The sequence below is a fragment of the Oncorhynchus gorbuscha genome, linkage group LG01 (genome assembly GCF_021184085.1).
Source record: "Oncorhynchus gorbuscha isolate QuinsamMale2020 ecotype Even-year linkage group LG01, OgorEven_v1.0, whole genome shotgun sequence".
NCBI lineage: Eukaryota > Metazoa > Chordata > Actinopteri > Salmoniformes > Salmonidae > Oncorhynchus > Oncorhynchus gorbuscha.
The window spans coordinates 29,845,248-29,902,326 of NC_060173.1; the positions used below are offsets into that span (position 1 = coordinate 29,845,248).

General features: G+C 44.4%; 2 protein-coding genes across 2 annotated transcripts; one reads left to right on the forward strand and one right to left on the reverse strand.

Moving 5' to 3' along the window:
• The first annotated feature begins 25,533 nt into the window (after positions 1 to 25,533).
• LOC124041689 (tripartite motif-containing protein 16-like) lies at positions 25,534 to 41,134 on the forward strand. Its single transcript, XM_046359605.1, has 5 exons — positions 25,534 to 26,096; positions 40,119 to 40,352; positions 40,631 to 40,781; positions 40,908 to 40,964; positions 41,124 to 41,134. Exons 1-5 carry the CDS (start codon positions 25,911 to 25,913, stop codon positions 41,132 to 41,134), a joined length of 639 nt encoding a protein of 212 aa, XP_046215561.1. The 5' UTR covers positions 25,534 to 25,910.
• Positions 41,135 to 51,339: 10,205 nt separating this feature from the next.
• Positions 51,340 to 55,170, reverse strand: LOC124004237 (dynein light chain roadblock-type 2-like). Its single transcript, XM_046313044.1, has 4 exons — positions 55,034 to 55,170; positions 52,170 to 52,245; positions 51,825 to 51,992; positions 51,340 to 51,603 (listed from the first exon to the last, which is right to left on the reverse strand). Exons 1-4 carry the CDS (start codon positions 55,034 to 55,036, stop codon positions 51,560 to 51,562), a joined length of 291 nt encoding a protein of 96 aa, XP_046169000.1. The 5' UTR covers positions 55,037 to 55,170; the 3' UTR covers positions 51,340 to 51,559.
• Positions 55,171 to 57,079: the final 1,909 nt, after the last annotated feature.

The following is a 57,079-nucleotide window of genomic DNA, read 5'->3' on the forward strand; positions in this document are numbered from 1 at the left end:
TTTCAACTCTGTCAATCACCACAATCTTATCGGCCGACTCAACAGCCTTCGTTTCTAAAATGACTGCCTCCCCTGGTTCAGAAACTGCTTTTCAGACAGAGTTCAGTGTGTCAAATCACAGGGCCTGTTGTCCGGACATCTGGCAGTCTCTATGGGGGTGCCACAGGGTTCAATTCTCGGGCAGACTCTTTTCTCTGTAAACACCAATGATGTCACCCTTGCTGCTGGTGATTCTCTGATCCACCTCTATGCAGACGACACCATTCTGTATACATCTGGCCCTTCTTTGGACAGAGATCCAATGACATACAACTCTCATTCCATGGCATCCAATCGCTCTTAAATGCAAGCAAAACTAAATGCATGCTTTTCAACCGATCGCTGCCCGCACCTGCCCGCCCGTCCAGCATCACTACTCTGGACCGTTCTGACTTAGAATATGTGGACAACTACAAATACCTAGGTATCTGGTTAGACTGTAAACTCTCCTTCCAGAATCACATTAAGCATCTCCAATCCAAAATTAAATCTAGAATCTGCTTCCTATTTTGCAACAAAGCCTCCTCCACTCATGCTGCCAAAGATACCCTTGTAAAACTGACTGTCCTGCCAATCCTTGTCTTCGGCGATGTCATTTACAAAATAGCGTCCAACACTCTACTCAGCAAATTAGATCATATACTACCCACCACTGTGACCTGTAGGCTGGCCCTCGCTTCATATTCGTCGCCAAACCCACTGACACCAGATCATCTATAAGTATTTGCTAGGTAAAGCCCTGCCTTATCTCAGCTCACCTACCCGTAGCACGCACTCCAGCAGATATATTTCACTGGTCACTTTCCTTCCAGTTCTCTGCTGCCAATGACTGGAACGAATTGCAAAAATCACTGAAGCTGGAGACCCATATCTCCCTCACTAACTTTAAGCACCAGCTGTCAGAGCAGCTCACAGATCACTGCACCTGTACATAGTCCATCTGTAAATAGCCCATCCAACTACCTCCTCCCTATACTGTTATTTTTTGTTGTTGTTGCTCCTTTGCACCCCAGTATCTCTACACATCTATCACTCCAGTGTTTAATTGCAAAATTGAAATTATTTTGCCACTATGGCCTAATATTGCATTACCTCATTTGCACACACTGTATATAGACTTTTTCCCTATTGTATTATTGACTGTATGTTTGGTTTTCCATGTGTCACTCTGTGTTGTTGTTTGTGTTGCACTGCTTTGCTTTATCTTGGCCAGGTCGCAGCTGTAAATGACAACTTGTTCTCAACTAGCCTACCTGGTTAAATAAAAAGGTGAAATAAAAAATACAAATATTTGACCTCTCAGCTCACCTATCAAATCAAAAACGTTCAAGCAGACAACAATGACACATGGCTTGATGAAGAATGCAAAAGCCTAAGAAAGAAATTGAGAAAAACATATAGACCCAGAAAAACTGAGCCTATGCCTTCACTGTGGTGAATCACTAAAACAATACAGAAATGATTAACATTATAAAATCCTAGTACACAAACAACAAATGTGCGGTTAAAATTGGCAAAAAACACAAACATTTATTTCCTCAGGGCTTTGGGGTGAGACAGGGATGCAGATCTTCAACAAACATATTAACGAATTGGCAAGGGCACTAGAACAGTCTGCAGCACACGGCCACACCCTGCTACAATCTGAAGTCAAATCCCTACTGTTTGCTGATGATCTAGTGCTTCTGTCCCCAACCAAGGAGGGCTTATAGCAGCATCTAGATCTTCTACACAGATTCGGTCAGAACTGGTCCCTGACAGTAAATCTCAGAGAGACAAAAATAATGGTGATCCAAAAAAGGTCCAGGTGCCAGGACCACAAATACAAATGAAATCTAAACGCTGTTGTCCTAGAGCACACAAAAACTATACCTACCTCAGCCTAAACATCAGCACCACAAAGCTGTGAATGATCTGAGAGACAAGGCAAAAAGGGCCTTCTACTCCATCAAAAGGAACATAACATTTGACATTCCAATTAGGATCTGGTTAAAAATACTTGAATCAGTTTTAGAACCCATTGCCCTTTATGGTTGTGAGGTCTGAGGTCCGCTCACCAACCAAGAATTCACAAAATGGGACAAACACCAAATTGAGACCCTGCATGCAGAATTCTACAAAAATATCCTCCGTGTACAACATAAAACACCAAATAATGCACACAGAGCAGAGTTAGGTCGATATCAGCTAATTGTCAAAATCCACAGAAGAGCCGTTAAATTCTACAACCACCTAAAAGGACGTGAATCGCAAACATTCCATAACAAAGCCATCACCTACAGAGAAATGAACCCGGAGGAGTCCCCTAAGCAAACTGTTCCTGAGGCTCTGTTCACAAACACAAACACACTCCACAGAGCCCCAGGACAGCAACACAACTCCACCCAACCAAATCATTAAAAAAAGAGAATTACTTGACACATTGGAAAGAATCAACAAAAGAACTGAGCAAACTAGAATGCTATTTGGCCCTAAACAGAGAGTACACAGTGGCAGAATACCTGACCAATGTGACTGACCCAAAATGAAGGAAAGCTCTGACTATGTACAGACTCAGTGAAGAGTTGAAAGTCCATGTTGCCCAGCAACAGCCCCAAAACATCACTGCTCTAGAGGAGATCTGCATGGAGGAATGGGTCAAAATACCAGCAACAGTGTGTGAAAACCTTGTGAAGACATACAGAAAACGTTTGACCTCTGTCATTGCCAACAAAGGGTATATAACAAAGTATTGAGATAAACTCAGATTGCACAGACCCACAAAGAATTAAAAAACAAATCAAATTTTGATAAACTCCCATATATTTGGGGTAAAATACCACAGTGTGCATCACAGCAGCAAGATTTGTGACTTGTTGCCACAAGAAAAGGGTAACTAGTTAAGAACAAAAACCATTGTAAATACAACCCTACTGTATATAGACATAATACGACATTTGAAATGTCTGTATTCTGTTGGAACCTTTGTGAGTGTAAAGTTTACTGTTCATTATCTATTTCACTTTCTTTGGCAATATAAATATATGTTTCCCATGAAAATAAAGCCAGTTGAAGATTTTGTAGAGAGAGAGAGAGAGAGAGAGAGAGAGAGAGAGAGAGAGAGAGAGAGAGAGAGAGAGAGAGAGAGAGAGAGAGAGAGAGAGAGAGAGAGAGAGAGAGAGAGAGAGAAAGAGAAGAGAGAGAGAGAGAGAGAGAGAAGAGATAGAGAGAGAGAGAGAGAGAGAGAGAGAGATAGAGAAAGAGATAGAGAGAGAGAGAGAGAGAGAGAGAGAGAGAGAGAGAGAGAGAGAGAGAGGGATAGTTCTTGATATTTTCAACAGTCTTTGTTTCAACTAATGGGTTTAGCTGCTTGTGCTGTTTATCTTAAGCAACACACACACACACACTGCCACACACACTGCTGTTAGATGAGCTATAATCCTGTTCATTACCCTTCCCCACACACCCCTGCCCTCCCCACACAAACAGCTTACTCCTGGGGGCTAAGGGAGAAAAAGGGGAGGAGCGTGTGTGTGTGTGTGTGTGTATATGTGTTTTCTCTGATTTTTTGAAGTGTACTGTGTCCTATAGAGAGAGAATTGCCTTCCTTTGTTTGTCTGTGCAGCAGATACAGTGGCAATATCACACACACACGCACACACACACACACACACACACACACACACACACACACACACACACACACACACACACACACACACACACACACACACACACACACACACACACACACACACACACACACACACACACACACACACACACACACACACACACACACACACACACACACACACACACACACACACACGCAAAGATAGAGGGAACGAAGGAGTGTGTGAGCTGAAGGCTAGAGAGATAGAAATAAATTAAGTAAGAGTGAGATGAAGAAGAGCGATAGAGAGATGGATCCCTGTGCTATGGTCTTATGCAGATAGATTTTTCTGCATGAAAACAGCAGTACATTAGAGGGATTCATTCTATCCTTTTCTCTCCTTTTCCCTCCTCTCTCCCTTCCCATTCTTCTCTGACTCTCATCTCCTTTCTCCATCCATCTTCCTCCCCTTGTCCTTCCTTCTTCCCTACCCTCCCTACCTCCCCCTCCCTCTTTCCCTCCCCTCTTGTCATCCCCCTCACACATATCGTCCCCTTTTTCCTTCCTTTCACTCTCTCCCACTCCCCCCTCCTCTCCCTGCTCCATCCCACCCTCCTCTCCCTAATCCATCCCACCCTCCCTCTCCCACCCTCCCTCTCCCTGCTCCATCCCACCCACCCGTCCTCCTCTCCCTACTCCATCCCACTCTCCCTGCTCCATCCCACCCACCCCGTCCTCCTCTCCCTGCTCCATCCCACCCACCCCGTCCTCCTCTCCCTGCTCCATCCCACCCTCCCTCCTCCTCTCCCTTCTCCATCCCACCCACCCCGTCCTCCTCTCCCTGCTCCATCCCACCCACCCCGTCCTCTTCTCCCTGCTCCATCCCACCCTCTCTCCTCCTCTCCCTGCTCCATCCCACCCACCCCGTCCTCCTCATCCTGCTCCATCCCACCCTCCCCCTCCTCTCCCTGCTCATCCCACCCTCCCTCTCCCTGCTCCATACCCCCTTCCTCTCCCTGCTCCATCCATCCCACACTCTCTCCTCCTCTCCCTGCTCCATCCCACCCTCCCCCTCCTCTCCCTGCTCCATCCCACCCTCTCGCTTCCTCTCCCTGCTCCATCCATCCCACACTCCCTCCTCCTCTCCCTGCTCCATCCCACCCTCCCCCTCCTCTCCCTGCTCCATCCGTCCCACCCTCCCCCTCCTCTCCCTGCTCCATCCATCCCACCCTCCCCACTCCTCTTCCTGCTCCATCCCACCCTCCCTCCTCCTCTCCCTGCTCCATCCATCCCACCCTCCCCCTCCTCTCCCTGCTCCATCCCACCCTCCCTCCTCCTCTCCCTGATCCATCCCACCCTCTCTCTTCCTCTCCCTGCTCCATCCCACCCTCCCTCCTCCTCTTCCAGCTCCATCCCACCCTCCCTCCTTCTCTCCCTGATCCATCCCACCCTTTCTCTCTCATCCTCCTCCTCTTCTCCAACCCACCTTCCTCCTTTCCAGATGAGGTAGATGTAGAGGAGCAGCTTGTAATGGTCAGGCCAATTAGTGAAATCATTATCATCTCCTACTAAACCACATGATCTCCTATACCTGACCATGGCCAATTACAACCAGGCTCGTTATGCAGATTATGCAAATTAAGTCAGTAGCGGAAAGAGGTGGTGAGAGATCACACGAGTGTGTGCACACATACACATGCTGCAAAACTGCACACTGACACACGCTGTGTAAGTCTATACTCCTGAGTGTGTTTGTGAGTGTATGTGTGTGTGTTTGTGTGTGTGTTCAGTGATAACAGTAACCTCCTGAATGCTGTGGCCAGGTGGCAGACACTCAACAGGCTGAATATTGAAGCATTTATATCATTTTTATGTGTATCATTGTGTTTTGTATAATTTTTCTGTGTATCATTTTGTTTTGTATTATTTTGCGCACCTCAGTTGGATTGCACTCCCCCATAAAGAACACACACACACACACACACACACACACACACACACACACACACACACACACACACACACACACACACACACACACACACACACACACACACACACACACACACAGTCAATTCCACCTTGAAATGCTTCATGAACATGCAGATGGTGCAAATATGACCTGAGGGATCACTGTGTGTGTGTGTGTGTGTGTGTGTGTGTGTGTGTGTGTGTGTGTGTGTGTGTGTGTGTGTGTGTGTGTGTGTGTGTGTGTGTGTGTGTGTGTGTGTGTGTGTGTGTGTGTGTGTGTGTGTGTGTGTGTGTGTGTGTGTGTGTGTGTGTGTGTGTGTCTATCTCCCTGTCAGATATTAACAGTGTTAATGTTAGCCAGTGTATTTTCATTTGGCTAATCCTGCTCCCATCTGCTCCCCGTCACACAATGAGCTGCTGAATTAAAAAGTTACTGCCCTGTGTGTGTGGTGTGTGGTTTTGTGTGTGTGTGTGAGCACACCAACGAGGAGCTGCCATTATCATCTCAGGCCAAAGATCACACACTCTGTGCCACATGCCCTCCCCATTTCACTGAGTCAGTGCGTGTGTGCGTGCATGTATGTGTGTGTGTGTGTGTGTGTGTGCGTGCGTGCGTGTGTGCGTGGTCGAGCGTGTTTGCGCTCATTTTGTAAACTGTGTGAGTGTGTGTGTGTGTGTAAAACTCTCTGAGCCTGTGTTATACCACGGTTATATAAATGCAACAGACAGTATACAACACAATGTCCTATTCTCTATATGACAGAGGTTCTTGTCATTTCTAGACAATGCATCGCTGTTGACTAACTCCACCTATCAAAACTCCTGTTTTCAGTGTGCGTGTGTGTTGTGTGTGGATCCTCTTTAATTAATTGGTAACAGTGGATCCTCTTTAATTAATTGGTAACAGTGGATCCTCTTTAATTAATTGGTAACAGTGGATCCTCTTTAATTAATTGGTAACAGTGGATCCTCTTTAATTAATTGGTAACAGTGGATCCTCTTTAAGTAATTGGTAACAGTGGATCCTCTTTAATTAATTGGTAACAGTGGATCCTCTTTAATTAATTGGTAACAGTGGATCCTCTTTAATTAATTGGTAACAGTGGATCCTCTTTAATTAATTGGTAACAGTGGATCCTCTTTAATTAATTGGTAACAGTGGATCCTCTTTAATTAATTGGTAACAGTGGATCCTCTTTAATTAATTGGTAACAGTGGATCCTCTTTAATTAATTGGTAACAGTGGATCCTCTTTAATTAATTGGTAACAGTGGATCCTCTTTAATTAATTGGTAACAGTGGATCCTCTTTAATTAATTGGTAACAGTGGATCCTCTTTAATTAATTGGTAACAGTGGATCCTCTTTAATTAATTGGTAACAGTGGATCCTCTTTAATTAATTGGTAACAGTGGATCCTCTTTAATTAATTGGTAACAGTGGATCCTCTTTAATTAATTGGTAACAGTGGATCCTCTTTAATTAATTGGTAACAGTGGATCCTCTTTAATTAATTGGTAACAGTGGATCCTATTTAATGAATTGCTTCAATGCATTTTGTTTGTTACAACTTCAAGTAAACACAGAGTAGTGGACAGAATAGAGAGTGAGCATGTGTGCTTGCATTTGTCACGCCTTGGTCATTGTATTTTGTGTTTTTGTTATATGTTTGGGTAGGCCAGGGTGTGACATGAGTTTATATGTTGTGTTTCGTATTGGGGTTTCTATTATTTGGGATCGCGGCTGATTAGGGGTGTTGTTAGGCTTGGCTGCCTGAGGTGATTCTCAATTAGAGTCAGGTGCTTATCGTTGTCTTTGATTGGGAACCGTATTTAGGCAGCCTGAGTTTCGCTTTGTATTTCGTGGGTGTTTGTACCTGTCTTTGTGTAGTATTCACCAGATAGGCTGTAATTAGTTTCACATTCCGTTCTGTTGTTTTTGTATTTAGTTTCAGTTATTTCATGTACCGCGTTTTCATTCATTAAAGTCATGAGTAACCTACACGCTACATTTCGGTCCGACTCTCTTTCTTCAACAGACGAACGCCGTTACAGCATTTGTGTGTGCACATGCGTTTGTGTGTGTGTGCACGAGTGAGTTTGTGCGTCTGTGCATTTGTGTGTGTGTGTTTCTGTTTGTCAAATCAAATCAAAATGTATTTGTCACATGCTTCGTAAACAACAGGTGTAGACTAACAGTGAAATCCTTACTTACGGACCTGTCCCAACAATGCAGAGAGAAATTAAAAAACAATAGAAAAGCCCCCCCCCACAAGGAATAAATACCCAATGAGTAACCATAACTTGGCTATATACACGGGGTAACAGTACCAAGTCGATCTGGAGGGGTACAAGGTAAATGAGGTAGGAGTAAAGTGACTAGGCAGCAGGATAGATAAACAGCAGCAGTATATGTGATGAGTCAAGAGTTAGTGCTAAGGAGGATCAAATGCAGATAGTCTGGTAGCTGTTTGGTTAAGCTTTTACTGCAGTGGGCTAAATCATGGTCACAAAGACAGATCGATAGTAGTCTTGAACAGGTCTACTTTGAAACAAAAGTATACATATCACACACATGGCTATGGGCTCAAAAGAAGAAGACGCCTGTACCATGTCAGATATAGAGTTGAAAAATATTACATTTTGAGTTTGCATCCCAATTATGCACTTTATATACATCACAGAAGACTGAAATATAACAAAACTGTTTGACATAGAAACATCATATTTTTGTAGTTAAAAAAAAATACAAAAAATAATGATATTATGAAAAATATGAATAGTGTTCCACCATTGAGACCAAAGAGGGTGCTTTTGGTCATTGACTGCAGGAAAGGGATAACTATTTATCAGTCGTATGGCTTGGGGGTAAAAGCTGTTCAGGGTCCATACTTCGTGCACTGGTACAACCTTCCGTGCAGTAGCAGAGAGAACCGTCTATGGCTTAGGTGGCTGGAGTCTGTCAATTTGTAGGACCGTCCTCTGACACCACCTGGTATAGAGGTCCTGGGTGGCAGGGAGCTTTGCCCCAGTGTTGTGCATGACCGTACGCACTACCCTCTGTAGCGCCTTGCGGTCGGATGCCAAGCAGTTGACATACCAAGTGGTGATGCAGCCAGTCAAGATGCTCTCAATGGTGCAGCTGTAGAACTGTGTGTGCTTTTGCATGTGTGTGTGCTAAGTGAAATGACAGTTAATTAACAGCTCGTTAGAGACAGCAGCTCCTTTGATCAATTCGAGCTGTTTGGATGCTTGTATTGCGGCCCCAAGACGTTACCCAAACACACTTGTTTAGTCATCCCTTTTCTGTGCATCCTTTCCATCTTTGAAGGGTAGACAGTGTGAGAATTCTTTACGTTATGTTCATCTTAGTGAGAGGTGTCTTGTTCACACATGATTGGGGCGCTGTGTGTGTGTGTATTTTCTGTACCCTGTGTAATTGTTACGGATACAGTTATCCTGTGTGTGTGTGTATCCTGTGTGTGTGTTTCTTTTCTCTCCTTCTCCCCTCACAGGTGAAAATCATCACTCCCCAATCAGTCAACAATCAATCATCAATCAGAAGACACACCTCCTCCTATTTCCTGACCTATCACAGTTCCTTCCCCATGGTTTAAAAACCCCATTTGTTTGTTCTAGAGCTCAGCTCAGCTCAATCTCTAGCTCAATCTCTCTGTAAATGCCATGTCTGTAGGTCTCTGTGTTTCACTCTCGCTTTGTATCTTAACCTCTCTTTTGTTTAAAGCACCTCCATAGCACTTTGTCATCACCTGTGAGTATTGTTTTTGGTTATGGTGTTTGTTTGTTGCTCGTGGGAAAAGGGGGAAACCAAGACAAGTCGCCCATGGGCATACACTACCCGTAGGTGAACTTTGTTAAATACACTAGGTAGAACTGGGCGGACATCCCACCGTATTTTTGGTTAGTTAGTTAGTTGTTGTTAAAGTAGGCTAGTCTAGCTTAGGGGTGTGTTTTTGTATATTTAATGTTTCTTTCCTTGGGTCCAGCTCAGCCCCTTTTCCTGCTCCCCCCATTACCGTGTGTTTATAAATAAACCTAGAGTTTGACGGTAGATTTCTGTTGTCGTGGTTATTTCATGCACACTTTTACTTTGTCACAATAATAATTTGCATGACTTATGTTACGGGTCTCATTACCATCCCCCCTAGACTGTCGGGCCAAAAGGGATTCGTAACAGTAATAAAGCTGTCGTCATGGTCTCCTATATATATTTTTTCTAACCTTTATTTAACTAGGCAACAAATTCTTATTTACAATGACGGTGTCACGTTCGTCGTAACGAGGAGACCAAGGTGCAGCGTGATTGGAATACATTATCCTTTTATTAAAACAAAGACCACTTAAACTAACAAAAACAACTAAACGAACGTGAAGCTATAAACAACTAGTGCTGACATGCAACTACACAGACAATATGTAAAATAGCCACCTAAATAGGATCCCCAATCAGAGACAATGATAAACAGCTGTCTCTGATTGGGAACCAATTCAGGCCACCATAGACCTACATATACCTAGACATACAAAACCCCATAGGTATACAAAAAGCCCTAGACAAGACAAAAACACACATACCACCCTCGTCACACCCTGACCTAACCAAAGTAATAAAGAAAACAAAGATAACTAAGGTCAGGGCGTGACAGTACCCCCCCTCCCCCAAAGGTGTGGACTCCCGGGCGCAAACCTAAACCTATATGGGAGGGTCTGGGTGAGCTTCTAACCTCGGCGGTGACTCTGGTTCTGGACCCCGCCCCTTCTTTACCCTGAGTCCGCTCTTGTAGCACTGACCGGTGAATCATCGTCTGAGGTTCTGGACTGCGGATCCTCGCCGTAGGCCCCATGCTGGGGACACTCGCTGCGTGGACCATCGCCGGATGTTCTGGACCGGGGACAGTCGCTGGAGACCCCGGGCTGTGGCCTGTCGCTGGACGCTCTGGACTCCCGAGGCGCACTATAGGCCTGGTGCATGGTTCCGTCATTGGTGATACTGGGCTGGGGACACGCACCTCAGGGCGAGTGTGAGGAGCAGGAACAGGGCGTACTGGACCCTGGATGCGCACTGTAGGCCTGGTGCGTGGTGCCGGCACTGGTGGTACCGGGCTGGTGACACGCACCTCAGTGCGAGGAGCAGGAACAGGGTGTACTGGACCCTGTAGGCACACTGGAAGAAGAGTGCGAGGAGTTGGAACAGAACACACCGGGTTGTGAAGGTACACTGGAGACCTGGTGTGTATAGCCGGCATCAATTGTTCTAGAACTTTAACACGTTTCAGGATGAGTACGAGGAACTGACACAGGTGGCATCGGTCAGCTAACACACTCCTCAGGGCGAATGCCGTGCATACTACGCCAAACCAACAGCTTTCTCTCTTCACTCTCCTCCAATTTCATCAACAACTCCTCGAATGTCTCATAATCTCCCCTTCGTTCACTCTCCTCCAATCTGTCCAATAACTCAGACAATCTCAGACTCACCCCTCAACTTCGCCGACTGCTCCATGTGCCCCCCCCAAAAAATGTTTTATTGGAGTTTCTGTGGCCTACCTCCCCGACGTCGTTGATGTCCTCTCTCTTACTTCGCTGTTCCTCCTGCGCAGTTTCCACCTGCCTCCATGGTAGGCGATCCTCTCCTGCCAAAATCTCCTCCGACATCCAGGATCCTTTACCGTCCAGTATTTCGTCCCAGGTCCATTTTTCCACAAAGCTGCTCCCTTTCACGCTGCTTGGTCCTGGTTTGGTGGGTTATTCTGTCACGTTCGTCATAACGAGGAAGACTAAGGCACAGCGTGATTGGAATACATTCTTCTTTTATTAAAACGAAGAACACTTAAACAAAAACAAAACAACAACACGACCATGACGCTATAAACAACTAGTGCTGACATGCAACTACACAGACAATAACCCACAAAACCAAAATGGAAAATGGCAACCTAAATAGGATCCCCAATCAGAGACAACAATAAACAGCTGTCTCTGATTGGGAACCAATTCAGGCCACCATAGACCTACATATACCTAGACTTACCAAAACCCCATAGATATACAAAAAACTCGAGACAACTAGGGTGAGCAGTCAGTCTGACTGTCATTGTCAGTGAGCAGCAATTGCTTCGTGACATATTGTGTCACTGGCGACATTAACAGCATGATAACCCATTGTGTGTGTGTGTGTGTGTGTGTGAGAAAAAGGTTTATGGAGGGGGTTTATGGGTGTAGTAGGCTTGGTGTCCTTGTAGCTCTCACATCATGGGAATCCATGCAGGGGTCAAGTCATACACAGCCACCAATCTCCTAGAAATGCCACAACAGCTAATAAATATGGCTGACTAACATACACGTCAACCATTCTGCTTTTTGACCTTATTGACTCATGATAAATTGTGTGTGTGTGTGAGAGAGAGAGTCTGCACAGTCAAACCACCACTGGGGTACAGTCTGTAAAGGTCACATAGAGCTCTATCCTATCGGGGCCACTTCTCTCTTCTTCCTCTCTCTCTCCTCCTTTTTACCTCTCCCTATCTCCCCGTCCATCATTCCCCCTCTCTGCTGTTGCCAAATAATCATTGTAGAGCCTTAGTAGATGTGGCTGACACACTGTCTCCACAGCAACCACACTTAGACCAGGAGGGGGGCTGGGAGCCCATTCACTCTGTAGACAAGGAGAGAAACACACACACGCACGCACAGAGACACACACACACACATGCACACTCACATGATGACAAAGCATCACATAATCACTTTGGTTCAATCATTTATGAAAGCAGATGTATAATTCAATAACCAGCATAAAAGATTCAGGAAGTAAAGAGCATTGTTTAATCAAACTCTGCCCTCCCTCCCTCCCTCCCTCCCTGGGTGTTAGACTATGTAACCGGAAGGTTGCAAGTTCAAACCCCCAAGCTGACAAGGTACAACTCTGTCGCTCTGCCCCTGAACCGGCAGTTAACCCACTGTTCCTAGGTCGTCATTGAAAATAAGAATTTGTTCTTAACTGACTTGCCTAGTTAAATAAAGGTAAAAACAACATGCCATTGAAACAAAGGAGTGCTTAGAATTAAAGGGGTTTGAACTTGCAACTTTCTGGTTACTAGTCCAACAATCTAACCACTAGGCTACCCTGCCGCAATAAGCAAAGAAGAAAATGCTCACCCAGAAGCAGTGCTCCTAGGTGCCTGGGACTTTAATGCAGGCAAACTAAAATCAGTTTACCAAAATTAAGTTCTTCCCCCGCCCTCCATTTGGCAAACATGATCATAATTCTATCCTCCTGATTCCTGCTTACAAGCAAAAACTAGAGCAGGAAATATCAGTAACTTGCTCAATACAGAAGTGGTCAGATGACACAGATGCTACACTACAGGACTGTTTTGCTAGCACAGACTGGAATATGTTCCGGGATTCATCCAATGGCATTGGAATATGTTCCGGGATTCATCCAATGGCATTGAGGAGTACACCACCTCAGTCATTGGCTTCATCAATAAGTGCATTGACGACGTCATCCCCACAGTGACCATACGTACCTATCCCAATCAGAAGCCATGGATTACAGGCAACATCCGCATCGAGCTAAAGGTTAGAGCTGCCGCTTTCAAGGAGCATCCAGATGCTTATAAGAATTCCCGCTATGCCCTCAGACGAACCATTGCTCAGTGACGCGAGCCTGCCAGACGAGCAAAATGCCTTTTATGCTCGCTTTGAGGCAAGCAATACTGAAGCATGCATGAGAGCACCAGCTGTTCTGGATGACTGCGTGATAACGCTCTTGGTATCTGATGTGATCAAAACCTTTAAACCGGTCAACATTCACAAAGTCGCCAGGCAAAACGCATCACCAGGACATGTACCCAAAGCATATGCGGACAAACTGTAAAGTGGGGCGGCAGGGTAGCCTAGTGGTTAGAGTGTTGGACTAGTAACTGAAAGGTTGCAAGTTAGAATCCCTGAGCTGACAAGATACAAATCTGTCGTTCTGACCCTGAACAGGCAGTTAACCCACTGTTCCTAGGCTGTCATTGAAAATAAGAATTTGTTCTTAACTGACTTGCCTAGTAAAATTAAAAAGTGTCCTCAATGACATTTTCAACCTCTCCCTGACTGAGTCTGTAATACCTACATGTTTCAAGCAGACCACCATAGTCCCTGTGCCCAAGGAAGCGAAGGTAACCTACCTAAATGATTACTGGCACTCAAGTCGGTAGCCATGAAGTGCTTTGAAAGGCTCACATCAACTGCATCCTCCCGGACACCCTAGACCCACTCCAATTCGCATACCTCCCCAACAGATCCACAGATGACTCAATCGCACTCCACACTGCCCTTTCTCAACTGGACAAAAGGAACACCAATGTGAGAATTATGTTCATTGACTACAGCTCAGCGTTCAATACCATAGTGCTCATCACTAAGCTAAGAACTCTGGGACTAAACACCTCCCTCTGCAACTGGATCCTGGACTTCCTGAAGGGCCGCCCCATGTTGTAAGAGTAGGCAACAACACGTCTGCCATGCTGATCCTTAACACTGGGGCCCCTCAGGGGTGTGTACTAAATCCCCTCCTGCTCACCCATAACTGCGTGGCCAAACACGACTCCAACACCATCATTAAGTTTGCTGACGACACAACAGTGGTAGGCCTGATCACCGACAACAATGAGACGGCCTATAGGGAGGAGGTCAGAGAACTGGCAGCGTGGTTCCAGGACAACAACCTCTCCCTCAATGTGAGCAAGACAAAGGAGCTGATCGTGGACTACAGGAAAAGGCGGGACAAACAGGCCCCCATTAACATCGACGTGTCTGTAGTGGAGCGGGTCGAGAGTTTCAAGTTCCTTGGTGTCCACATCACCACCGAACTATCATGGTCCAAACATACCAAGACAGTCATGACAAAACCTTTTCCCCCTCAGGAGACCTCAAAAGGTTCTACAGCTGCACCATCGAGAGCATCTTGACCGGTTGCATCACCACCTGGTATGGCTCCTCAACAGCTTCTACCCCCAAGTCATAAGACTTCTGAAAAATTAATAAAATCGCCACCGGACAATTTACATTGACCCCCCTCCCTTTTGTATATTGCTGCTATGCATAGTCACTTCAGCCCCACCTACATGTACAAATTACCTCAACTAACCTGTATCCCCGCACACTGACTCGGTACTGGTGCCCCCTGTATATAGCCTCATTATAGTTATTCTTATTGTCTTACTTTTTATTATTACTTTTTATTTTAGTATACTTGGTAAATATTTTCTTAAGTAAGCATTTCACTGTGAAGTCTACACCTGTATTCGGCGCATGTGTCAAATAAAGTTTGATTTGATTTGATTTGTCCTGATTAAAGAAACAATTTAAACAGGCATTCTAGTTGAGTATCTTGACCATCAGCATTTGTGGGTTCGATTACAGGCTCAAAATGTCCAGAAACAAATAACTGTCTTCTGAAACTCATCAGTCTATTCTTGTTCTGAGAAATTAAGGCTATTCCATGCGAGAAATTGCCAAGAAACTGAAGATCTCATACAACGCTGTGTACTACTTCCTTCACAGAACAGGGGCAAACGGGCTCTAACCAAAAAAGAAAGATGAGTGGGAGGACCCGGTGCACAACTGAGCAAGAGGACAAGTACATTAGTTTGTCTAGTTTGAGAAACAGATGCCTCACAAGTCCTCAACTGGCAGCTTCATTAAATAGTACCCGCAAAACACCAGTCTCAATGTCAACAGTGAATAGGCGACTCCGGGATGCTGGCCTTCTTGGCAGAGTTGCAAAGCAAAAGCCACTCTCAGACTGGCCAATAAAAATAAAAAATTAAGATGGGAAAAAGAACACAGACACTGAACAGAGGAACTCTGCCTAGAAGTCCAGTATCCCAGAGTCGCCTCCTCACTGTTGACGCATGAAGCCCGTTCAGACTACCTGCACCGTTCTCTCGTCAGTCAGCAGATATTCAAGTTTTGTGATCACATTAGCTACACTTACCGTGGCTTCTGCACTGCTACCTTCAGCCTGCATACCTCTAAGTACCATGAATCACAAAGTAGACCGTTTGTAAGAATTCCTTGCGAGCAGCTTCTCATCTAAACCATTACACACTTCAATAATACCACATGATACATGGGGTGATATGAATTGTGTACTATCGTCCAATCTGGATTTTAGCTCTCCTACAGTATCATCTCCATCAAAGACAGTACTCGCAATTCAGCTATTTCTTAGACATATTGCAAATCTGATGCATGGCGTTTCCACAATCCCACAGGGAGTATTATTTCTTCTCAACAGTTCATAAGACCTTCTCACTTATAGACTACTTTTCCCTAGACAATAGATTTCTGCCACTTATCATGGAGTGTAATTACCAAGCTATAGTCATTTTGGATCTTTCTCCCCTTACCATGAAAGGACTTATACCAAATACACAGCCTAATTATTGCCCTTTGCAGTTTAACTCGCTACTGCTATCAGAAGAAACCTTTGTTGCTTTTATATAATCTCAAAATTAGCTACAACAGTATGGTAATCAATGAAGGCTTATCTTAGGGGTCAAATTATTTAGTACAACGCAAGAATAAATCCTCTTGAAACTCTGGGGGCGGTATTTCATTTTTGGATAAAAAACGTTCCCGTTTTAAATGGGATATTTTGTCACGACAAGATGCTCGACTATGCATATAATTGACAGCTTTGGATAGAAAACACTCTAACGTTTTCAAAACTGCAAAGATATTGTCTGTGAGTGCAACAGACCTGATGTTACATGCGAAACCCTGATAAAAATCCAATCAGGAAGTGCCCCATATTTTGAATAAGCGCTGCATGCCAATGACTCCTTATATGGCTGTGCTACGAATGAGCTTACGCTTTCTACATATTCCCCAAGGTGTCTACAGCATTGTGACGTCTTTTTACGCATTTATGTTGAAGAATAGCCGTAAGGAACCACATTGAGCAAGTGGTCACATGATGGCTCCCGCAGAAAATCTTGCATTATTCCAATCGCTTCTAATGAGAAACCAATTTTCCCGGTGGATATATTATCGAATAAGATATGTGAAAAACACATTGAGGATTGATTCTAAACAACGTTTGCCATGTTTCTGTCGATATTATGGAGCTAATTTGGAAAAAAGTTTGGCATTGTAGTGACCGCATTTTCCGGTCGATTTCTCAGCCAAACGTGAAGAACAAACGGAGCTATTTCGCCTACAAAAATAATATTTTTGGAAAAAAGGAACATTTGATATCTAACTGGGAGTCTCGTGAATGAAAACATCCGAAGTTCTTCAAAGGTTAATTATTTAATTTGATTGCTTTTCTTATTTTCGTGAAAATGTTGTCTGCTGCTAGCAGGGCATAATGCTATGCTTGGCTATGATAAACATACACAAATGTTTGTCTAGCGCTGGCTGTAAAGCATATTTTAAAAATCTGAGATGACAGTGTGATTAACAAAAGGCTAAGCTGTGTCTCAATAAATTTAATTTGTGATTTTAATGAATAGGAATATTTTCTAGGGATATTTATGTCCGCTACGTTATGCTAATTCGTTTCAGGCGATGATTACGCTCCCGGATCTGGGTTTGAGAGTCGCACAAAGATTATAAGGCAGTGCAATATTCAATGCCTTTGCCGAACTTACAAATAAAATCTTGGATTTGGATACAGCTCATTCACACTCTTCATCCACAGACCTACTAAAACGTTTGACACTTCAGACACAATTAGATCTTCTTTCAGCTCGACAAGCTGAAAGTCATATTTATTAACCTGTTAGGGATGACACAGAATGTAATCCCAGTGCAGGAACATCAATCAGCGGAAATTTCAGAGCGCCACCTATAGTTTTCGATAAAACTCAAACTTTCATTAAAACACACATGCAAGGTACTGAATTAAAACTACACTCGTTGTGAATCTAGCCACCAAGTCAGATTTGTAAAATGCTTTTCGGCGAAAGCATGAGAAGCTATTATCTGATAGCATGCACCCCTCAAAATACCAGAAGTCACCTAAACAACAGATTTTGTGGTAGCTGGCGCTACACAAAACACAGAAATAAAATATAAAACATTCATTACCTTTGACGAGCTTCTCTGTTGGCACTCCTATATGTCCCATAAACATCACAATTGGGTCTTTTTCCCGATTAAATCCGTCATTGTATACCCAAAATGTAATTTCATGAAGACCGGTCTGATCCAGGAAAATTCCGCTTTACAAGATGCAACGCCACTTTTTAAAATTACAAAAGTTGCCTATAAACTTTTACAAATCACTTCATACTACTTTTCTAAACCAACTTTAGGTATTAATAAACATTAATAATCTATCAAATTGATCACGGGGCGATCTGTATTCGATAGCAGCAAGTCTTGAAATCAACCTCCATGTTTTCACTTTCATAACATCCTGGGTTGAGCCCCAAGACAGGAAGTGCCTATACGTCATCTAACCAAGGATAAAGCAGCCATAAAATGCCAGTACTGCGACATTGTGTGGAAGCTGTAGGCATTGTAATGGAATCCTCATTTTTTTCTGTCGCCTTAGACACTACATTGACTAGCGGATGAATATTGTTTTTGTGTTTTTGGTGAACAGTTATAGCCACAGACACAATTTAACCAGTTTTAGAGACTTCATGGTGTTTTCTATACACACATACGTATCATATGCATATACTATATTCCTGGCATGAGTAGCAGGACGTTGAAATGTTGCGCAATGTTTTACAAAAAGCTGCAAAAATTTGCATCACCCCTAACAGGTTTTAAATCTCAATACCAATGTTGTGTCTTTGCTATGCCGGATTAAGTGATATGACATGCTATTTTATAAAATAATTTCCCTGTAATTAATATTACCTGATTAAAGTAATCATGTAAATGTAATTAACTAGAAAGTCGGGGGCACCACGGAAGAATGTTTATAGAGCTGTTGTCTTCCAAATAAACTCTTTAAGACCTGGTAATATTTTATATCAATAGCAGTCAATTAATAATCGTCACCTTATTCAGTCTCTTCTGAACGTTGTAAAATTCTTGGTTATCTTCACGAACCCTGGCTAACAAGTTGAATCAGCAATACAAAATTTGGCTCAATTATTTATTTACTAAATACCTAAATAATCACACAGAATTACATATACACAGGATGGATCATACATTGATTACTAATTATCTCATACAAGAAAACGTCCCTAGCGGACGGAACCGATATGACGGCTCGTTACATAAAGAAAGGGGGTTGGGTTTGAATGAAAGCGCGGGAAGACTGAGGAACAAAAGGATTGGGTCGCTATCGGACCTTATGAAGCGATGCTATCGTAAATACAGAATCTTATGCATTCTAAATATCCGCCCATTTGGAAAAGGAAAATGCAATAAATATTTACTCTGAGCTGCACTTCGATAGATTGGTCGTAGATTGATGGCTGGGTTGCCCAGCAGAGATCTCTCTTGTCCTTTGAAGAATATGTCTTGTGGTAGAATGGATACATTGTAGTACCGTCGTCGTGTGGTAGAACAGATACGCTGTAGTACCCTGTCTTTCTGAAGAAATTGTCCGTCCTTTCCTAGCCCACATTTACATCTGCTGCTGCTAACTCGACGTCTAGGATGTATCACTTCTTTAGTGAATAAGAGTTCAAAGTTCATACCAAGTTGCCATACAATAAGCTCATGCTATATTCTGGCTGGTATAGTCGAAATTCATCCTTCCAGCGTGTCGATCATCACCTCCACGTTGAAAGTTGCCCTTTTAAGCATATGGACATCAGTCCTGACGTCAATGTTAATTTCGTTAGGTTGTAGTCATTCAACCATTCGCATGATTTCGGTGAACAACTTTCAGATGAAATTTGAGTATGCTTCAGAGAATACATTCTTCATCCATATGTCTAAGACATGCTGTAATTCAATTTCAAATAGTTCATCGACTGAATTAGTCAAAGGCAAAATGATCCAAGATTAGACCAGAAATACGTAGATCCCACTTGTGACCTATGGAAGCAGGCTCCTGCTACTTTACTGTACATGTTTTGGACATTCTTGAAATTGACAGATTTCTGGATGTCAATTTTTCAGACATGATCTAAGATACTGGATACTGGAGCGACCTGCAAAACCTTCTGCCTTTATTGCATTATTTGGAGTGGCACCACAGGAGGCCCCTCTAAACATTTATATGGGCAACATGCTGGCATATACTACTCTTATAGCTAGACTTCTCATACTATTTAAATGGAAGGATCAGTTTCCTCCTACTTTTAGCAATTGGATAAAGGAAGTTATGCAACATCTAATACTAGAGAAAATGCGCTACTCCGTTAGGGCATCTGCAAATACATTTTATAATATCTGGCAACCTTCCCTATCCTTTGTAGAAGACATAGACCCAGCTAATTTCATTTATTGATCATATCCCAATGTAATCAAGGTTTGAAAGGATAATTTTTTGAGCAAATACTATATCTGTTTGCGGTCAATATGCAGTGTACAAATTATGTTCCTGCCCCCTGACCTTCTGCTCAAGGAAAAACGGCCCACGGCTGAGTGTAATCGGAGACCCTTGAGGTAAGGGTTATGGTTTGGGATAGGGTTCAAACAAAACATGTATAAACGAGTGCCTATCACTGGGATTGAACACGCGATTCTCGGAGCCGCAGCTCACAGCTTATGCCCATCCACCATCCCTGTCCACAACGCCCTAGCAAATCGCCTGATAATAGGGCTCTCCGTTGCCCCTAGTGGACAGTTTTTAAGTCATCTCCAGACGTCCTGGGTACCTGCACATATGTCGAATCTCGCCTTGGATCCTGAGAGACCTGGTTGTTAGCAGAGGGTATTTTCTCAAAGCATCTAGAGAATCTCTTGTAGTGAGAATTTTCTTAGACTTTCTATCCATCTTTCCCTCTCTATCTGTCTATCCCACTCTCTCCTCCTCTTCTCGCTCTCTTTCTCTCCTTCTCTCTTTCCCCCCTTCTCTGCCATCTGTACATCTGTCTGTCCAAACGTGTGAGCAGAGCCACAGTCAAACTGAACATGAAATTAGCCTACTGTGTGTCTGAGTGTGTCTGCGTATGTGTCTTTGGCCCTGCTCTGTTTATCCAGATGGTGTATCACTGCGGAGCCAATGGCCATATCACTCTCTGTCTTTTTATAATTATCTCTCTTTATTTCTCTGCCTCTCCCTGTCTCACCTTGTCAGCCATTTTGTCTCACCCTGTCCTGACCACCATTCACTGTGCAGACTGGAAACACAAGAGTCACTACTATATAATGTGTCACATCAACAACGCTCCCCAAGTGGCTTTTGAACTTAACTCAGCACCCTGACCACTGACCCCTAACCTTTGACCTGAGCCTGTGACCTCTGAACTGGGCTCTATTACTGCTCTCCCTCTGTCCCTGGAGAGACATTAATCACTTCACTTTCGGAGAGTCAGAGGAAGAAAGAGAGAAAGGGAGGAGAGAAATTGATGACAATGTCAGATCTCCTCTCCTAAACAGGGTAAAATAACACTGCAGAAACAAAGTGATATAGAAACTCCTACACCACCAAATACTAGTTTGCTCATGGCCACATTTATCCACAGTTTTGCTTTTCTAGCTCTCTTTCCTAGAACTCAATCAACGTCTATTTGTGTACAGCCAAGCATATTCGGACAGACAGTTTGACAGACAGTCAGTCTAAGCTGGGTTGGCCCTGATCTATTATTGACAGTGAACATAATGTGCCAGTCAGTCATTCTTCAAAGTTCATTCTCTGACTTCAGTTATTACCTAGGGGGGGGGTCTCATCCAACACGCTACTCTCAATTAATCAGCCTGCAGAACAGATGTCAGGGACAATGAAAGATATAGAAAGATCTGGAAGCCTCGGGGAGGGGTGGCTAGGGGAGAAGGGAGGAGGAAGGAAATATGGGGGAAGGTGGTTGGTGGGATAAGGCGTGTGGGATGGAGTGATGGGGGAAGGATGGAAAGAGAGGGGGAGGGGGAGTGAAAAAGAGAGTTGGTTTGATGTAACTGTCAGGGTCTGTTGTGTGTACTGTATACTGTATAGGTGTAGAGTGCCTGATGAGGGTGGGGCCTGTATATGGGGGGAGTCTTGTACACTTACCTGGTCTCAGAGCATTTTGTATTATTCTGTACGTAAACCAAGACTCTACATTTAGTATGATATGTTACATTTCGTATGGTGTGTATTATGTTGTGGATGTCCACCACCCATGTGATATGTTATGAATTACAATTATAATTATTGTGAATGAATGTTATGTTATGAATTACAATTACAATTTGCTAAATGTTAGATATGTTACGAATTTGCTAATGTTAGCTAGGCTTAGGGTTAAGGGGTTAGAGTTAAGTTTAGGGGTTAGGTTAAAGGGTTAAGATTAGGGTTAGGGGAAGGGTTAGATAAAAGGGTTAAGGTTAAGAGAAGTGTTAGCTAACATGCTAAGTAGTTGCAAAGTAGCTCAAAATAAGTAAGTAGATGAAAAGTTGCTAATTAGCTAAAATGCTAAAGTTGTTCATAATGAGATTCCAACTCACAACCTAACATATCACACTAAATGGAGTGTCTCAGATTTATGTACAGAATAATACAAAAAGCTCTGAGATCAGATTGTGTACACATACACGCATAACATACACACAGAGATGCAAATACACACCCCCGGCCAATTTCCGCTGGGGGTGCTAGCTTGACCTAGGAGCTAGCAGCTAATCATTACTGAAGAAGGGAAGAATGGAGGAGAGAAATAAACCACCCAGTTATTATAGTTTTTATTAATCGCGTACAGGTATTTTTTGGAACAATGTTGTCGATTTTCAAAACAGAGTCCACAAGACACAGAACTCAGTGGCCTTTTGCAAAACATAAATACATTCATCGATACTATATTATACCGTCAAAATGGCAAATAATGGGCCTCCCGGGTGACAATTCACTGATGACATTTGTATTTTTAGTTTTGCAAAAGGTGGTTTAAGATATGCAAGTCATGTACAAAGGCAAATCAATTATCAGAAGTTCTCTGAACTACACCATGCTCCATAAACATGGTCTGGGCCCTACAGCATACCATAATGAAATGGCTTATCTCTTCAGCTGTTCCACACCTGCTACAGCTGTGTGTGTGTGTGTGTGTGTGTGTGTGTGTGTGTGTGTGTGTGTGTGTGTGTGTGTGTGTGTGTGTGTGTGTGTGTGTGTGTGTGTGTGTGTGTGTGTGTGTGTGTGTGTGTGTGTGTGTGTGTGTGTGTGTGTGTGTGTGTGTGTGTGTGCGTGCGTGTCAGGAAAACAAACACTGAACATTTTTCCTTTGCTACACCGAAGAGAGAGGATTGAAAAGCTGCCAAGACGAACTGTGATAGTGTCAAACAGATAAATACCATTCTTGACAGCTTTCTGCTGAGAGAGAATCATGTCTTATTCAGTACAGCAGACGTACACATTTCATAGGTTACGAATAAGCAGTGGTGCAAAAAGTTCCCAATTGTCATACTTGAGTAAAAGTATAGATACCTTAATAATAGAAAGTTACTCAAGTAAAAGTGAGTCAGCCAGTAAAATACTACTTGAGTAAAAAAAGTACTAAATATACTTAAGTATCAAAAATAAATGCAATTGCTCAAATATACTTAAGTATCAAAAGTAAAATAATAAATAATTTAAAATTCCTTAAATGAAGCAAAGCAGACGTAACCATCTTCTTGTTTAAAAATTGTATGGATCAATTTTGGCACAATCAGACATTATTTACAGATAGCCAGGGGCACAATCCAACACTCAGACATTATTTACAGATAGCCAGGGGCACAATCCAACACTCAGACATTATTTACAGATAGCCAGGGGCACAATCCAACACTCAGACATTATTTACAGATAGCCAGGGGCACAATCCAACACTCAGACATTATTTACAGATAGCCAGGGGGGACATTATTTACAATCCAACACTCAGACATTATTTACAAATAGCCAGGGGCACAATCTAACTCTCAGACATTATTTACAGATAGCCAGGGGCACAATCTAACACTCAGACATTATTTACAGATAGCCAGGGGCACAATCCAACACTCAGACATTATTTACAGATAGCCAGGGGCACAATCCAACACTCAGACATTATTTACAGATAGCCAGGGGCACAATCCAACACTCTCAGACATTATTTACAGATAGCCAGGGGCACAATCCAACACTCAGACATTATTTACAGATAGCCAGGGGCACAATCCAACACTCAGACATTATTTACAGATAGCCAGGGGCACAATCCAACACTCAGACATTATTTACAATATATAAATGTGTGTTGAGTAAGTCTGCCAGGCCAGCGGCAGTAGAGATTACCACTTGTTCTCTTACTAAGTTATTGAATTTGAATTTAATTTTTGGAACATTTTAGTCATTTAGCAGACACTCTTATCCAGAGCGACTACAGGAGCAATTAACTGTCTTGCTCAAGGGCACATGAGCAGACTTTTCATGTAGTCAGCTTGGGGATATTAACCAGCGACCTTTCAGTTACTGGCCCAAAGCTCTTAACCGCTAGGTTACCTGCCGCCCTAATGAAGTCTAAAAACAAACTAAGTCTTGCTACGGTTCCAATGTGTAGTCTCAGTGCAGATTGTGGGCTGCTTTCTAAAGTACATAACATGCTGTCCATATTCAGTGAGGGTACAAAACATTAGGAACATAAGAACACCTTCCCAATATTGAGTTGATTGTTGACTTCAGGAAGCAGAGGTGGGAACATGCCCCAATCCACATCAACAGGACTGCAGTAGAGAGAGTCAGTGGTTTTAAGTTCCTCGGTGGACACAGAGGACTTGACATGGACCAATAGCAGCACCACTCTTGTCAAGAGAATGCAATAGCGTCTCTACATCCTATGGCAGATGAAGAAATTCAGCATGTCCCCCCCGGGTCCCCCGGGTCCGTCCAAATACTGCCGCTACGCCATCGAAGCGTCCTGCCTGGTTGCATTACGGCCTGGTTGTGGAATTACTCTGTCCATGAACGCAAGGTCCTCCGGCAGGTATGTGAAGACACACCCCAGCCCCGAGCCAATCACTCTCTCACCATCAGGTAGACGGTATCTGAGTATGAGGTCTGATACCAACAGAGATAGTTTCTATCTACAAGCCATCAAACTGCTGAACACTTGAACTGGACTGACTACCTGCTCTGATTCTCCGCAACTTAGCACACATTCACTCACTCACTCACTCACACACACACACACACACACACACACACACACACACACACACACACACACACACACACACACACACACACACACACACACACACACACACACACACACACACACACACACACACACACACACACACACACACACATACATTCATGCTACACACACATTACAACTGCTGCTAGCGGACTCTTATAATGATTGCTAAATATTGCACAATTTAAACACTTGCCCCCCAATCCCCCCTTCCCCAAAACACATGTAAATATTGTAAATTGTGTATCTATAAATTGTGCCTTCCTTAAAATGTTTATTCTATTCTACTGAGCCATTTACTTTGCTCGTATTCTTATCCTTTTTTATTTTTAATTGTTGTTGCATTGTTGAGAAGGAACCTGCAAGTAAGCATTTCATGTGTACCCCGTACATACGACTCATAAAACTTGAAATGTTTCAGTATCAATAAACCGGTTTTCTCTGGTTGTGATGGACCACATGTGCCTTCTGCTAGCCAGACACGGTCTGATATCTCAGTTCACACTGAACCAGGCAGAAAGCCAAGTTTCAAGTTCAGTGGAAGCCACTCCTACTGCTCAGAACAAACAGGGAAACTAAACGTCTTTCTGAGACTCTGCTGCTTAGTCTGTTAGTCTGTGTATCAACATGGCAGAGGCAACTTTAGAAGATAAGGATTGAATTACCTGTTCAATCTGTCTGGACCTACTGAAGGATCCAGTGACTACTGCCTGTGGACACAGTTACTGTATGGGCTGTATTAAGGACTGCTGGGATCAGGATGATCTGAAAGGTGTCTACAGCTGTCCCCTGTGCAGACAGACCTTCACCCCAAGACTTGTTCTGAGGACAAATCCTCTACTGAATTAGTGGAGAAATTGAAGACAGGACTCCAACCTGCTCCTCCTAATCTCTGATAAGATGGACCTTTAGGTGTGGGGTGACATCTGCACTGGGAGAAAACTCATAGCTGTCAAGTCCTGTCTGCTGTGTCCAGCCTCTTACTGTGAGTCTCACCTGAAACTTCATAATGACCTCAACCTGGGAAAAAAAACATGAAGCCACTGGACAACTACAGAAGATCTGCTCTCATCACAATAAATTGCTGGAGGTTTACTGCTGTACCGATCAACACTGTATCTGTCTGCTGTGTGTGATGGATGAACATAAAGGGCATGATACGGTGTCAGTTGTAGCTGAAAGGACTGAGAAACAGGTAAGGATTGGAACAGTTAAATATCATACATCTACATATAAACATGTGTTCATCTCTTTTACTCTAGAGAGCTAGATTTCTCGCATGAAGAAGAAACTCCAATGGCAAGGCAATGGGAGGAGAGGGAGCAAGATGAAACAGTGACAACATTCAGATACTACCTTGTCAGATGCACAGCAGCCTGTCTGATAGCAATTGAATCATCCTATGGGTATGATACATTTCTTTGCAGAAGCAGTTGGAGGAGAATCAGCAGAAATCTGAGCTGAAAACCCAGGATAGAGAGAAGGAAATGCAGAAGCTGAGACAGGCTGTGGTCTCTCTGAAGGTGAATGTTAGGTCCATATATAGTGAAATTACAGTCAGGCTGTCTGGGGTCCTGGCGAGAGCTGAGTGAATAGGGTGGTTGAAATCGACCCCATCCTCTCTGTGTCGTAAAAATGCTCTGCACAGGCGTAATTGGAAGACAGTGAGAGGACCTTTACTGAGCTGATTCGCTCCATTGATGGAAGGCGCTCCGAGGTGAAGGAGCTGATCAGAACCCAGGAGAAGGCTGATGTGAGACAGGCTAAAATGTGACTGAAGCAACTGGAGCCGGAGGTGGCTGAGCTAAGGAAGAGAGATGCTGAGCTGGAGCAGCTTTCACACACAGATCACATCCATTTCCTCCAGGTGACTTCTCTATCCTAGATGTCCCTCACAAATGACTTTCCAGTGACTATCTCTAGACTTCTTTCTCAGTGAAATGTACTTAAAAAAACAACCTCTGTCTTTGTCAATATCATAGTTTCCAGTCCCTCTGTGTCCCTCCTATATCTGAGGCTATACCCACTATCATTAAGCTCCCGAGTGGTTCAGCAGTCTAAGGCACTGCATCCCAGTGCAAAAGGCATCACTCGAGTCCCTGGTTCAAATCCAGGCTGCATCACAACTGGCCGTGATTGCGAGTCCCATAGGGCGACGCACAATTGGCCCAGTGTCGTCTGGGTAGGCCGTCATTGTAAATAAAAATGTGTTCTTCACTGACTTGCCTAGTTAAATAAAGGTTCAGTCTCATTTTAGCATGCAAGGAAATTTGACTCTGAACTGAAAGAGTGACTGCAAGCCACCTGCAAGGAAGAAATGGACAGGATATCTGGGAAGTGCTAAAGTCTTATTTTTGAAAATGAGTTTTTGCTAGATATGAAATAATTTGTGCTATTTGATGGCTAAATTACCATCACTCGGTGATGTTGCCCTCCTAAAAGTTGTTGTAGCCAACTGATGATGGGTGTCTGTTCCAACTGTTCACCCTTCAGAGCAAAAGACCAGAGAGAATGTGAGTAAAGTGCAAACACACATGCACACACATACTTCATGTTCACTGACTGTAAGAAAAAAATAAGAAAAAAAGCTAGCCGGAACCAAATCAAATCAAATCAAATGTATTTATATAGCCCTTCGTACATCAGCTGATATGTCAAAGTGCTGTACAGAAACCCAGCCTAAAACCCCAAACAGCAAGCAATGCAGGTGTAGAAGCACGGTGGCTAGGAAAAACTCCCTAGAAAGGCCAAAACCTAGGAAGAAACCTAGAGAGGAACCAGGCTATGTGGGGTGGCCAGTCCTCTTCTGGCTGTGTCGGGTGGAGATTATAACAGAACATGGCTAAGATGTTAAAATGTTCATAAATGACCAGCATGGTCGAATAATAATAAGGCAGAACAGTTGAAACTGGAGCAGCAGCACAGTCAGGCGGACTGGGGACAGCAAGGAGTCATCATGTCAGGTCGTCCTGGGGCACGGTCCTTGGGCTCAGGTCCTCCGAGAGAGAGAAAGAAAGAGAGAATTAAAGAGAGCATATGTGGGGTGGCCAGTCCTCATCTGGCTGTGCCGGGTGGAGATTATAACAGAACATGGCCAAGATGTTCAAATGTTCATAAATGACCAGCATGGTCAAATAATAGTAAGGCAGAACAGTTGAAACTGGAGCAGCAGCATGGCCAGGTGGACTGGGGACAGCAAGGAGTCATCATGTCAGGTAGTCCTGGGGCATGGTCCTAGGGCTCAGGTCAGTTGAAACTGGAGCAGCAGCATGGCCAGGTGGACTGGGGACAGCAAGGAGTCATCATGTCAGGTAGTCCTGGGGCATGGTCCTAGGGCTCAGGTCCTCCGAGAGAGAGAAAGAAAGAAGGAGAGAATTAGAGAACGCACACTTAGATTCACACAGGACACCGAATAGGACAGGAGAAGTACTCCAGATATAACAAACTGACCCTAGCCCCCCGACACAAACTACTGCAGCATAAATACTGGAGGCTGAGACAGGAGGGGTCAGGAGACACTGTGGCCCCATCCGAGGACACCCCCGGACAGGGCCAAACAGGAAGGATATAACCCCACCCACTTTGCCAAAGCACAGCCCCCACACCACTAGAGGGATATCTTCAACCACCAACTTACCATCCTGAGACAAGGCTGAGTATAGCCCACAAAGATCTCCGCCACGGCACAACCCAAGGGGGGCGCCAACCCAGACAGGATGACCACAACAGTGAATCAACCCACTCAGGTGACGCACCCCCTGCAGGGACGGCATGAGAGAGCCCCAGTAAGCCAGTGACTCAGCCCCTGTAATAGGGTTAGAGGCAGAGAATCCCAGTGGAAAGAGGGGAACCGGCCAGGCAGAGACAGCAAGTGGGTTCGTTGCTCCAGAGCCTTTCCGTTCACCTTCCCACTCCTGGGCCAGACTACACTCAATCATATGACCAACTGAAGAGATGAGTCTTCAGTAAAGACTTAAAGGTTGAGACCGAGTTTGTGTCTCTGACATGGGTAGGCAGACCGTTCCATAAAAATGGAGCTCTATAGGAGAAAGCCCTGCCTCCAGCTGTTTGCTTAGAAATTCTAGGGACAATTAGGAGGCCTGCGTCTTGTGACCGTAGCGTACGTGTAGGTATGTACGGCAGGACCAAATCAGAGAGATAGGTAGGAGCAAGCCCATGTAATGCTTTGTAGGTTAGCAGTAAAACCTTGAAATCAGCCCTTGCTTTGACAGGAAGCCAGTGTAGAGAGTCTAGCACTGGAGTAATATGATCAAATTTTTGGGTTCTAGTCAGGATTCTAGCAGCCGTATTTAGCACTAACTGAAGTTTATTCAGTGCTTTATCCGGGTAGCCGGAAAGTAGAGCATTGCAGTAGTCTAACCGTTCTGAGTGGTCAGCTTCTGAACCACCTGCTAAATGCTGAATGCTAAGGATCCACAGACGGTTCAATAGGAACCAGGCAGTTGTATGAATGCATTCCATACGATCAGTGACAAATCTGTATTTTAAACATGCATATGAAAAAGTAAATAATAGCAGAGAAATATAAACCCAGATAAATGCAGGCTACACATGCTAATGGCAAAAGGTATAACGTTAAAACTGTGGATATATAAAGGCTATAGGCCTATAGAGGCCAGTAAAGGCAAATGTGTAGGTCTGCCTGCTGATAATATCTGGAAGAAAACATCCTGGATGGACCACATTCAGAAGCTAACCCAATGCAGAAACTCATTCAATAATAGAGCTGCGAGCAGCAATGAACAGGTTTCACACAATAACAAAAAGGACTCAAGATCAGTTGGTTAACAAAGAAAGCACTCTATCATGTAGGAACTACCTTCCTTTATGTGCAATCATGAGTCTAAATACAACATCTGGAGGGAATCTGACGTATGGTTCATGACGGGAAGATGATTTTGAGCATTACTTACATGTGCAAAGAATAAGTTGTTAATAATTGCCCTGTTCTTTGAGAAATCAATACCAAATTCAGTGTAGTTCATTTTAGGGACATCCATGATCGCGATGACAAGTTGATAGGCCACTGTCGATTTACACGTAAAATCTGATTTCCTGATTTATCGATAACTCAGCCATCTCTTAACCAATCCCTTGGCTTTTCTCAAACTAAGTTAAAAGTGTTATGGTATGATATAATAATGGCTCCGGAGGAGATGGTTGCCGTTTTATGGTCCCCTAACCAATTTCTATTATTGAGTGGATAATCTGCCTTTACCATCGGTCCTATTAGCCAATAATAAAAGGGATAATATGAGTAGACGAGCTACGAGCACGTATAACCTACCAACGGGACATTAAAACTGTAATAGCTTATGTTTCACAGAGTCGTGGCTGAACGACGACATGAATAACATACAGCTAGATGGGTTTTTACCTTTTTCGGTAGGATAGAACAGCGGCCTCTGGTAAGACAAGGGGTGGCGGTCTATGTATATTTGTAAACAACAGCTGGTACATGAAATCTAAGGAAGTTTTGAAGTATTGCTCGCCTGAGGTAGATTATCTCGTGATAAGCTGTTGACCACACTATTTACCGAGAGAGTTTTCATCTATATTCTTCGTACCTGTCTATATACCACCACAAACCGAGAATGGCACTAAAACCGCACTCAATGAGCTGTATACAGCCATAAGCAAACAGGAAAACCCTCCTCCAGAGGTGGCGCTCCTAGTGGTCAGAGACTTTAATGCAGTGAAACTTAAATCCATTTTACCTCATTTCTGCCAGCATGTTAAATGTGCAATCAGAGGGAAGAAAACTCTAGACCACCTTTACTCCACACACAGAGACACGTACAAAGATCTCCCTCCATTTGGCAAATCTGACCATAATTCTATCCTCTTGATTCCTGCTTACAAGGAAAAACTAGATGAAGCAGGTACTAAGTTACAGGACTGTTTTGTTAACACAGACTGGAATCAAATCAAATCAAATTGCATTTGTCACATGCGCCGAATATAACAGGTGTAAACCTTACAGTGAAATGCTTACTTACAAGCCCTTAATCAACAATGCAGTTAAGAAAAAAAAAACTAAGAAAAATAAGAAATAAAAGTAACAAATAATTAAAGAGCAGCAGTAAAATAACAACAGCGAGGCTATATACAGGGAGTACCGGTACAGAGTCAATGTGCAGGCCATCGGTTTGTCGAGGTAATTGAGGTAATATCTACATGTAGGTAGGGTTATTAAAGTGACTATGCATAGATAATAACAGAGAGTATCAGTGGCATAAAATAGGGAGGGGGGGCAATGCAAATAGTCTGGGTAGCCATTTGATTAGCTGATCAGGAGTCTTATGGCTTGGGGATAGAAGATGTTTAGAAGATTCTTGGACCTAGACTTGGCGCTCCGGTACCACTCGCTGTGAGGTAGCAAAAAGAATACTCTATGACTAGAGTGGTTGGAGTCTTTGACAATTTTTAGGGCCTTCCTCTGACCCCGCCTGGTATAGAGGTCCTGGATGGCAGGGAGCTTGGCCCCAGTGATGTACTGGGCTGTACGCACTACCCTCTGTAGTGCCTTGCGGTCGGAGCCCAACCAGTTGTCATACCAGGCGGTGATGCAACCAGTCAGGATGCTCTTGATGTTGCAGCTGTAAAAGGCTTCTTAACAGCTTATACTCCCAAGCCATAAGACTCCTGAACAGCTAATCAAATGGCCTCCCAGACTATTTGCATTGACCCCCCTATTTTACACTGCTGCTATCCTCTGTTTATTATCTATGTCTATGCATAGTCACTTTAACTCTACCTACATGTAGATATTACCTATATTACCTTGACTAACCGGTGCTCACGCATATTGACTCTGGACCGGTACCCCCCTTGTTATTTTACTGCTTCTCTTTAATTACTTGTTAATTATTTTATTTTTTTACTTATCTATTCTTTACTTAACACTTATTTTTCTTAAAACTGCATAGTTGAGGACATCCCGGGTGCGACCGGGAGGTCCTAGCTTCGTCCGGGTTAGGGAGGGTTTGGCCGGTAGGGATATCCTTGTCTTATCGCACACTAGCGACTCCTGTGGCGGGCCGGGCACAGTGCGCGCTAACCAGGTCACCAGGTGCACGGTGTTTCCTCAGACACATTGGTGCAGCTGGCTTGTAAGGTTAAAAAAAAATGTCCATGATGGTGGAAAATCTAGCCTGACAGACCTTATGGATCCTTGATGCACATTTGTTCAGCATTAGGAAAGACACCTACAGTACATACATAGTTTCAAGTCTCTATGTCAAATTAGGCAGCAGATATGAGTGTTTATGTGGGACTGCTTATAAAAAGAATACAGAATGCAAACCATGGCTGTGAACCCCTAATTATACTAAGTCAAACAAAACATCTTAGGTAAAGAAATTGCTTGGTTGAATTGGTTGAATCAATGTTGTTTACATGTCATTTCAACAAAATTAACCAATGTGGAAAATGTGTTGGATTTGCAAAAAGTCATCAACATAAGGGAATTTAGTATTTTTTCACCTAACTTTTTACCTAAATCCAATGACATGGTGAAATGTTTTGTTGAGTTTGTCATGTTTGTCATTTATTATCATGTCTTGTCCCTGTGCTCCCCATTCTATTCGTTTCCCTCTGCTGGTCTTATTAGGTTCTTTCCCTCTTTCTATCCCTCTCTCTCCCCCTCCCTCTCTCACTCTCTCGCTCTCTCTTCTCTCTATCGTTCCGTTCCTGCTCCCAGCTGTTCCTATTCCCCTAATCATCATTTAGTCTTCCCACACCTGTTCCCGATCCTTTCCCCTGATTAGAGTCCCTATTTCTTCCTTTGTGTTCCGTTCCTGTCCTGTCGGTTCCTTGTTTAGAATTCACCGTGCTGTGATTGTGTATCGCCCTGTCCTGTCGTGTTTTTGCCTTCATCAGATGCTGCGTGTGAGCAGGTGTCTCTGTCAGCTACGGCCTGCGCCTACCCGAAGCGACCTGCAGTCTGTGGCCGCTTCTCCTGTTATTCCCCTCTACAGACTAGAAGATTTCTGTTATTCCCTGTTTGGACATTTCCTGTTAAGGATTCAGGATTTGTCGTTTTCTGTTTGGACTTGAATAAACTCTGTTTCTGTTAAGTCGCTTTTGGGTCCTCTTTCACCTGCATGACAGAAGGAACCGACCAAGGAATGGACCCAGCGACTTCAGACGCTCGTTACACTGCCGTCGAGATCCAAGGAGCCATGCTCGGCAGACACGAGCAGGAATTGTCTGCTGCTCGCCATGCCGTGGAGAACCTGGCCGCTCAGGTTTCCGACCTCTCTGGACAGTTCCAGAGTCTACGTCTCGTGCCACCTGTTACTTCCTGGCCTGCCGAGCCTCCAGAACCTAGGGTTAATAACCCACCTTGCTACTCCGGGCAGCCCACTGAGTGCCGCTCCTTTCTCACGCAGTGTGAGATTGTGTTCTCTCTCCAACCCAACACATACTCTAGAGAGAGAGCTCGGGTTGCTTACGTCATTTCACTCCTTACTGGCCGGGCTCGAGAATGGGGCACAGCTATCTGGGAGGCAAGGGCTGATTGCTCTAACAGGTTCCAGAACTTTAAAGAGGAGATGATTCGGGTTTTTGACCGTTCAGTTTTTGGTGGGGAGGCTTCTAGGGCCCTGGCTTCCTTATGCCAAGGTGAACGGTCCATAACGGATTATTCTATTGAGTTTCGCACTCTTGCTGCCTCTAGTGAGTGGAACGAGCCGGCGCTGCTCGCTCGTTTTCTGGAGGGACTCCACGCAGTGGTTAAGGATGAGATTCTCTCCCGGGAGGTTCCTTCAGATGTGGACTCTTTGATTGCTCTAGCCATCCGCATAGAACGACGGGTAGATCTTCGTCACCGGGCTCGTGGAAGAGAGCTCGCATCAACGGTGTTTCCCTGCTCCGCATCGCAACCATCTCCCTCCTCTGGCTTTGAGACTGAGCCCATGCAGCTGGGAGGGATTCGCATCTCGACTAAGGAGAGGGAACGGAGGATCACCAACCGCCTGTGCCTCTATTGCGGAGTTGCTGGACATTTTGTTAATTCATGTCCAGTAAAGCCAGAGCTCATCTGTAAGCGGAGGGCTACAGGTGAGCGCAACTACTCAAGTCTCTCCATCAAAATCCTGTACTACTTTGTCGGTCCATCTACGCTGGACCGGTTCGGGTGCTACATGTAGTGCCTTGATAGACTCTGGGGCTGAGGGTTGTTTCATGGACGAAGCATGGGTTCGGAAACATGACATTCCTTTCAGAGAGTTAGAGAAGCCTACGCCCATGTTCGCCTTAGATGGTAGTCATCTTCCCAGTATCAGATTTGAGACACTACCTTTAACCCTCACAGTATCTGGTAACCACAGTGAGACTATTTCTTTTTTGATTTTCCGTTCACCGTTTACACCTGTTGTTTTGGGTCATCCCTGGCTAGTATGTCATAATCCTTCTATTAATTGGTCTAGTAATTCTATCCTATCCTGGAACGTTTCTTGTCATGTGAAGTGTTTAATGTCTGCCATCCCTCCCGTTTCTTCTGTCCCTACTTCTCAGGAGGAACCTGGCGATTTGACAGGAGTGCCGGAGGAATATCATGATCTGCGCACGGTCTTCAGTCGGTCCCGAGCCAACTCCCTTCCTCCTCACCGGTCGTATGATTGTAGTATTGATCTCCTTCCGGGGACCACTCCTCCTCGAGGTAGACTATACTCTCTGTCGGCTCCCGAACGTAAGGCTCTCGAGGATTATTTGTCTGTGTCTCTTGACGCCGGTACCATAGTGCCTTCTTCCTCTCCGGCCGGGGCGGGGTTCTTTTTTGTTAAGAAGAAGGACGGTACTCTGCGCCCCTGCGTGGATTATCGAGGGCTGAATGACATAACGGTTAAGAATCGTTATCCGCTTCCCCTTATGTCATCAGCCTTCGAGATTCTGCAGGGAGCCAGGTGCTTTACTAAGTTGGACCTTCGTAACGCTTACCATCTCGTGCGCATCAGAGAGGGGGACGAGTGGAAAACGGCGTTTAACACTCCGTTAGGGCATTTTGAGTACCGGGTTCTGCCGTTCGGTCTCGCCAATGCGCCAGCTGTTTTTCAGGCATTAGTTAATGATGTTCTGAGAGACATGCTGAACATCTTTGTTTTTGTCTATCTTGACGATATCCTGATTTTTTCTCCGTCACTCGAGATTCATGTTCAGCACGTTCGACGTGTTCTACAGCGCCTTTTAGAGAATTGTCTCTACGTAAAGGCTGAGAAGTGCTCTTTTCATGTCTCCTCCGTTACTTTTCTCGGTTCCGTTATTTCCGCTGAAGGCATTCAGATGGATTCCGCTAAGGTCCAAGCTGTCAGTGATTGGCCCGTTCCAAGGTCACGTGTCGAGTTGCAGCGCTTTTTAGGTTTCGCTAATTTCTATCGGAGGTTTCATTCGTAATTTCGGTCAAGTTGCTGCCCCTCTCACAGCTCTTACTTCTGTCAAGACGTGTTTTAAGTGGTCCGGTTCCGCCCAGGGAGCTTTTGATCTTCTAAAAGAACGTTTTACGTCCGCTCCTATCCTCGTTACTCCTGACGTCACTAGACAATTCATTGTCGAGGTTGACGCTTCAGAGGTAGGCGTGGGAGCCATTCTATCCCAGCGCTTCCAGTCTGACGATAAGGTTCATCCTTGCGCTTATTTTTCTCATCGCCTGTCGCCATCTGAGCGCAACTATGATGTGGGTAACCGTGAACTGCTCGCCATCCGCTTAGCCCTAGGCGAATGGCGACAGTGGTTGGAGGGGGCGACCGTTCCTTTTGTCGTTTGGACAGACCATAAGAACCTTGAGTACATCCGTTCTGCCAAACGACTTAATGCCCGTCAAGCTCGTTGGGCGTTGTTTTTCGCTCGTTTCGAGTTTGTGATTTCTTACCGTCCGGGTAGCAAGAACACCAAGCCTGATGCCTTATCCCGTCTGTTTAGTTCTTCTGTGGCTTCTACTGATCCCGAGGGGATTCTTCCTTATGGGCGTGTTGTCGGGTTAACAGTCTGGGGAATTGAAAGACAGGTTAAGCAAGCACTCACGCACACTGCGTCGCCGCGCGCTTGTCCTAGTAACCTCCTTTTCGTTCCTGTTTCCACTCGTCTGGCTGTTCTTCAGTGGGCTCACTCTGCCAAGTTAGCTGGTCATCCCGGTGTTCGAGGCACTCTTGCGTCTATTCGCCAGCGCTTTTGGTGGCCGACTCAGGAGCGTGACACGCGCCGTTTCGTGGCTGCTTGTTCGGACTGCGCGCAGACTAAGTCGGGTAACTCTCCTCCTGCCGGTCGTCTCAGACCGCTCCCCATTCCTTCTCGACCATGGTCTCACATCGCCTTAGACTTCATTACCGGTCTGCCTTTGTCTGCGGGGAAGACTGTGATTCTTACGGTTGTCGATAGGTTCTCTAAGGCGGCACATTTCATTCCCCTCGCTAAACTTCCTTCCGCTAAGGAGACGGCACAAATCATTATTGAGAATGTATTCAGAATTCATGGCCTCCCGTTAGACGCCGTTTCAGACAGAGGCCCGCAATTCACGTCACAGTTTTGGAGGGAGTTCTGTCGTTTGATTGGTGCGTCCGTCAGTCTCTCTTCCGGGTTTCATCCCCAGTCTAACGGTCAAGCAGAGAGGGCCAATCAGACGATTGGTCGCATACTACGCAGCCTTTCTTTCAGAAACCCTGCGTCTTGGGCAGAACAGCTCCCCTGGGCAGAATACGCTCACAATTCGCTTCCTTCGTCAGCTACCGGGTTATCTCCGTTTCAGAGTAGTCTGGGTTACCAGCCTCCTCTGTTCTCATCCCAGCTTGCCGAGTCCAGCGTTCCCTCCGCTCAAGCGTTTGTCCAACGTTGTGAGCGCACCTGGAGGAGGGTGAGGTCTGCACTTTGCCGTTACAGGGCACAGACGGTGAGAGCCGCCAATAAACGCAGGATTAAGAGTCCAAGGTATTGTTGCGGCCAGAGAGTGTGGCTTTCCACTCGCAACCTTCCTCTTACGACAGCTTCTCGTAAGTTGACTCCGCGGTTCATTGGTCCGTTCCGTGTCTCCCAGGTCGTCAATCCTGTCGCTGTGCGACTGCTTCTTCCGCGACATCTTCGTCGCGTCCATCCTGTCTTCCATGTCTCCTGTGTTAAGCCCTTTCTTCGCACCCCCGTTCGTCTTCCCTCCCCCTCCCGTCCTTGTCGAGAGCGCACCTATTTACAAGGTACATAAGATCATGGACATGCGTTCTCGGGGACGGGGTCACCAATACTTAGTGGATTGGGAGGGTTACGGTCCTGAGGAGAGGAGTTGGGTTCCGTCTCGGGACGTGCTGGACCGTTCACTCATCGATGATTTCCTCCGTTGCCGCCAGGATTCCTCCTCGAGTGCGCCAGGAGGCGCTCGGTGAGTGGGGGTACTGTCATGTTTGTCATTTATTATCATGTCTTGTCCCTGTGCTCCCCATTCTATTCGTTTCCCTCTGCTGGTCTTATTAGGTTCTTTCCCTCTTTCTATCCCTCTCTCTCCCCTCCCTCTCTCACTCTCTCGCTCTCTCTTCTCTCTATCGTTCCGTTCCTGCTCCCAGCTGTTCCTATTCCCCTAATCATCATTTAGTCTTCCCACACCTGTTCCCGATCCTTTCCCCTGATTAGAGTCCCTATTTCTTCCTTTGTGTTCCGTTCCTGTCCTGTCGGTTCCTTGTTTAGAATTCACCGTGCTGTGATTGTGTATCGCCCTGTCCTGTCGTGTTTTTGCCTTCATCAGATGCTGCGTGTGAGCAGGTGTCTCTGTCAGCTACGGCCTGCGCCTACCCGAAGCGACCTGCAGTCTGTGGCCGCTTCTCCTGTTATTCCCCTCTACAGACTAGAAGATTTCTGTTATTCCCTGTTTGGACATTTCCTGTTAAGGATTCAGGATTTGTCGTTTTCTGTTTGGACTTGAATAAACTCTGTTTCTGTTAAGTCGCTTTTGGGTCCTCTTTCACCTGCATGACAGAGTTTATATTTGGTCAACTATTATCTCTACTTGCACATCATCATCTGCACATGTATCATTAATTTACTAAATTATAATTACTTGCTACTATGGCCTATTTATTGCCTGCCTCCTCACGCCATTTGCACACACTGTATATAGACTTTCTTTTTTATGTTGTGTTATTGACTGTACGCTTGTTTATTCCATGTGTAGTTTTGTAGTTTTGATTTACATTTGGTTGAGTTGTCAACTAATGTGAATTCAAGAGATTAGTGATGCTAGTCGGGCGGCGGGTGCGAGCAACGAACGGTGGGAAAGCATGCATTTAGTTTTACTAGCGTTTAAGAGCAGTTGGAGGCCAAGGAAGGAGTGCTGTATGGCATTGAAGCTTGTTTGGAGGTTTGTTAACACAGTGTCCAAAGAAGGGCCAGAGGTATACAGAATGGTGTTGTCTGAGTAGAGGTGGATCAGGGAATCACCCGCAGCAAGAGCGACATTGTTGATATAGACAGAGAAAAGAGTCGGCCCGAGAAATGAACCCTGTGGTACCCCCATAGAGACTGCCAGAGGTCCGGACAACGGCGATTTGACACATTGAACTCTGTCTGATAAGTAGTTGGTGAACCAGGCGAGGCAGTCATTTGAGAAACCAAGGCTGTTGAGTCTGCCGATAAGAATACAGTGATTGACAGAGTCGAAAGCCTTGGCCAGGTCGATGAAGATGGCTGCACAGTACTGTCTTTTATCGATGCCGGTTATGATATCGTTTAGTACCTTGAGTGTGGCTGTGGTGCACCCGTGACCAGCTCGGAAATCGGATTGCACAGCGGAGAAGGTATGGTGGGATTCGAAATGGTCAGTGACAGTTTGGGTCTAGAGTGTCACCCCCTTTGAAGAGGGGGATGACTGCGGCAGCTTTCCAATCTTTGGGGATCTCGGACGATACGAAAGAGGGGTTGAGCAGACTGGTAATATGGGTTGCAACAATGGTGGCGGATAATTTCAGAAAGAAAGGGTCCAGATTGTCTAGCCCAGCTGATTTGTACAGGTCCAGGTTTTGCAGCTCTTTCAGAACCTCCGCTATCTGGATTTGGGTGAAGGAGAAGTTGGAGAGGCTTGGGCAAGTAGCTGCGGGGGTGCGGAGCTGTTGGCCGGGGATGGGGTAGCCAGGAGGAAAGCATGGCCAGCCGTAGAGAAATGTTTATTGAAATTCTCAATTATCATGGATTTATCAGTGGTGACAGTGTTACCTAGCCTCAGTGCAGTGGGCAGCTGGGAGCAGGTGCTCTTGTTCTCCATGAACTTTACAGTGTCTCAGAACTCTTTTGAGTTAGAGCTACAGGATGTAAATTTCGGTTTGAAAAAGCTAGCCTTTGCTTTCCTAACTGACTGTGTGTATTGGTTCCTGACTTCCCCGAACAGTTGCATATTGTGGGGATAATTCTATTGTATTGCAGTCTGCCACAGGATGTTTTTGTGCTGGTCGAGGGCAGTCAGGTCTGGAGTGAACCAAGGGCTACATCTGTTCTTAGTTCTACATTTTTAGTAGGATATTTAGTAGGATATTATGGAGGAAGTATCCTACTATGAGTCTAACAAAAATGAGACAGTGATTTGTTGTGAGATTTCGGCATCTCTATTCTCAGTCCAGTGACAGACCACTTGCACCCTCTTCTGGGCAGACCTGGTACCTATCATCACGGACAAAACCAGGAAGCCACAGGAAAATAAGGAAATGTATATGGTCTTTGTTACTCTACTACACACACTGTCCGTTAGTGTCGTGATTTTTAAAAATTCCTCATTAAAACTGGAAACTTGTTAGAAACAGGTTTTAATCGGTGGTCCACTAAATAACTACACGTTTTAGGTAGGTCTTTTTAAAATTTCGGGTTCAGTTCAGCTGTTGGGTGGGTATAATTTTTTTGAACGTTTCAACTGGAATCTGTTCCAAAAACTTCGTAAATAGTAACCAAAAAAAGTGTTAAACAAATCAAAATATATTTTATATTTGAGATTATTCAAAGTAGCCACCCATTGCCTTGATGACAGTAGGTGTGTCCAAACTTTTGACTGGTACTGTATTTACTCACCTTTAGATAGTCCACAGTCTGTCTCAGCTCCTGTATCGCCTCCTCTCTTTCCTGGATTATCTGGTTGAATTTCTGATGATATATTACAGGCTGTCTAGGATCCTGATGAGAGCTGGGTGAATGGGCTATTCAAATGGACCCCCCTGCTCTCTGTGTGTCCTAACAGAACTCTGCACAGACAGAAGTGGAGGACAGTGAGAGGATCTTTACTGAGCTGATCCACTCCATTAAAACAAGGCACTCTGAGGTGACGGAGCTGAACAGAGCCCAGGAGAAGGCTGAAGTGAGTTGGGCTGAAGGACTCCTGGAGCAACTGGAGCAGGAGGTGGCTGAGCTGAGGAGGAAAGATGCTGATATAAAGCAGCTCTCTCACACAGAGGCCCACATCCATTTCCTCCAGGTGACAACCTAGGTTACATCACTGGTTCTGTACAGTCCTGAGCAGTCTCACATGATCCCTGAATACCAAATCATCCCATACATAGGCGCTTGTGTAGATCAGAGAGGATTGGATAGGTAAGGCAAAGGTGTTTGCTCCATCTTGTCCTCTGAAAGACCATGTGGAATTGTTGTCATTTTATGGGACACCTGTCTAATTTTCCCTGATCTCAAATAGTTTTAGATTGTAAATGCCTTTGCTTCTCAGTCTTTTTCTTTAATTTATTTATCTCTCAGTAGAGTTTCCAGTCTCTCTGTGTCCTTCCTGGATCTAAAGCCGTACCCAGCATCTCTGTCAAATCTTATGATTGTGTGAAGAAATGTGTCTCTGACCTGAAAAAGCCACTACAAAACTTGATGAAAAAGAACATGGTGAAGATATCTGGAGCAGGTAATGATGAACACATATTGACAGAAATATATCTGAGAAATTGAATATTTTTACAAGAATATACACCATGTTACCAAGTGATAATTGTGGACAATGACCATTAATATGACTATTTTTCATCATTAGTGAAAAAGGTTTACATTGTTCCACTTACTGATCCCAATACCAGAGAGTTCTTGAAATGTAAGCAATTTTTTTCAAATTCTACTACGAAATATACATACAGTACAGTGTATATACCCCATAAGTATGCATACTCATGACCATTTACTAGCAATCACAGAAACACAAACCCACACACCTAACGGCATTTCATAAAACATTTTTATATGTTTTTCTCAGACTCCTGCTAGCTCACTTTGGATCCAGACCCAGCCAGAGTACCTCTGGCTGTCTGAGGGGAACAGAAAGGGGATATGTAGAAGAGACTCGGTCCTATCCTTACCATCCAGACAGATTTATCGACATTGAAAGGGTTTGTCTGGAGCCTGCTACTGGGAAGTAGAGTGGAGCAGGGAGAGAGTTGAAGTAGCTGTCTCATACAAAAGCATCAGCAGGGATGGAGAGGAATATGAGAGTGATTTTCGATGGAATGATCAGTTCTGGTGTTTGAACTGCAACTCACCCATTCACACTTTCTGGCACAATCAAAACATGATGGATATCCCTGTCCCCTGCCCCTCCAGAGTAGGAGTGTACATGGACCACAGGGCAGGAACTCTGTCCTTTTAGTGTCTCTGACACAATGACCCTCCTCCACAGAGTTCTGACCACACTCACACAGCGTTTGGGTTGCATTATGATGACTCATCTGTGAGGATACTGACACCTATTCAATGATAAGCATATACAGTTTAGTTATTCACACACAAAGAAACTAGTGAAAGACATACAGTGCAGGTGACATTGGAAACCAGAGGATTTATATGAAAACCACAACAGCAACAATATGTATATGAATACCACAAAATGATATGTAACAAAACAGATTTTTCAATCAACAAATATGTTTAAGCAAATTAAGTATAAACAAAGTGTAAACAAATGAGTCATATGTGCACTTCAATGGTGGAGGGAATGATGGTGAAGTCTGAGAGGGTAGTAGTCAATTATACATACTTGATTATTAAGTTGATTGGGTGTTTCACTATAACTGAAATCTGTGTTTTTGGGACGTTAGAAAATATTTGTAATGAAACTAATACTGTATATTGATTATGTGCCTTCGTGAAGATAACTGCTTGATTGTATTGTATCATGTTTGTGTTAAATGATGTAGAATAAACTTGAAATGGAGGTACTTTGGTTCATATTCAGTGTTATATTTGTAATTTCTATGTTGAATTGTTGTTAGTTTATCAATATCACAATACAAGATCCTCAATAATCCAAAGACAAAGTCTGCACATTAACACTGTGCTTGTTTAACTGATGACCAACATATCCATATTTAATGACATACCATGCAAATAAATAGCTAAGTATTAGAGAAACATTGTAAAATGTGAAGAAAAAATTAGGTCCAATTAAAGTGAGCCAATGATTTGTGAGCTTGTATTGAAGTTCCATTCAAAAACCTGTAACACATGTAGACCACATGCCCCACCTCCAGCCGTAGTGGCTGTGGTAGATATGCACTTGTTTTGGTCACTAGTAACATTACATTTACATTTAAGTCATTTAGCAGACGCTCTTATCCAGTAACATTTCCATCATTGGGCAAGTGTGTTTTGCATAACCCGGTGCCCCAGGTGGGTGGAGATTTCGGCTAAGGACCAATGGATTGGTCTAAAATGTACAAACGCTGCCTACCTGGAGATTTCGGCTAAGGACCAATGGATTGGTCTAAAATGTACAAACGCTGCCTACCTGGGGCACCGTGCAATGCAAAACGAATTTGCCCAATGTTCTATACATGATAACACCCACATACAGGAAGAATTCTGAACATTTGTTTTCAAAATGTGAATATCACAGCACTGAGAATGCACAGTGACAGCCCATGTATGCCCTCTACTGGGCCGTCCTGGTATTTGATTTGAGTTCACGCCATAGAATAATAAACTCAGCAAAAAAAGAAACGTCCTCTCACTGTCAACTGTGTTCATTTTCAGCAAACTTAACGTGTAAATATTTGTATGAACATAAGATTCAACAACTGAGACATAAACTGAACAAGTTCCACAGACATGTGACTAACAGAAATGGAATAATGTGTCCCTGAACAAAGTGGTGGTCAAAATCAGAAGTAACAGTCAGTATCTGGTGTGGCCACCAGCTGCAGTAAGTACTGCACTGCATCTCCTCCTCATGGACTGCACCAGATTTGCCCGTTCCTGCTGCGAGATGTTACCCCACTCTTCCACCAAGGCACCTGCAAATTCCGGGACATTTCTGGGGGGAATGGCCCTGGCCCTCACCCTCCGATCCAATAGGTCCCAGATGTGCTCAATGGGATTGAGATCCTGGCTCTTCGCTGGCCAAATCACACACAGAACGAGCAGTATAGCTGGTGGCATTGTCATGCTGGAGGGTCATGTCAGGATGAGCCTACAGGAAGGGTACCACATGAGGGAGGAGGATGCCTTCCCTGTAAAGCACAGAGTTGAGATTGCCTGCAATGACAACAAGCTCAGTCCAATGATGCTGTGACAAACCGCCACAAATCATGACAGAACCTCAACCTCCAAATCGATCCCGCTCAAGAGTACAGGCCTCGGTGTAATGCTCATTACTTCGATAATAAACTCGAATCCGACCATCACCCCTGGTGAGACAAGACCGCGACTCGTCAGTGAAGGGCACTTTTTGCCAGTCCTGTTTGGTCCAGCGACGGTGGGTTTGTACCCATAGGCGGCGTTGTTGCTGGTTATGTCTGGTGAGAACAGGCCTACAAGCCCTCAGTCCAGCCTCTCTCAGCCTATTGCGGACAGTCTGAGGACTGATGTAGGGATTGTGCATTCCTGGTGAAACTCGGGCAGTTGTTGCCATCCTGTACCTGTCCCGCAGGTGTGATGTTCGGATGTACTGATTCTGTGCAGGTGTTGTTACACGTGGTCTGCCACTGTGAGGACGATCAGCTGTCCATCCTGTCTCCCTGTAGCGCTGTCTTAAGCGTCTCACAGTACGGACATCGCAATTTATTTCCCTAACCACATCTGCAGTCGTCATGCCTCCTTGCAGCATGCCTAAGGCACGTTCACGCAGATGAGTAGAGACCCTGGGCAACTTTCTTTTGGTGTTTTTCAGTCAGTAGAAAGGCCTCTTTAGCGTCCTAAATTTTCATAACTGTGACCTTATTTGCCTACCGTCTGTAAACTGTTAGTGTCTTAATTACCGTTCCACAGGTGCATGTTCATTAATTGTTTATGGTTCATTGAACAAGCATGGGAAACAGTGTTTAAAGCCTTTACAATGAAGATCTGTGAAGTTATTTTGATTTTTACAAATTATCTTTGAAAGACAGGGTCCTGAAAAAGGGATGTTTTTTTGTTGTTGCTGAGGTAGGTATACTTGTGGGGTATTCCAGGAAGCAGGATTATTAAATTACCCAGCTAACATTGATAAATCAGCCACATATGACTTGAAGAAAGCTACATTTGTATAAATGGGGTTTTGAGTCAATTACAAGTCTATATTTCTCAAAAAGAGGAACTTATTTCAAGCAATTTTGTTAGCTGGCTAACTCATTTATCCAGCATTCTAGAACAGTTGAATATAAACAAAACATATCCGATACGGCTGCTCAGTGATAGAGCTGTAAAGTTTGGTCAGAGTTGTCTCCAACACACCAACCTTCCTCCAAATTAACACTGATTAAAGGAAATCAGATTCAGACAATAATCTCTACCCTCCTAATATAGACTGTATATTCTTCAGTATCCAAGATGGCGTAGCAGTCGGACGTGTGTTTTGTCTTGTCCCGTCCTGCCTGGTGTAAATATAGTTTTCCTCGTTTTTTCTGTATATATTTCGTACATATTTTAATCTCACTTTCCAACTACAGGCTGAATATAATCTCCTGCAACCCGCATCACCCAATGTGGTACGTATCTGCTATTTCTATACTTTAGAACCGGAACCCCCATCAGAAGCTAGCCAGCTAACAAGCTACTAGCTAGTACTCAGTTAGCCACTGCTAGCGGTCTTCAAAGTTAACTAGGACACCAGCGCGACATCAACCCAGAGCATATCAGACTGCTTTTTCCATACCAAATCTCCAGAGTCCTACCGCAAGCTCTGAACCTTTACACCGGATCATCGCAACTAGCTAGCTGCTATCCAAGTGGATACTCCTAGCTAACGTATCTGTCCCAAAGCAAGCACCAGTTAGCCTTGAGCTAGCCTCGAGCTAAGCCCATCTCCCGACTAGCCGAAGAGGTCCAGCAGCAAATTGTTGGGCTACAATACCTCTTTTGCCAATTGGCCTGGACCCTTTACTGCCGACACGGAGCCCCGCCGATCCATCACGACTGGTCTGCCGACATAATCGTCCGAGGTGGTTTCAACAGGCTTTTCCGTTGCGACACAGCCAAAGATCCATCTGCTGGCCAAGGCCCGCGAGCTTTCTGAATCACTGTGTCTCCAGCTCACCTAGCGTTCTAGCAACTACAGAAATGCCCCGACTCACTTATTGCTGCTCATTGGACCCTATGATTATTCGGCTACTCATGCCTCTCCTAACGTCAATATGCCTGGTCTACTGCTGTTTAGGTTAGTTATTATTGTTTTATTTCACTATAGAGCCCCCAGCCCTGCCCTAAATGCCTTAGATAGCTATTTTGTCGCACCCTCCACACATGCAGAGACCTCACCTGGTTTTACTGTTGCCTCCAGAGACGCAACCACTCTCATTGTCATTCAATGCCTAGGTTTACCTCCACTATACTCACATCATACCATACCCTTGTCTGTACATTATGCCCTGAATTGAATCTACCACGCTCAGAAATCTGCTCCTTTCCTTCTTTGTCCCCAACGCACTAGACGACCAGTGCTTATAGCCTTTAGCCGTACCCTTATCCTACTCCTCCTCTGCTCCTCTGGTGATGTAGAGGTTAACCCAGGCCCTGTTGCCCCCAGCACCACACCTATTCCTAAGGTGCTCTCATTTCAGTCAGTCAGGAAAGCTAAGGCCAGCTTCTTCAGGCAGAAGTTTGCATCCTGTAGCTCCAACTCCAAAAAGTTCTGGGACACTGTGAAGTCCATGGAGAACAAGAGCACCTCCTCCCAGCTGCCCACTGCACTGAGGCTAGGAAACACGGTCTCCACCGATAAATCCATGATTATCGAAAACTTCAATAAGCACTTCTCAACGGCTGGCCATGCCTTCCGCCTGGCTACTCCAACCTCGGCCAACAGCTCCGCCCCCCCCGTAGCTCCTCACCCAAGCCTCTCCAGGTTCTCCTTTACCCAAATCCAGATAGCAGATGTTCTGAAAGAGCTGCAAAACCTGGACCCGTACAAATCAGCTGGGCTTGACAATCTGGACCCGCTATTTCTGAAACTATCTGCCGCCATTGTCGCAACCCCTATTACCAGCCTGTTCAACCTCTCTTTCATATCGTCTGAGATCCCCAAGGATTGGAAAGCTGCCGCAGTCATCCCCCTCTTCAAAGGGGGAGACACCCTGGACCCAAACTGCCACAGACCTATATCCATCCTGCCCTGCCTATCTAAGGTCTTCGAAAGCCAAGTCAACAAACAGGTCACTGACCATCTCGAATCCCACCGTACCTTCTCCGCTGTGCAATCTGGTTTCCGAGCCGGTCACGAGTGCACCTCAGCCACACTCAAGGTACTAAACGATATCATAACCGCCATCGATAAAAGACAGTACTGTGCAGCCGTCTTCATCGACCTCGCCAAGGCTTTCGACTCTGTCAATCACCATATTCTTATCGGCAGACTCAACAGCCTCGGTTTTCGGATGACTGCCTTGCCTGGTTCACCAATTACTTTGCAGACAGAGTTCAGTGTGTCAAATCGGAGGGCATGCTGTCCGGTCCTCTGGCAGTCTCTATGGGGGTGCCACAGGGTTCAATTCTCGGGCCGACTCTTTTCTCTGTGTATATCAATGATGTTGCTCTTGCTGCGGGCGATTCCCTGATCCACCTCTACGCAGACGACACCATTCTATATACTTTCGGCCCGTCATTGGACACTGTGCTATCTAACCTCCAAACGAGCTTCAATGCCATACAGCACTCCTTCCGTGGCCTCCAACTGCTCTTAAACGCGAGTAAAACCAAATGCATGCTTTTCAACCGATCGCTGCCTGCACCCGCATGCTCGACTAGCATCACCACCCTGGATGGTTCCGACCTTGAATATGTGGACATCTATAAGTACCTAGGTGTCTGGCTAGACTGCAAACTCTCCTTCCAGACCCACATCAAACATCTCCAATCGAAAATCAAATCAAGAGTCGGCTTTCTATTCCGCAACAAAGCCTCCTTCACTCACGCTGCCAAGCTTACCCTAGTAAAACTGACTATCCTACCGATCCTCGACTTCGGCGATGTCATCTACAAAATGGCTTCCAACACTCTACTCAGCAAACTGGATGCAGTCTATCACAGTGCCATCCGTTTTGTCACTAAAGCACCTTATACCACCCACCACTGCGACTTGTATGCTCTAGTCGGCTGGCCCTCACTACATATTCGTCGCCAGACCCACTGGCTCCAGGTCATCTACAAGTCCATGCTAGGTAAAGCTCCGCCTTATCTCAGTTCACTGGTCACGATGGCAACACCCATCCGTAGCACGCGCTCCAGCAGGTGTATCTCACTGATCATCCCTAAAGCCAACACATCATTTGGCCGCCTTTCGTTCGAGTACTCTGCTGCCTGTGACTGGAACGAATTGCAAAAATCGCTGAAGTTGGAGACTTTTATCTCCCTCACCAACTTCAAACATCAGCTATCCGAGCAGCTAACCGATCGCTGCAGCTGTACATAGTCTATAGGAAAATAGCCCACCCATTTTCACCTACCTCATTCCCATACTGTTTTTTATACTGTTTTTATTTATTTATTTTTCTGCTCTTTTGCACACCAATATCTCTACCTGTACATGACCATCTGATCATTTATCACTCCAGTGTTAATCTGCAAAACTGTATTATTCGCCTACCTCCTCATGCCTTTTGCACACATTGTATATAGACTGCCCATTTTTTTCTACTGTGTTATTGACTTGTTAATTGTTTATTCCATGTGTAACTCTGTGTTGTCTGTTCACACTGCTATGCTTTATCTTGGCCAGGTCGCAGTTGCAAATGAGAACTTGTTCTCAACTAGCCTACCTGGTTAAATAAAGGTGAAATAAAATAAAATAAATAAAAATTTGTTGACTTCTGTAACCGTAAAAGCCTTGGTTTCATGCATGTTAACACCAGAAGCCTCATCCCTAAGTTTGTTTTATTCACTGCTTTAGCACACTCCGCCAACCCTGATGTCCTAGCCGTGTCTGAATCCTGGCTTAGGAATGCCACCATACATTCTGAAATTTCCATCCCTAACATTTTCAGACAAGATAGAAATGGCAAAGGGGGCGGAGTTGCAATCTACTGCAGAGATAGCCTGCAGAGTTCTGTCATACTGTCCAGGTCTGTGCCCAAACCATTTCGGGCTTATACTTTTAAAAATCCACCTTTCCAGAAATAAGTATCTCACTGTGGTTGCTTGTTATAGACCCCCCTCATCCCCCAGCTGTGCCCTGGACACCATATGTGAATTGATTGCACCACATCTATCTTCAGAGTTCGTACTGTTAGGTGACCTAAACTGGGATATGCTTAGCACCCCGGCCGTCCTACAATCTAAGCTAGATGCACTCAATCTCACACAAATTATCAAGGAACCTACCAGGTACAAACATAAATCCGTAACCATGGGCACCCTCATAGATATCATCCTGACCAACTTGCCCTCTAAATACACCTCCGTTGTCTTCAACCAGGATCTCAGCAATCACTGCCTCATTGCCTGCGTCCGTAATGGGTCCACGGTCAAATGACCACCCCTCATCACTGTCAAACGCTCCCTAAAACACTTCAGTGGGCAGGCCTTTCTAATCAACCTGGCCCGGGTATCCTAGAAGGATATTGACCTCATCCCGTCAGTAGAAGATGCCTGGTTGCTCTTTAAAAGTGCTTTCCTCACCATCTTAAATAAGCATGCCCAATTCAAAAAATGTAGAACTAAGAACAGATATAGGCCTTGGTTCACCCAAGACTTGACTGCCCTTGACCAGCACAAAAACATCCTGTGGCGTACGTCATTAGCATCAAATAGCCCCCGCGATATGCAACTTTTCAGGGAAGTTAGAAACCAATATACACAGTCAGTTAGGAAAGCTAAGGCTAGCTTTTTCAAACAGAAATTTGCATCCTGTAGCACTAATTCCCCAAAAATGTGGGACACTGTGAAGTCCATGGAGAATAAGAGCACCTCCTCCCAGCTGCCCACTGTACTGAGGCTAGGAAAAATTGTCACCACCGATAAATCTACGATAATCGATCATGTCAATAAGCATTTTTCAACGGCTGGCCATGCTTTCCACCTGGCTACCCTTACCCCACTCAAGAGCTCTGCACCCCCCACAGAAACTTGCCCAAGCCCCCCCTCCTGCTTCTCCTTCACCCAAATCCAGACAGCGGAGGTTCTGAAAGAGCTGCAGAATCTGGATCCCTACAAATCAGCAGGGCTAAACAATCTGGACCCTCTCTTTCTAAAAAGATCTGCCGAAAATGTTGCAACCCATATTACGAGCCTGTTCAACCTCTCTTTTGTATCGTCTAAGATCCCCAAAAATTGGAAAGCTACCGCGGTCATCCCCCTCTACAGAGGGGAAGACACTCTAGACCCAAACCGTTATAGACCTATATCCATCCTGCCCTGCCATTCTAAAATCTTCGAAAGCCAAGTTAACAAATCCCACCGTACCTTCTCCACTATGCAATCTGGTTTCCGAGCTGGTCATGGGTGCCCCTCAGCCACACTCAAGGTCCTAAACGATATCATGACCTCCATCGATAAAAGACAATACTGTGCAGCCATCTTCATCGACCTGGCCAAGGCTTCGACTCTGTCAATCACCGCATTCTTATCGGCAGACTCAATAGCCTTGGTTTCTCAAATGACTGCCTCGACTGGTTCACCAACTACTTTTCAGATAGAGTTCAGTATGTCAAATTGGAGGGCCTGTTGTCCGGACCTCTGGTAGTCTCTATGGGGCCGACTCTTTTCTCTGTATATATCAACGATGTCGCTCTTGCTGCTGGTGATTATCTGATCCACCTCTACACAGACGACACCATTGTGTATACATCTGGCCCTTCTTTGGACACTGTGTTAACAAACCTCTAAACGAGCTTCAATGCCATACAAAACTCCTTCCGTTGCCTCCAACCGCTCTTAAATGCTAGTAAAACTAAATGCATGCTCTTCAACCGATTGCTGCCCGCACGCGCCCGCCCGGCTAACATCACTACTCTGGACGGTTCTGACTTATATGTGGACAACTACAAATACCTCGGTGTCTGGTTAGACTGTAAAGTCTCCTTTCAGACTCACATTAAGCATCTCCAATCCACAATTAAATCTAGAATCTGCTTCCTATTTCGCAACAAAGCCTCCTTCTCTCATGCTGCCAAACATACCCTCATAAAACTGACTATCCTACCGATCCTTGACTTTGGCGATGTCATTTACTAAATAGCCTCCAACACTCTACTTAGCAAATTGGATGTAGTCTATCACAGTGCCATCCGATTTGTCACCAAAGCTCCAGATACTACCCACCACGACAACCTGTATGCTCTCGTTGGCTGGCCCTCGCCAAACCCACTGGCTCCAGGTCATCTATAAGTTTTTGCTAGGTAAGGCCCCGCCTTATCTCAGCTCACTGGTCACTATAGCAACACCCACCCGTAGTATGCGCTCCAGCAGGTATATTTCACTGGTGATACCCAAAGCCAACATCTCATTTGGCCACCTTTCCTTCCAGTTCTCTGCTGCCAATGACTGGAACGAATTGCAAAAATCACAGAAGCTGGAAACTTAAATCTCCTTCTCCAACTTTAAGCATCAGCCGTCAGAGCGGCTTACGAATCACTGTACCTGTACACAGCCCATCTGTAAATAGCACGCCCAACTACCTTATCCCCATATTATTTATTTCTTTGCTCTTTTGCACCCCAGCATCTCTACTTGCACATCATCATCTGCACAGCTATCACTCGTGTTAATGCTAAATTGCAATTATTTCACCTCTATGGCCTATTTATTGCCTTTATCTCCCTATACAGACTTTTTCTATTGTGTTATTGACTGTACGTTTGTTTATCCCATGTGTAACTGTGTTGTTGTTGTTGTCGTTTGTCGCACTGCTTTGCTTCATCTTGGCCAGGTCGCAGTTGTAAATGAGAATTGTTCTCAACTGGCCTATCTGGTGAAATATATATATATATATATATATATATATTTTTTTTTATCATATCATACATGTGTGGACATCGGAAACAGGAAAAAAAGGACATCCAGACATACAATTGTTATGACATCCTTGTTTATTGTTTTGAATTGACGATAATGGCTAAGGAAGATAATTAGTATATAGAGTAAGGCATCATATTGCAGAGTTTCAAAAGTAGACAAAAAAGAAAATACAAAGAAAGCAAAAAGTGTGGTTCAGCTAAACAAAACATATATTCTTGAGAAAGATCAGTGTGTGAGGAGCTACAGCCTGACTCTCACAGGAACATCCTGGGGCTATTCACTGGGGTTCTGGATGACTATCAATAGATACTCCTTGTCTGGAAGAGAGAGGAGAAAACAAACTGTAAAACCACTGAATGTGTCTCATTACATTTCACTGAATGTGTTTTATTAAATGTAATTGTTTCATTAACTTTACCTTAAACAATTAAAGAAATAGTTCATAAATGAACCGCACAATATCGATGTGTCAGATATATTGATATTCACATGTGTCTGGGCCTCCCTCAAGAACCTGAACCACCTCTGCTTCACTCACCAGGTGCCACCATGATCTCATGCTTCTTGGAGCGGATGCGGAGGAAGGTCAGGTCGTTCTGAGGGTCGAGGTCTCGGACTGTGCTTCTGGCTTTCATAGTGAGCTGGTGCAGCAGACCAGCATACTGCACCGTAGTGGAGTTGTCTAAGGTAGTTCTGATTGGGATACCTGAGAATAACCAACACATAGCATCAACTTTAGTAGAGGTGACGAGAGTAGTACTGATTAGTTAGCCTGCTAGATACATTCAAATTGTATGTCTAAAGTGTAAAATTGTCTCCACATATTTGTGGCAATAGGTACAGCTCCTATAAGAGAATATAGGCATGGGATTGTATTGCTTACCCTCAGCATTAACAACTATTGTTCCAATTACACCTTTGTGAGTTTGAATTCTCTTTAGTGTCTCCTCAACTTCTGCCTGTTTAGGGGAGAAAATAAAACAGCACAAAATCTTTATGCTTTAGCAAGCAGCTTTAGCACGCTCATCTGACCAAGACCCTCAAGACAGTCAACAGTTAGCATAAATCTTACCACATTCATAGAAGCTAACCACTTTAGCGACTATTGATGATATGATCTTCTGACTGGGGAAGTTTTGTTAAGAGCCTTGAAGCTTGCTCTAAACATTAACATGCATCGCTTGCGGAATGTTTTTGGAAATATAAGCAATATATCTTCAGAAATAAATACATTTACAAAAAACAAAAGCTTAAATTACTACATAGGGTTAGTGTTCCCACATGGCCATATCCACATGTAACATCGCTGGTTTATGGAAAACAGACGGAAGACATAGTCGGCCAACTGTGATAATTGGCTACTGTATCTAGCGTGCTCCGAACACCTGTGTGTAAGTGTAGTTCATCATCTGGAGGCACACAAATTGTGGATTTGTGCCTAACTGCTACAAAACTGCCCAAGAACACTAAGGTAACCTGCCTAAATGACTACCGACACGTAGCACTCACATCTGTAGCCATGAAGTGCTTTGAAAGGCTGGTCATGGCTCACATCAACACCATTAACCCAGAAACCCTAGACCCACTCCAATTTGTATACCGCCCCAACAGATCCACAGATGATGCCATATCTATTGCACTCCACACTACCCTTTCCCACATGGACAAAAGGAACACCTATGTGAGAATACTATTCATTGACTACAGCTCAGCCTTCAACACCATAGTGCCCTCAAAGCTCACCACTAAGCTAAGGACCCTGGCACTAAACACCTCCCTCTGCAACTGGATCCTGGACTTCCTGACAGGCCGCCCCCAGGTGGTAAGGGTAGGTAACACATCTGTCACACTGATCATCAACAGAGGGCCCCTCAGGGGTGTGTGCTCAGTCCCCTCATGTACTTCCTGACTGCATGGCCAGGCACGACGCCAACACCATCATCAAGTTTGCCGATGACAAGTGATAGGCCTGACCACCAACAACGATGAGACAGCCTATAAGGAGGAGGTCAGATACCTGGTCGTGTGGTGCCAGGACAGCAACCTCTCCCTGAACATGATCAAGACAAAGGAGATGATTGTGGACTACTGGAAAAGGAGGACAGGGCCTCCCGGGCGCGAACCCAGAGTCTCTGGTGGCACAGCTAGCGCTGCGATGCAGTGTCCTAGACCACTGCGCAACCAGAGACTCTGGGTTTGCGCACAGGCTCTGTCGCAGCCGGCTGCGACCGGGAGCCCGTGGAGCGACGCACAATTGGCCTAGCGTCGTCCGGGTTAGGCCGGTAGGGATATCCTTGTCTCATCGCGCACCAGCGACTCCTGTGGCGGGCCTGGCGCAGTGCATGCTAACTAAGGTAGCCAGGTGCACAGTGTTTCCTCCGACACATTGGTGAGGCTGGCTTCCAGGTTGGAGGCGCGCTGTGTTAAGAAGCAGTGCGGCTTGGTTGGGTTGTGTTTCGGAGGATGCATGGCTTTCGACCTTCGTCTCTCCCGAGCCTGTACGGGAGTTGTAGCAATGAGACAAGATAGTAATTACTAACAATTGGATACCACGAAATTGGGGAGAAAAGGGGGGTAAAAATGTAATTTAAACATTTTTTAAAAGGAAAAGGAGGACAGAGCACGCCCCCATTCTCATCGACAGGGCTGCAGTGGAGCAGGTTGAGAACTTCAAGTTCCTTGATGTCCACATCAACAAACTATCATGGTCCAAACACACTACGACAGTCGTGAAGAAGGCACGCAAAGCCTATTCCCCCTCAGGAGACTGAAAAGATTTGGCATGGGGCCTCAGATCCTCAAAAGCTAGAGGGTAGTGCGTACGGCCCAGTACATCACTGGGGCCAAGCCTCCCGCCACCCAGGACCTCTATACCAGGCAGTGTCAGAGTAAGGCCCTAAAAATGGTCAAAGACTCCAACCACCCTAGTCATAGACTGTTCTCTCTGTTACCGCACGGCAAGCGGTACCGGAGCACCAAGTTGAGGTCCAAAAGGCTTTATAGAAGCTTCTACACCCAAGCCATATGACTTCTGAACAGCTAATCAAAGGGCTACCCAGACCCCTCTTTTACACTGCTGCTACTCTCTGTTTATAATCTATGCATAGTCACTTTAACTCTACATATTACCTCAATTACCTCGACTAACCGGTGGCCCGCACATTGACTCTGTAATGGTAACCCCCTTTATAGCCTCGCTATTCTTATTCTTACTGCTGCTGTTGAATTATTTGTTACTTTTATTTATTTATTTTACTTATCTACGTTTTACTTAACACGTTTTTCTTAACTTCTTAAAGCATTGTTATTAAGGGGCTTGTAAGTAAGCATTTCACTGTAAGGGATACACCGGTTATATTCGGCGCATGTGATAAATAAAATTAGATTTGAATTATAGCTATGATTTTTATTTGAAAGACTCTTCCTGATATAAAAGGGGAATATCAGAATATGTTTCGAAAACAGGTTTGAAATCGATGATTGCCTTTCCTAAACATTTAAACACAGCGTCGGAATTGTAGTTCACATGGAGCTAAATGCTGGTGAACGTAACCGCTGAAACCCCTTTGGGAAGGGTTTTCGAGAGCTAGCATAACGTTAGCTAGCAAGTTAAGTAAAGTCGGATGGGTTGATAATGGATATTTGCTGTTGTTGCCGTCACGTATCTACCCTTTACATAACTATTATTAAACACTTTACATGAGGCACAACATGTCATGTTAAAATTATTAATTATATTTTTTGTACCATATTTGAAGGTGCTGTCAATATTGTTGTTGTTGTCCAGCAGGCAGATTCCTTTCTTCACTCCTGTCGCCTTCTGTTCTTTCTTCCTCAGTGATACCGCTGTGAAGCAGGCAAGAATAACTAAGTATTTCTGGGTCACGGATTTTTGGAATCCTTCAGAATAAGAGTCCCGTCCTGTAAACTTTGTAAGTGAATCATTTGGGCGAATATTGAGGAAAATGTGCACAATTATCGATGTATTTTTCATAGAAAAACGAATTAAACGTATTTCTATGAAATATTCTGTGATTTATTTGTTTTTTATTTTTATTTATTTCAAACCTAAATGGTTAACAATGTTTTTGTGTGTACGCCACAGGAGGTTGGTGGCACCTTAATTGGGGAGGACAGTCACGTGGTAATGGCTCGAGCAGAATAGGTGGAAAGGTATCAACAACATCAAACACATGGTTTCCATTCCATTCGCGTCGTTCCAGGCATTATTATGAGCAGTCCTCCCTGAGCAGCCTCCTCTAGTGTACGCCTATCATTTATTGCACCATACACGTGTCTCAGTGTTCTACTCAGAAGCACTTCTAGTTTCCAAATCCACAGACTATACATTACGAAGAGCATTGCTGCTCATTCTACAAACAAACAATCGGTTTATTCAAAAAGTCAAGAGAGACGCAATTTGGTAAAAAGCATGATTTATTCATAACAAATATAATGATGAAGTAAATTTTTTAAATACTTTTCGTGAAATTGATCATCAACAGTAACACAGAAGTTTCAAATTATATGTAATCTAACAATTCCACAAAAACTACCTAATACACACAAATCTAAAGGGCTGGAATAAGAATATGTACATATATGGATGAGTGATGACAGAGAGGCATAGGCAAGATGCAATAGATGGTATAAAACACAGTATATACATATGAGATGAGTAATGTAATATATGTAAACATTATTATTAAACTGGCATTATTAAAGTGACCAGTGATCAATGAATTAAAGTGGCTAATGATTTTGAGTATGTATGTAGGAAGCAGTTTCTCTGTGTTAGTGATGGCTGTTTAATAAAGTCTGATGGCCTTGTGATAGAAGCTGTTTTTCATTATTGGGCAAACCAAGAGTGCAAGTCTGGTATGGAATGGCGTTTTATTTCACACTGGAAGCAAGACAATAGTACTAAAAATAGTAAAATAGTTTGAATTATTCAGTCCACAGAGAGTTAAGGCGACAGTACAAAAGGGCAGACTGGATCTTGATGAACACAAACAATGGATCGTTTTTCCTGTACAGGGCTATATTTATGTATGGAAAGGAAAGGGAGATACCTCGTCAGTTGTACAACTGAATGCCTTCATCTGAAATGTGTCTTCCGCATTCAGCCCAACCGCTCTGAATCAGAGAGGTGCAGGGGCTGCCATAATCAACATCCAAGTCTTCGGCGCCCGGGGAACAGTGGGTTAACTGCCTTACTCAGGTGCAGAATGACAGATTTTTACTGGCCCAACGCTCTAACCACTAGGCTACCTGCCGCGTGTAATTTGTATGGTCTAATATGTACGTCCAATATGAAAAACGGATTGGATTTAAGCCACTCACAGCGCAGTTTCGTGGTAATCCCCAGCAAGGTCCAAGCAAGGCCAGAGAGATAAAATGCAGTTTTATAGCTAATCTCATGCTATTTTACACATTTTGCGAAGAGATTGAGAAAAATAGATGCTGTTTTAGAGATCATGGATTCTTCAAAGATTGGACAATGTAAACTTTTGCTCTACAATATTTGCCTTAATATGAACAAAATAGGAAAAATCCTAGGATAGGATAAGTAATCCCTCTCACCCCCCCCCCCTTTAAGATTTAGATGCACTATTGTAAAGTGACTGTTCCACTAGATGTCATAAGGTGAATGCACCAATTTGTAAGTCGCTCTGGATAAGAGCGTCTGCTAAATGACTTAAATGTAAATGTAAATGTAAAATGTGAAATATATATTTTGATAGACCAAAGTATCAGCTATCACACCATGTAACCGAACAACCAATTTTTAAT

What these genes read in the sequence shown, in the direction of transcription:
- LOC124004237 (XM_046313044.1), bottom strand. An exon ending in AATAGTTGTTAATGCTGAGG is followed by an intron (nt 51,993 to 52,169) that starts GTAAGCAATACA and finishes GGTTATTCTCAG; the next exon opens with GTATCCCAATCAGAACTACC. An exon ending in TGAGATCATGGTGGCACCTG is followed by an intron (nt 51,604 to 51,824) that starts GTGAGTGAAGCA and finishes TCTCTCTTCCAG; the next exon opens with ACAAGGAGTATCTATTGATA.
- LOC124041689 (XM_046359605.1), top strand. Translation starts at nt 25,911, where the DNA reads ATGACCTCAACCTGGGAAAAAAAACATGAAGCCACTGGACAACTACAG. An exon ending in CTGAAAGGACTGAGAAACAG is followed by an intron (nt 26,097 to 40,118) that starts GTAAGGATTGGA and finishes GTGTCCTAACAG; the next exon opens with AACTCTGCACAGACAGAAGT. An exon ending in CCCACATCCATTTCCTCCAG is followed by an intron (nt 40,353 to 40,630) that starts GTGACAACCTAG and finishes ATCTCTCAGTAG; the next exon opens with AGTTTCCAGTCTCTCTGTGT.